Consider the following 68,588-nt stretch of genomic DNA (forward strand, 5'->3'; position numbering starts at 1 on the left):
TGGTTTAGGATTAATCATGTTTAACTAAAAGATAAATCAATAATAAAAAAAATAATAAATGGCACCCAATAGTGAATCTTTAACAAGGAAGCTACTCAATGCCAGACTTTGCTAGCCAAAGCAGAAAGCAAACTCCCTTTGAGAAGGGGTTCTTGCCGGTCTGAGGAGCAAACAATTGTGGACCCAGACTGAGGAAGGGATCAGGATCCAGTGAGAGAAGCAGAAAAATTACCTCTCCCTGGAACCAGAAGCCAGAGACAGAGAAGCCTCAAGCATTTGAACTGGTAAGGTCTGAAAGGAAAGCTGGGTCTAAAAAGTAAAGTCCTGGCAGTTCCGGCCAAATGGTCACTGAGTTCTAGCAGCCTGCAGCTGCTCTGTGGGGGAGGCAAGTGGTAGTGGTGGGTGTGCCACTGGCCCAGTTCCTATGGGATCCCCAGCTGGCCCTGGCCAGACTCCAGGAGTGGAAGGAGCTGCAGCCCAAGTCTCCCAAGGTTGCCGTCATGAGGAGCCTGCCTTTCTTCTGCCTCATTGAGGTGGTGTGTGGCTTTAGCATGGCTCCAAGCAGCTGGGCATCCCCACAGCCAATTTTCCTGAACAAGTAGTAGACAATCTTCCAGCTGATGTGTCCACTGGCATTTACTATGGTTGAGCCAGTGTTGGCAGTGGAGATAGCCATAAGATGGTCGTGAGCATAGGATGGAACCCATACCACAAGAATGTGAAAAAGTCCATGGAAACCCACATCAACATACCTTCAAAGAGGACTTCTGTGGGGAAATTCTCAATGTGGCCATTGTTGGCTACCTTAGACCTGAAAAGAACTTTGATTCTTTAGAGGCACTTATTTCAGCGATTTAGGTGATATTGAAGAAGCTAAGAAACAACTGGATTTACCAGAACACTTGAAACTCAAAGATGACAATTTCTTCCAAGTTTCTAAAGGCCATTTTATGAATGGCCACTGATGAAAAGTACCTTACCTATCCACTATCTAATGTCTCACTGCTTCTGATACAGTCTCATTTTGATCGTATTTTAAATCAAACCTTTCCCTGTAGCTGTCAAGTAGTCTTCAGCGTTTACTCCATCATGTTGTATCACACTAAAAGATTCACTCAAAAAATCAAGACTTTTAAAATGTATTACATTGATTAAAATGTAGCACTAGAAAGCTAGTGTCTTGTACTGGAAATAAAGCCTGTGAGTGTGGATAGAAAAGCAATTCACCTGGGGATGTGAGGACTGGCTACACTTGATAACCACGTGCACTGATGCTGGTGAGCCTGGCAAGCATATGCTACTGAATAGAAACTTCCCAAGAGCTTACCCAAAGAGAAAAATCCAGTGTGTATTTTTATTATTTTGTGCATTAATATATTTTTACAGACCTTCAAAAAAAAAAAGAGAGAGCGAGTAAAGTCCTTATGATGAAAATAGAGGAAGACACAATGACACAGTGCTTCTGGATACCATTCGAGTTTGTTTCTCTTAGTATAAAAATAATTTTTTTTCAATGACAATTTCAATTTTATATATCCTCTTTAGGAGAGATCAGGATAAGACAGACTTGGAGAAAGAAGAGACTGAGAAAATAGATTCTAAGTTAAAAGTCATAGAAAAGAGGTTGGGGGAATCTTTGAATCAGAATAAAAAGCCTTCAGAGCAATCCAATCTAGTATTTACAATAACACCAAAAGAGGTGTTTCCAGATAAGAAAGGTCCACAGAGGCTTGAAGATATTGCAAAATGGCAGCCCACTGAGATGCTGGACTTCTATAGGCCAACTTGGTCAGAATGCAAATTGTGTGTGCATTGTTAAGGTTCAATTACTAGATGAGGGTCTATATGCTAAAGTAGAAATGCAGATCCTGTTTAGTTATGTCTTAGAATAAGATCATACAGTGGCTGCTGGCCTCCATTTTACAGAGTTTAAAGAACTAAAATACATTCACCATGCCATAGATTCATATTCAGAATTCCAATGGGCTTTTGCCTTAAATTCTGGAGAGCATGATCCAAAGGTTACACATTTCTTAGAGACGGTAAATGTTTTGGAGATGGCCTTGCAAATTGGGGCTGATGGTGCTTCAGCATGTATATCAATTGGAATTCAGCAATATTTTAGACATTATGACATGAACCTGTTATGTCATAATATATTATATGTAGAGATATAATTTATAACTCTACAGGTCAAACAATTATGAAAATATCTAACAGTGATTTTTTTAAAGATGGTCATAAAACATAAGGGAAATGTAATATCTTCCCAAAATAGATTAAATAATGACTTATCAATTTTAAAATGTTTAAATGAGATAAGTAGCACACCTGCTAAGATACAATGGAATTTAGAAAGGACTACTGAATTAGAACAACAAATAAAGGTCTTAATTCCAAAATAAAGAAAAGGAAATTTGTTATGCTGGGGAAGAGGTTTTGTATATGTTCATACAGGAGAAGAAAAATTGTGGGTTCCATCAAAACTAATAAAAATCAGATATGACAGAGGAGGACCCCCTGAAGATCTTGACCACACACAAGAGAGAAATCAAGAAGATAAAACAGAACAGGTATCATAAATTGATGATCCCATCACATGGGAACATCTCTGAAACTGACTGAGACATTAAAAAAAAAAAAGTCTCCAGTCAGAACTTCAATAATACATGGCCAATAAACCCTTGGCTACACTAACCTCAAAATTTATTCTGCCATTCTTTTAATTGGCATAGAAAAAAATGGTTTATAGTTTAGTTTCATCCTGCACATCTCATACATTTATAAGTTTAGGACTGTATAACGCTTGTGAGAAATTATATGTGTGCAGAACAAGGACTGAATACAGGAAACACTGGATCAAACCTAACAGAATTTATACTTCCAGCATGCTGAGACATTGCCACATCTGTTCCAGCATCTTACATGTTCCAGCATTCTGCTTGTTCCTGCCTCAATTGCTTCAACTGCTAATCTCAATAGGTTCAGCATTTTAGACTTCCAAACAGGACTTCTATTAAGCCTGAAATTTCTCAACATTCAAAGCCTGGACCACAAATGTTAATGCTTGCTTAATTAACAATTTTTCCCAATTTCCTTTGGGGCCCTTAACAAGATGTCTGCATGTCCAAAAGTCAGCTAGAAAAAAATTCAGGAATTCCGATTTCCTTTAATAAGAGGGGTTGGGTAGGTTTTTGGTTGTTTTCTGTGGCTATGAATGTTTATTGTCATTGGGAGATGGTTATAAATTATTAATGGTCTTATTCAGAGAGAAACAAGTTAGACTCAGGGATTTCTCTCTTTCCCTTTTTCACTTTTCTATCTTTCTTAGATAAAGAAAAAAAGGTGTTAAAAAGAAAGAAAGGAAAATACAGAGATATCTTAGAGGAATATTAAGACAAAAGGTAAATTATTTAATCTACCCAACTTAAGGCTTTGTTATTCTCAAGTAAGGTTGTTTTTTACTCTGGTATAGGATTTTGTATATTGATGCAAAAATAGGTCTATTTTAAATACATTGGTAAATTTTAGTATACTGATAAAAATTCAAGGTTACTTCCGATACTTTTAAACTGCTATTACAAACTGTTTAGGGTATTAGGTAAGTTAATTGCTAATTAATCAACTCATGGTTATATCAGACATTAGTCTAATATATCACAGGAGTATACATTCTAGGTTTAGCAGATAGATATGATTCTATAGACAGGTCAATTATATAAAGATAGGTAAGTCTTCAAAAACCTCAGAGACCTATGGAATATGGCATTTAGAAATGTTTTCATTATTTTAAAGATTCTTTGACAATGAGACATATCATCTCCTGGCAGCACCCCGCCTACCTCAGAGAAGATGATGGGAATAAAAAAAAGCCATATGGAGATGGCTTCAAATGTGGCAAACAAGCCATCATGAAAATGCCCTCATTTCATGACAGACAGAATTTGCCTAAAATGGGAAAGCTTAAATGCAGGACAAGTTGACTGTTGAAATCTACCATGACAGGGTAAGCAAGTCCTAAATAGTTCCTGCTTCATATATGTTTGTCAAATATCCTGAGCCAGAAGGCTGAGGATGATGCTCCAATGGGATAGAAAGTTTTGGGTGACTGTTCAGGCAGCAAACTGTCTCTGTGGATTTTTTTATTTTTTGGAAGCTGCTAACATGAACTTCCTATTTACTTCAGTAACTAATTTTATTCCTTCTCAAGTATCTGGTGAGTTTGCAACTTAAGCTTAATTGTGGAACTATAACTATTTGGTCAACCACCAAAAGAGCAAATAGTTATAGTTCCAGAGTTAAGCATAAGTTGTTTAGAATTTTTTAAAAAATGTTTTCATATAGGTAATATCAATAAGGATAAAAGTTAATTTAGGTATAGAACTCTAAACTTGTCAAGATAGGATAGGTAATCAAATACTTTCTCCTAAATGGTCAAATGTACATGGACATTGCACACGAAAATCTTACCTAATAGTTTTCATAACTGTTTTATAATTATTATTGTATTAAAAGAAAAGGAACCTTTTATTGGACTTAAAGATGGAAATGTTGGTATAAAGTTCTTGTGAAATATATACAATTTGCCCTTGTTCATTCAAATGCTCACTTCTCTCCCCCACTATCTGGTATCAATCCAGATATTGCATTGGGATGCTTATTCTAAGCATCACCTCTCTCAAATTTCTGTAAATATGCCAATATTTACAAAATATGTAAATATGTATTTTCTATAAAACAATCAGCCAATCCTGCACAATGGAGATTAAGGTGGGACATCCTGGTCTGGAGGGGAGTAGAAGGAAGCAAGTGAGAGGGTCAATGAGCAGAGACCATGCAGACAGGACTTGAAACGATGAGGAGAGATTAACTGGACATAAGATATGACTTAAAGCATGTATAATGTGGGAAATCTGAATTGGCGGAAACTATGCAGGCTTAGAAATTTAGGATGGAGTAATCAATGCCCAGCATTGTTCTTTAGGTTAATTAAATAAATCCTAGTCTCTGTGTGGTGATGTGAGTATACAGCTGGTTTAGGAATAACCACTGTTAAACTAAAAGATAAATCAATAATAAAAAAATAATAATCGACAACAGGTTAGGGCTAGGGTTAGGGGTTAGTGTTAGGGGTAGGGTTGGGTCACAGTTAGAGTTAGAGTTCGGGTTGGGATTGGGGTTAGGTTTGAGGGTTAGGGTTAGGTGAGCTAGTGTTACAGTTAAGGGATAGGGTTAGAGTTAGGGTTAGGGTTAGGGTTTCAGTTTCAGTTAGGCTTTGGGTTTAGGGGTAGGGTTAGGGATAGTGTTGAGTATGTGTCCAGTTAGGGTTAGGGTTAGGGTTAGGGTTAGGGTTAGTGGGTTGTGGTTACTGTTAGAGTTAGTGTTAGGGTTAGGGTAGGTTTAGGTATAGGGGTAGGTTTAGGGTTAGAGGGTTAGGTGTTGATGGTTATTAATATTTATTATTGATATATCTTTTAGTTAAACAGTGGTTATTCCGAAACAGCTATATAACCAAATCACCACACAGAGACTAAGACTTATTTAATTAACCTAGAGCACAACGCTGGGCAACAGTTACTCCACCCTACACCTCCAAACCTGCATAGTTTCCTACCATTCAGATTTCATTCAGTCTTATCTTAGGACTGGTTCATTTCTCCACATGGTTCCAAGACCTCTCCTGCAGATTCTCCTCTTCTCCTCCCTCCTGCTTCCTTCCTCTTCCTTCCACTACAGACCAGTGTGTCCCACCCTATCCTCTCCATTGTTCATCATTGTGGCTGGTTGTTTTAATTGACAATATAGAGAACAAATGGTGGTATGTTTACACAAACTTGAGACAAGTGATGCTTAGGATAAACATCCCAATGCAATGTCCAGATTAAAACCAGATAGTGGGGTAGAGAAATCAGCATTTGAGTGAACAACAGTAAACTGCATACATTCCAAAAGAACATTATACCAACAGTTAGGGTTATGGTAGGGTTAGGAGGTTACAGTTAGGATTAGGATTATTGTTAAGGTTAGGATTAGGGTTGGAGTTAGAATTAGGGTTTAGGGTTATTGTTAAGTTAGGGGTTAGGGTTAGGGTAGTGTTAGGTAGAATTAGCGTTAGGGATAGAGTTAGGTTAGGGTTAGGATTAGGATAGAGTTAGGGTAGTTAGTGTTAGGGATAGAGTTAGGTTAGGGTTACAGTTAGAGTTGTTAGGTTTAGGGTTATGGTTAGGGTTAGGGTTTAGGTTAAAAGTTAGGATTAGGTTTAGGCTTACAGTAGGATTGGTGTTAGAGTTATGTATAAGGTTGGATTTGGGGTCATTACTGTTAGGTTTAGGGTTATTTTTAGTGTCGGGGTTAGCTTTGGGTTAGGGATAGGTTTAGGGTTTATAGTGTTAAGGTTAGAGTTAGGGTTAGGGTTTAGCATTAGAGTTAGGATTAGTGTTAGGTTTAGGTTAGGGTTAGGGTTAAATTTAGATTTAAGGTTTGGTGAGGGTAGGGTTAGAGTTAGGTTGAGGGTTAAGTTTCAGGTTACATCATTATGGTTAGAGTCAGGGATACAGTTAGGGTTAGTGTTAGTATAGGGTTAGGTTTAGCATTAGGGGGTTAGGGTTAGATGGTTAGGATTAGGTTTAAGATTTGGATTAGGATTAGGTATTTAGGGTTCATTTAATGATAAAGTTAGGGTTTGGGTTAAGTTTAGGAGGCTAGGGTAAGAATTACGGTTAGGCTTGGAGTATTGTAAGGGTTAGGGTTAGGGTTGGGATTAGGTTAGTTTAGGGTTAGGATTACTGTTAGGGTTGGGGTAGGGTTAGGGATAAGATTAGGGTTAGGGTAAGGGTTACAGTTAGGGTTAGGGTTAGTGTTATAGAGTTAGGTTCAGGTTTAAGATTTGGGTTAGGGTTATGATTAGAGTTGTTAGGGTTAGGGTTACAGCTCGGTTCGGGGTTTAGGTTAAAAGCTAGGATTAGGTTTAGGCTTACTGTAGCATTAGGGTAGCATTAGTGTTAAGGTTAAGGATAGGATTGGGTTTGGAGTCACAATTTTGGTTTAGGGTTAGTTTTAAGGTTAGGTTTAGGGAATTTAAGGTTAGAGTTAGGGTTTAGGGTTAAAGTTAGGGTCAGGTTTAGATTTATGCTATAGTTAGAGTTAAGGTTAGGTTGGGTTTAGACTTAAGGTTTTGATTAGGGAAGAGTTAGGGTTAGGTTGAAGGTTAGGGTTAGGCTTAAGTTCAAGGTTAGGTTTCGGGTTAGAGTGTTATGGTTACAGTTAGAGTTATGTTTAGGGTAACAGGGTTAGTATAAGTCTAGGGTTAGGTTTAGCATTGGGGGTTAGGGCTAGGGTAGGGTTTGGGTTAAGGCTGGGGGTTAGATTTAGAGTTATGATTAGGCTTAGAGTAGGGTTAGGATTACATTAGTTTAGGGTTAGTGTTACTGTTAGGATTAGGGTAGCATTAAGGTTAGGATTAGAGTTAAGGTAAGAATTACTGTTAGGGTTAGGGTTCAGGTTATGGTTAGGCTGTTAGTGTTAGGGATAAGATTAGGGTTAGGATAGGGTTAGGATTAAGGTTAGGGTCACAGTTAGGGTTAGGGTTAAGTTCAGGTTTAGGTTTAGGGTTTGGGTTGGTTAAGGTTAGGATTACAGTAGGTTTAGGGTTAAGATTAGGGTTAGATGGTTAGGATTAGGTTTAAGATTTGGGTTAGGGTTAGGATTTAGGGTCAGTTTAATGAAAAAGTTAGGGTTCTGGTTAGGTTTACTGTTAGGTTAGGGTTAGAATTATGATTTTTAGGATTACTGTTAGGTTAGGGTTAGACTTACAGTTAGGATTAGTTTTAATATTAGGATTGATTAGAGGGTTAGTGGTAGGGTTAGAGTCAAGTTAGGGTTATAGTTAGGGTTTCTGTTAGGGTTAAGGTTTAGGGTAGGATAAGGGCTAGGATTAGGGTTAGTGTTAGGGTTAGGTTAGTATTATCATTTAGAGTTAGGGTTATGCTTAAGGACAAGGATAAAAGTTAGGCTAAGGTTTAGGGTTATGGTAAAGCTAGGGTAGCATTAGGGTTAGGTTGGGTTTCTCTTTATGATTGTTATGATTGGGATTCATTTAAGGGTTAGGGTTAAGGTTGGGTTAGGGTTAGGGCTGTTAAAGTAAGGTTTAGGGTTAGGATTAGGGTTAGAGTTAGGGTTAGTGTTTAGGGTTAAAGTTAGGGTTAGTGTATGTTTACACTACACTAATGAGCACAAATCAGTGTTTCCATGCCAAGTGCAGAAGAGCAAAGAGCATTGTTATGAAGCTAAGGACAGAAGAGCTCAGAGCAGTATTTCTGAGCTAAGTAGAGAACAGCACAGAGCAGTGTTTCCAGGATGTGTAGAAATGAGCAAAAGCCAGTGTTTCCATGCTAAGTAGAGAAGAGCACAGAGAAATGTTTCCTGGCTAAGTAGAGAAGAGCTCAAAGAAGTTTTTCCAAAGGAAGTAGGAAAGAGCATAGAACAGTGTTACTGGGATAAGTAGAGAAGAACAAAGGAGTATTACCTGGCTAAGTAGAGAAGGGCACAGAACAGTATTTCCAGGCTAGGTAGAGAAGAGCACAGAGCAGTGTTAACAAGCTAAGTAAAGAAGAGCCAGTAGCATTGTTACCGGGTTAACTAGTGAAGAGCACACAGCAGAGTTACCAAGCTAAATAGAGAGCCCAGGCAGGTGTTACCGAGTTAAGTACAGAAGAGCGGAGTGGTCTTTCTGAGCTAAGTATACATGAGCACAAAGCTCTTTTACAGGGCTAAAGAGAGAAGAGCACAGAGCAGTGTTTCCTGGATGAAAACAGACGAGTATAGAACAGAGTGACCGACTAAACAGACAAGATCACAGAGGAGTGTTTAAAGGACAAATAGAAAAGAGCACAGAGCAATGTTACTGGGCCAAGTAGAGAAGAACACATAGCAGTGTCTCCAAGATGAGTCCAGATGAGCAGAGAGTAGAGTTACTGAGCTTATCAGAGAAGAACACAGAGCAGTATTACTGGCCTAAATAGAGAAGAGTACAGAGCACAGAGCAGTATTTACATACCTAAGCAGAGAGGATCACAGAGCAGTGATACTGAGTTAAATACAGAAGAGCACAGATCGCTGTTTCTGAGCTGAGGAGACATGAGCACAGAGCTGTTTTACCAGGTTAAGTAGAGAAGAGCAGAGAGCAGGATTACTTAGCTAATTAGAGATGAACACATTAACAGTGTTACTGAGCTAAGTAGAGAAGACCTCAGGAAGTGTTACTGCAATTAGTAGAGAAGAGCACAGAGCAGTGTTTCTGGGCAAAAAAAAAATAATAATAATAAAATAAATAAATAAATAAAAGAAAAGAAAAAGAACTGTTTCTGGGTTGTGTAGAAATGAGCACAAACCAGTGATTCCACACTAGGTAGAGAAGAGCACAGAGCATTGTTACCAGGCCAAGGACAGAAGAGTAAAGAGCAGTGTTTTCAAGTTAAGTAGAAATGAGCACGGAGCATTGTTCCTTAGCTAAGTAGAGAGGAGCACAGAGTAGTGTTAGCTTATTTAAGTACAGAAGAACACAGAGCAGATTTTCTGAGCCTAGTAGACATGAGCACAGAGCAGTTGTACTGGGTTAAGTAGAGAAGAGCACAGAGCAGTGTTTTTTGGTTAAGTACAGATAAGTACAGAACTGAGTGGCCGAGCTAAGTAGAGAAGATCACCAACAAGTATTACCAGACTAATTAGAGAAGAGCACAGGGTAGTGCTACAGAGTTAAGTACAGATGAGCACAGAGCAGAGTTACCAAACTAAGTAGAGAAGAGCCCAGAGCATTGCTTCTGGAATAAGTAGGATGAGCATAGGGAAGTGTTTCTGAGCTAAGAAGAGAAGAACAGTCTTTCTGGGATGTGTAGAGATGAGCAGAGAACAGTGCTCAAATGTTTCAAATAAAGAACAATGAACAGGTTTTGCAAGCTCAGTAGACATGAGCACAGAGTAGTTGTAGCAGACTAAATGGAGAAGAGCATATAGCAGTGTTGTCAGGCTAAGTACAGAAAACCACAGAGCAGTGTTTCCAGGATGAGTGGAGATGAGCCCAGAGCAGAATTACCAAGCTAAGTAGAGAAGATCACAGAGCAGTATTACCAGGCTAAACAGAGAAGAGCACAGAGCTGAGCTTTGTAGAGAGGAACACAGAGCAGTGTTACCGAGTTAAGTACTGAAGAGCACAGATCAGTGTTTCCGAGCTAAGCAGAGAAGAGCATGGGGCAGTGTTCCATACTAAGTAGAGAAGAGCACAGAGAAGTTTTTTCTAGGCTAAGTAGAAAAGAGCACAGAATAGTGTTATCAGGCTAAGTAGAGAAGAATATAGAGCAGTGTTACCTGGTTAAGTAGAGAAGTGTTTCTGAGATTAGTAGAGAAGAGAACAGAGCAATGTTTCTCTTGGGATGTGTTTCTCAATGGGATGTGTAGAGATGAGCACAGATCAGTGTTTCCATACAAAGTAGAGAAGAGCACAGAGCATTGTTTCTAGGAAGAGTAGAAATGAAAACAAAGCAGAGTGACCAAGGTAAGTAGAGAAGAGCACGAGTTAAGTACAGAAGCGTTGTTAAGTACAGGGTTAAGTAGACATGAGCACAGAGCAGTGTTTCCACGCTAAGTAGAGAAGAGCACAGAGCATTGTTAACAAGATAAGTACAGAAGAGGGCATAGCAGTTTCCAAGCGAAGTTGAGAAGAGCACAGAGCAGTGTCCCCGAGCTAAATATAGAGGAGTACAGAGCAGTGTTGCCAAGTTAAGTACAGAAGAGCACAGAGCACTGTTTGTGAGCTAAACAGACATGAATGTAGAGCAGTGTTCTGGGGCTAAGTAGAGAAGAGTACAGAACATTGTTGCTAGGCTAAGTAGAGAGAGAGCAGTGTTTCATGGCTAAGTAGGGAAGAATACAGAGCAGTGTCACCGAGCTAAGTAGAGAAGACAACAGAGTCGTGTTACTGAGCTAAGTAGAGAAGACCACAGAGTCGTGTTACTGAGCTAAGTAGAGAAGACCACAGAGCTTTGTTACCAGGCAAAATATAGAAGAATGCAGAGCAGTGTTTATGAGCTATGTAGAGAGGAGCACAGTGAGGTTCCCAAGCTAAGTAGACAGGAGCACAGAGCAGTGTTACTGAGTTAAGTGCAGAAGAACACAGAGCAGTTTTTGTGAGCTAAGCAGACATATGATCACAGAGCAGTATTTCCAAGCTAAGTAAAGAAAAGCGCAGAGCAGTGTTAATGAGTTAAGTACAGTAGGGCAAGGAGCCTTGTTTCCAAACTAAGTGGAGAGAACACAGAGCAGTGTTACTGAGCTAAGTAGAGAGGAGCACAGACCAGTGTTTCCAATGCTAAGTGGCACTGGGCTAAGTAGAGATGAACACACAGCAGTTTTACTGGGCTAAGGAGAGAAAAGCACAGATGAGCACAGAGCAGAGTTACCGAGCTAAGTAGAGAAGAGTCCAGATCATTGTTTCCAAACTAAATAGAGAAGAGCACAGAGCAGTGTTATCGGCATAGTAGAGAAGAACTCTGAGCAGTTTTTCCAGGATGAGTACAGAGCAGTTATTGAGCTAAGTAGAAAGGAGCACAGAGCAGCATTCCCCTGCTAAGTAGAGAATAACACAGACCAGTCTTCCAACAACACAGAGCAGTGTTACCAGGCAAATTTTCTTTTGATATATCTTTGGTAATGCTGCTGTTAGTCCTAAACAGCTGTATAACCAAATCACCACACAGAGACCATGATTTATTTAATTAACTTAGAACACAATGCTGGGCAATAGTTAATCCATCCTAAACCTCCAAGCCCTCATAGTTTCCTAACATTTAGATTTCCCACATTATACTTGCTTTTAGTGATATATTAGGTCCAGTCCATCTCTCCACATAGGTTCCAATATCTCTCTCCTGCCTCTGTTCTCCCAGCTCTCTTCCCCCTCTCTCCTCCTCTGCCTCCCACCTTCCTGTCTTCTGCCTCCTCCCTTCTCCTGCCTACTCCTTCCTCTCTGTTGCTCAACATTGTGGCTAGTTGCTTTATTTTGGCCTGTTTACACAAAGTTGAGACAGGATGCTTAGAAAAAGTATCACAATGCAATGTCCAGATTGAAACCAGAGAGTGGGGGAGAGAAATCAGCATTTGAATGAACAAGGGTAAAGTATACATTTCAAAAGAAAATTATACCAACACTTAGGTTATGAAAAGTTACCTTCCCTTGCAGATGACACTCGGGACAGTAGGACAGTGTGTGTGTGTGTGTGTGTGTGTGTGTGTGTGTTTAGACATGATCTCATTTAGCCCAGCCTTAAAATTTGCTTTGTAGGCAGGTGTGACCTTGACCTTGACTTCCTGCATCTACCTCCCCAGCATTGCACTCATATGATACCTGCTTTTTGTGGTACCAGGGATTGAACCCACAGCTTCATGCTTCCTAGACAACAGTCTAATTTCTGAACTATATCCTCATCTCCTGGGATCCATAATTTCAAAATGAATCTGGGGCAAGACAACTCAGTCTCTAACACTAAGTTACCATGTAGCCAGTATCCAGAATAATGTGAATTCAAGTCATCTGACGAATGTGACTGCCTGCCCAAGGTGATGTGACCTCTTCCTATGTTAAGAGATGCTAAGCCATGACTGAGTATTGGGTCTGAATGCTTGTCTTTGCTCTCAGCTCCCATGACCATTGTGCCTGCTGCTCTTAGTTTCTCTCCAGTGCCTCCTCTGACCCTTAGGTTATGAAAAGAAAAGGTTCCTTCCCTTGCAGATGACCCTTGGGACAGTGGGACAGTAGGATAGACACATAGAATTATGTGTGCAAGGAGCATGCATTTGTTCATACATACACGTGTGTGTGTGTATGCGCGCACGTATGTGTGTGCTTTAGACATGATCTCATTTTTTTTATTGGTTCAACCAGAAATTGCAAAGGCAACGTAACTACTATTCAGGGCCATCATGCACAGACGCGAAAGCCACCTTTCGAAAGCGACATGATCTCATTTTGTCCAGCCTTAAAATTTGCTTTGTAGGCAGGTATGGCCTCGACCTTGACTTCCTGATCTTCCTGCCTCTACCTCCCCAGCATTGTGCTCACACCATACCTGCTTTATGTGGTATCAGGGATTGAACCCAGAGCTTCATGCTTTCTATACAACCCTCTACCTTGTGAACTACATCCTCATCTCCTGGGACCCAGAATTTTAATATGAATCTGGGGACAACAGAACTCAGTCCCAAACACTTACTTAAGCTCCTGTGTAGCCAGTACCCAGAATAATGTGAACTCAAGTCATCTGATGAATGTGACTGCATGCACAGTTACATACTATCATTCACAGGCACAAAACATGCACAAAACATGCACACACACACATGTATCCACAGGTACCTGCAAGCATTCACAGCCACTCATAGGCATACACAGAATGTGCATACAAACAAGCATGCACAGGTACACGCATGCATACACAGGCACACACAAGTATCAGCAGGAAACATAAGCATATTCATACACACATCCACACACATGCACTCAAAAGCATGCACACACACACAAGCATAGAAACACCCAGACATGGCCAGATACACACAAGCCTGCACCAGCACATATATGCATGCTCACACACTGACAATCTTGCACAAGAACACACAAATACACACACACACAAAACCATGCACAGACACAAAAAAAATGCAGAGGCATATATGAGTATCCAACAAAATCACAAGCATGCTCACACATACAACATCCATGCACAAAAACTCACAAACATGAATTTTGTATAGTGTTTTGGGATCCCTTTTCTGACCTCTATGTTCCAAGTCCAAGGAGAATGTTGAAGGGTTGTGGCTAGTAATGGCTTGTCTGTTTTCCTACCTGAGCTCTAAAGCTATTTAAAAAAAAAAAGAGCTGGAGAGATGGCTCAGAGGTTAAGAACACTGGCTGCTCTTCCAGAGGTCCTGAGTTTAATTCCCAGCAACCACATGGTGGCTCACAACCATCTATAATGAGATCTGTTGCCCTCTTCTGTGTCTGCATACACACTACTGGCCAAAACTAAGTCATGTGGTATATCTACTGTAAGGAAACCTAGGAAGGCAGCCTTGCTCTGGATAGCCTTTTGACCCACCAAAATTCAGGAATTCTGTATCTGAGGGGAAAGGGGTGGGGTCAATACTGGGGAATATAAGTTGACTATGCCTCAGCTGGATACCAAACTGGGCCACCCAAAACTAGGAAGGACAGCAGCCATTGCCATGGCAGGTCCTTCCAGTCTGCTTGAGGATGAGGCATAGATCAGAAGGGAGGCAAGGGGTGAACCTGGAGTTTAAACTGGACAGGAAAGTAGCTAAAAAGTAAGAGATCCATGTGAGAGACCGTAGGAAGATAGGCACTAATGTGTCCATATTATACACGTGATCTGACCATATATTTCCCCAAATTCCCACACTGTAGTCCTACCCTCCCAAACTCAGGAAGCAACTGTTGGGAATGAAGTGATTAGGGCTAACTGATGCCACAGGGACTAACCCAGACTTTCTAATCTCCTTGTAACAAGAAATTAGGACACAGACAGGCACAGAGGAACAACCACATGAAATCAAAGGAGCAGAAAGCATCTACAATCAAGGAGACACACAGCAGAGGAGTCAGCCATGTAATACCCTGACCCAGACTCCCATTCCCAGACTAAAGAATAAATGCCTGAAGAGTAAGCTCCCCACGCGTACTTAGTTATGCAGAAAGGGTCTGACTCACAAACCCCATGGTGTTCTAGGTTGCTGATGGCTCCTGGAACACTGCTCTCAGGGTGTAGGTGTATGAACTTGTACCTGCCCATAATTGGTGACTCAAGGTCTGAAGGATGCAGGAATCAAGCAGGATAGCACCAGACAAGCTGGCAAAGGTCTGAGAAAGTTGGAAGAGATAGAACAGTGATGGGAAGCAGCTGGGGTGGGTTGTCAAGTTACCCAGCACCTGGCCTTTGAACTGCAAGTATGGGTTGGAAAGAGATAGGTCTCAAGCACCAACATTGAGGTTAGATGTGGGAGGCTCAGTCAAACTGCGTTGAGACCCTAAGGACAGAGGAGGGAACAAGGAGGTGGAGAAGTCATCACAAATTCCCCACCACCACCACCACCACAAAGAGGTCTCTGGTATCCAACAGAGCTCTTGAAACAGCCACCTCGAGAAACTCATTTCACTTAGGGCAAGCACCCATAGATAATCCTAAAGATGAAATTCTGGAAGAATGGAATTTCAGGGTTCCCTGGGCATTAAGAATCTTGGTCTCCATCATAATGAGCTGCAATTCTAAAGACAATCTCAACCTGAGTTGAAATTCCAAAGACAATCTCAACCTAGACTCAGTTGAGCAGGCAACTGCACGGGGAGTGTGAGAGGCATACAAGACCCTTGGGGGACCTTTAGGCCCACCATGAAGATGCACAATGAAGCAGCTGTGGAGGCACAGATACAGGAGCTAAAGACAATCACACGGCTCCAGGGTGAGCCTCACAGTGGGGACTGCCACTCTGGTCTACTACTAGGCAACTTGCCATCCTACTACCCACCCAGGCCACCACAAGTGGGCAAAAGTTACAGAAGGAACTGCCATGTGAGGGGGTGATATGAGAGAAGCTTCAAAGAGCTCTGTGCATTTACCACAACATTAGTCCAAAGTTGGAGGACTCAAGGAGAGATCTGCCTGTTTCTAAGGCTTGTCTCTGAAAGAGACAATGGTGTCCATTTTTGGCATCACCCTCTTTGCTGCCAGAATCCATCCCTGGAGAGCCCAGCAGATAACCGCTTTGAGCAGTTAAGCTTGTGTCTTCCAGAGTAGGGGTAAAAGAGAAAAATGGTCCCAGAGACAATGTCATTTTCCACTGGCCTCCCTGGACACTTTGCTGAAATTCTCAGCCAGTCTTTTGCCATAGCATCTGGTAATCTTGTTCCCTCCAACACCTACAGAACAATGTCGGGCGCTCCAGATCCAGGGCGTGAAGGAGAAGACAACACAGAATAAGGCTACACTGAGCCTCCTGCGCAGTAACCTCCGTCGAGGGGCCCACGACTGGGCTTTGGCTAAGAAGGTGCAAAAGCCCCACTCCCTCTGCAGCCTGGGGATAGGTGGTGGCCACTCATGCACACATTCTACCCTCTTTCTGGTCCAAAAGGTCTGCAGGGCTGGTTTCCCCAACACCACACACCCAGAATGCTTAGCACCTACAACAGGGACCCTTTGGGCTCTCTGACCTTCTTTCCGGACCCCACAACACCCAAAGTAGGGATGGCCTCGGAGGGGTCCTCCGCGCTCCGTTCAGGGGTCCCAGGACCAGTCTCCTTGCTGGGCTACCAGCAAGTAAGAGGTACTGGGGGATATGCCTGAGTAATCAGTGCTAAGAGCAAGGCTCCAGGCTCAGCCGCCACCGCTCCACAGTACGATCAGTGGACCATCTCCAAGGCCTGCGCGAACGATGCGTCCATGAGGCTGGCACACTGCCGAAGTAATATGGAGGTAAGGAGGCAGACGAGGACTGCAAGTATCCCTCGCCCATCTCAGCCCCAGTCCCCCAGGTCCGCCCCCAGAAAGCCGCCAAAGGCAAAGCCTATTCCCATCTCTTGCTTTCTCGTGGGGCAGCCACAGGTCCCGGCCCACTACCTTCCTGAGTTCCCCGCACCTCTCTCCCCGGCACCCACGCGCGGGCGTCCTCCCTGACCCAGGTGGCTCGGGAGAAGCTGCGCAAGTGCGTCTTCGACCGCGTGAATGCACACAACGTACTGATCCATCTGGCTCGGCGACGCGGACAGAAGCTGGAGAGCTTGCAACTGGAGTTGGCCAACCTGCGGAACCAGCCTGAAGCTTCTAAAGATGAGCTGCGGCAACTACAGGTGCCCGGGGACAGGGTGGGGGCGGGGCTCTGACTGTGTGCTGACGCTCCAGAAAGGACCTGACTCAAGTGTGGCTCCCAAGGCAAGAGCTTTGCCAGAGGATGTGGGTATTATGTTGTCAGGGCGGGGCCGCTGATTAGGCCGGGTTCCGCGAGAAGGCCTTTGGTGAGGGTCTTCCTAGGAGAAAAACACAAGCAGATGGCCTTCAAAGGAGGGGTGGGGCTACATCAGAAGGGTGGGACTTCCGGATGGACTTTGGTTAGTCTGTGCCCTTATATGGCTATGTGCAAACAGAAAAACTTACTAACAAGGAGCAGGAAACCTGATGACTTGAGGTAATGTTTTATCATACAACTGTAAACATTAAGTTGGGAATCAAAGCCATTTTCTACATGGTGACTGAGTGGCAGATATGATGTACAATATGACTTCATCTGCAGGACCTGTTGGCAGAAGTAGAACTAAGGGAGCCCAACACCCTGGTTTGAAAGCCTAGCCCCCGATCCTGACCCCACCTGCCCTCCTAGGCAGGGCTCTGCAACATTGTGGGGAGGTGGATCTTGTCACCAAGCCTGTTCAATGATCCCATAACCACACCACCACCAGGTGATCCGCCAGCTGGAGAACAACATTGAAAAGACGATGATCAAGATCACCACCAGCCAGAATATCCACATGCTGTACACAGACCTGCTGGACTACCTGAAGAAGGTGAGCCCCTCACCCAGGGAGCCCCACCTGTGACTGTCTTACAAGCAGCCAGCAAAGCAGCCAGCATGTGGAAACTTCCTTTGAGAACTTCATTTTTGTCATTCCACGCAGGCAAATTATGAGACACACCCATTATTTGGCCTTAAGCCTGGGCCCCGTAGCACACAGTTCTGTGAAAGGCTAAAATGGGAAGATTCCACATTTCAGGCCAGCCTGGGCTACACAGTGAGACTCTGTCTCAAAAAAACAGATGCAAATCATCATCAACACACACACACCACAAAACCACAGAATTCTTTATTTCATATTTTAAATGGTCTCTGAAGGTCAGAGATGGGCCATACCCACTTCCCAGGAAGTTACAGACTCCCCTCTCACATTCCAAAATATGCTGAGCACACAGCGTTCTGGCCACTTTGGATCTGGTTCCCCTGTTTTCTGTGTTGGAATTCAGGAGGAAGCAGATTCTGACCCATGAAAGTCTTAAGGAGCCATGATAACAAATCTCCCTGAGTGTACTCACACTAGGGCTCTCTTCAAACAAAGCATCTGTAGTGGAAGTGGAGGTGAAAAGGCTTCAGGGCAGCAGGGTACTGAGAGCAGCATGGTGGATGGGCCTGAGAAGGTGGCCAGGGAAAATACCTAAGAAAGAGGTGAATGAATGGCTTGGGGGGGGAGGGTTGATATGTGATCAGATGCAGCAGCTTTTCCCTGCTAGGGTCATATCCCTGAGCCAGGATCTCATCATCATGCTCTGGTCTGTTCCTCTTACCTGATCCTAGTGCTGGAGGCTCACCTGGAGACCCTGCCCACCTTCCCTTCCAGTGTCCACCCTTACACACACTCCTTCACCTAGGTATTTTTTCTAATTTTTATTTTATTTAACTTTATTTTGTGTGCATTAGTGTGAAGGTGTCAGATCCCTTGGAATGGGTATTACAGACAGTTGTGCCATGTGGGTGCTGGGAATTGAATCCCAGTTCTTTGGAAGAGCAGACAGTACTCTCAACCACTGAGCCATCTCTCCAGCCCCTGGGTATTCTTTGTAGAACTTTCTTTCTAGAACAAATACACTTGAAACAAATCCCCATGTTTATTCACATTTTTCAATTGGCAAAGATTCAGCCAGTTAACAGGTTTTTAACAGTAAAGGATCAACAGCTAGGCTTCCTTGGCCATCAATGCACTTAGCCAGTACTTCTCCATCCATCCCAGCAGCAATTTAAAGGCTAGGTGTGATCCCAAGATCACATAGCACAATGGTGAGAAGTGGCTTTCACTTTGAGCCCCATCTAGCTCCACACCCAGTTTTTTTCAAGCCCCTCTGTTCCACTTTGGACCAAAGATGTCCCCCAAGCAAACATTCCTTGATTTTAGAGTTGGCCTTTGCTGAGTCATGGTTGAGTCATCATATCCTCTTGTCCTGTATAGTGAGAAGTCCATAGGTCACCAATGACTATCCATGCTAGAACACTTCTTTCTCTTGCTCTGTGCCTTGTCCAGAAGCTGGGCAACAGACAGAACTCCCCAGGGCTCACACACTCTAGGAGTAAAGAATAGGAGAATCAGAGGGCTCAGGAAAGCCAGCAGTATGATGGCACCAAAGGAATCCATTGTTTCAAGACCATATTGCCTTTGTCTGTCTCTGATAGGTGCTGGCGGAATACCCCACAGAGCTAGACAAGCTTCAACACCTGGTGTCCAACTACTGCTTGGAGCTGTCAGATATGACAGTCATGTCCCAAGATGCCATGATGATTACTGATGAGGTCAAGGTGAGTCCCAGGATCAGGTGACTATCAACAGCTGGCTCACCTGATCCTATCTTGTTCAGGACCTATTGGACATTCCATGCCGATACTGGAGAACTCCATTGTCAGCCCTACCAGCTGATCTACTCACCTATGGGTTAGAGAAAGTCTGTTTGGGCACTGAGGCCATGAATAGATGTGGCCAGGACCCTGGGTATCTATTGACCTTGTCAGTCCCAAGATCCCTTAGTGGGGCAGCAAGACCCATCCTCCTAAAGTGGATAACTAATCTAGTAGCCCACCACATCGTATGTAGGACCAGTATGGCAGACAAGAGGCAAAGGGTTTCAGGGTCTCTAGGGTGGCTTTTCAAGGAAATATGCTTGAATGGGCTCTGAAGAACCAGCAAAATCAAGGATAATAAGAGCTCAGAAAAAGAACAGAAAAGCCAAGGCTGTTGCCACATGTTGGTGTATAGAAATCTACATAGCTTTCCTGTGCAAGTCATGGAGGCTACAGGGTCCTTAGACTTACAGCCTCCGAGCAGATATAGGGTCACATGATCAGACCCTATGCTGAGTGTTTTATGCTGAGTATGGTGACATACACCTTTATTCCCAGCACTGAGGATGCTGAGGCAGGCAGATCTCTTAAGTTCAAAGCCAGCTGGTCTACAGAGAGAGTTCCAGGACAGCCAGTAGCTACACAGAGAAACCCTGTCTTGAAAAGCAAAAAAAAAAAAAAAACAGATTGTGTTTTATAATGACACATATTACCACATATTACCTGCAGGTGCCAGAAGGTGCCAGAGCAGAAATACTGGTTGCGGGGCCAGGCCAGTAGTAGAGTAGGGCTTTCCAGAAGCAGAGAGGGCAGGAAAATCTTTAATGGGTGACCATAGTGAGATTTAATATTAGGAGAGACCTGGTTCAGCAATAAAGGGGATGAAATACTTTTAGATATGTTAAATCCAATGTGATGGGTTCTAAGTAGAAAAGGCCAGGAGGTAACTAAAGGCAAAGGCCTAGAGGAAAGTAGAAAGCCTAGTAGGCTAGAGAGAAAAGTCAGTAGCATATGTCAGCCAGGAGTCTCTGCTCTACAGAGGCAAAGGGGTGCCCTAGAGGACAGTGGAAGCCAGTAAGAAGAATGGCCAGCTTTCTTCCACAGCCAAGTAATATGAAGACTGAAAACTGATCACAGGCTTGAGGACCCTTGGTGACACATCATCTCCATGAATTTCCTGTGTCCTCAGCGGAACATGAGGCAAGGGGAGGCGACCTTCATCGAGGAGCGAAGGGCACGGGAGAACCGGCTGAACCAGCAAAAGAAGCTTATTGACAAGATCCACACCAAGGAAACCAGCGAGAAGTACCGCCGTGTACATTTTGAGCCATGTTCCATGGCACTACTCACCCATGGGGGAAGAGCTGGGGGGATCCTTTACTTCTCATTCTCACACCTGGTTCTTTCTCCCACCAGGGCAGAAGGGACCTGGATTTCCCCTCCAATATAATGAGTATTGAGACCATGAAAGGTGAGTCTCAGCTCCCTGCCTTGTCCAGCCCAGTAGCCAGCAATGTCTGGGACTGCCCAGCCAGGTCACCATGAGGCTAGATATAACCTGTGGTCACTAGAGTGAGAAGGAGAGCCTCTGCCTCTCCCTGACTGCCCCTGAAGAATCTGATAGCCTATGGCATAGGATGGCTATCTTGGACAAGTAGACTTCAGTCACCCAGTGACATCTCAGAACTGCTTCCCAAAGCTATATGATACCATGCTGCTCCTAGTCCTAGAGTTCTCAAAGTACTAAGAAGGGTCAGGCTGAGGAGAGCAGGGTTACATGAGGGCACCCAACATCCTGGGCTACTTTTCTGAAGCCTAAGTGTCTACAGAACCACCAGGTAGCCATTCCTGCACACTGACTAGGCCCTCCTCTCTGCTCTGCCCAGTGAGGAAAAGAGAAACTTCCATAGCAGATATGGAATACCAGACAGAAGTGACTGCTTTAGTAGAGAGGGTCAAATCTGCTGTGCAGTGCTCCCACCTCTGGGTAAGTTTCCCTGGCACTTGGAAAGTGTTAGCTTTAAGTGGTGGCTCTAAGCTAGGCCAGGGCCTGGGATGCTCTGCAAGAAGTTCACAAAGCTTAGACCTCCCCAGGGAGGTCCCCAGTGATGATGCTCCCAAGTCTGTAAAAAAAAATATATATATATATATATATATCTGGGGTGTTTTAGGTATGGCTCAGAAAAGAAAATATTTCAGCATATGGCTGGCATTTCCCCACCATATTCTATGTACAGGACAGATGAAAGTCCAAATGCTAAGGACCTGGCCTCTCACCACAGCTCTAGCTTCTTCCCCAACTTGACAGCCACAATAAACAGCTGCTTCTGCTGGCCTCCTTTTGTCATAGACCCACCTGGGTTGCCATTGTCAGGCCTTGAGTTCCATCCACAGCATCTTGACTAAAGGTGATACATAGTCTCTTCATGGTAGATAGTGTTTTTTACCCTCTGCCTATCATGAAAGCTATGTCTCAGGACATGTACAGGCTACCTCTCTGCCTAGCCCCTCACAAACCTTACTGCCCAAAAGTACTCTGTGTCATGACTGAGCCCCAACTACCAAGAATCTGCACTATCTGCTGGGAGGGGTCCAGGAGAAACTAGGGCTGTGGAACCCAATTGCCTGCCAAGCCCACACCTGTTTCTCTCTGCCCTGGGATGGTTAGGACATAGCTGGCCGCTTCCTGGCACAGAGGAATACTGAGGAGAACCTGGAGCTACAGATGGAGGATTGTGAGGAACGACGGACACAGTTAGAGGCCCTGATGAAGAAGCTGGAACTTGAGGAGGCACTGCTCAAGTTCCACCAGACACCCAGCTCTGTTGGGTATGTTCCAGGGCTGGTGGATGGCCCCATAGTGACAAGTTAATAGCTGCGCATATTTACTGTTCATCAGCAGAAGAACTGAGCTGAGGACCTACCTGCTTGAAGCTGAAATTATGAGCCCCTGAAATTGACACCTGGTTCAGGACCCCTGTGGACCCTGAGAACTGTCCCACCCTCACTGCTGTGCCTACCTCCTTCACAGCTTTAGTTCCATTGAGAAAAAGATGAAGACCATGCTAGAAGAGGAAGAAGCAAGGCTCCAGCTGGCCCACAGCAACATGACCAAGAGCCAGCAGCTGCTGCTGGCCATCCAGACAGGTATTGACAACCTCTACATCCGGCTCATCGGCATCACCTTGCCAACCATCCAGGTATCAGCCCTGGGGAGGAGATGCTGTGCACAAGGTCCCCATGTGGAGCCACAGGAAAAACAAGATAATCCTCTGGTCTACAGAAAGAAGTAGCAATCTCAGACACCCTTGATGTATACGGCAAGCTGGAGTATTGCGAGGGGAAGCTCATACACCTGGCTGACCGCATGCAAGCACTGTCCAGAAATGAGGAGGTAGCCCTGGGCTTTGAAGGGGTACCCACAAAGCCCATGTCCTCTCCAGTCTGATAAGGGTACTGCCCTGCAGGTTGACACAAAGGTGAGAGATGCCCTGGAGTCATCAACTCTAAAGGAGAAACATAATACCAGAATTACCTTTGAGGACCAAGAGGAGGACGTGATAGGTGAGGCCCTACATCCAGTCAAAGGGAAGGGATGGAGAAGGGGAACAGGAAACATAGTTGCAACTAGATAGGGTCTGAACTCTAGGCAAGAGGTGGCATAGACTCTGACTGGAACAGTCTGACAAACTGGGTGCTAAAGGGAAAGGTGTTAATTGATAGAAGTGACATGGGTTAATCTTTATAATAATGTATTACTTTTTCTGAGACAATGGGGAATACCATGACAGTATTAGTGGTATAAGAACAGGTAGTGTGGGTGATCCTGGTGGCACCTGGCCTTGGGTAACTTAGGGCAGGGGTCAGTTCACGGAGTCTCAAGTCGTCGATCCATCTCTGAGATGAGCTCCAGACACAGGAGATGGCCCATGGAAACAAAAGAAAACGGGTAGAGGTGGGAGGTCTCTGGAAAGAGGGGCCAAGCCACTCTTTCCTTGCCTGTTCAGAAACCTTCCAGTTTGCGGACGTGGACCATAGCTACGTCCCATCGCGGGCCGAGATAAAGAAACAGGGCCAGCGGCTGATCGATGGGAAGCTCAAAGTGTCCAAAAAGAAGAAAAAGTAGACCAATCCAGGCTGTAGCAAACAAATAAACATTTTTCCAGAACTACTCTAAAGGAAGAATAAACTGCAGGACTCTAAGAGCGGGGAGGGGCGAGGCCGCTAGACAGGGGCGGGACCTAGAGCGCTCGCTGCGCGTGCGTCGTCTACGTGTTCCTCTTGCCGCCCCGTAGCCACGCCGGCGCCAAGATGGCGGCGCTGACGGGTGCTTGGCCGCTGCGCCGAGGGCCGCAGGATCCGGAGTGGATCCGCAGAGGCTGAGGCCCGAGAACCTCGCTCGGGGCCGCACCTGCCGTCGGGCCCTAGCTTGTGGCCGCGGCTGCTCCAGCCTCGGGGAAATCCCGGGCTGGCCGGACATGGTGCAAGGCGCACTTCGCTGCTGCTGCTGCTGCTGCCGCCGCTGAGCTCGCGGGTCATTCCGGCTCCCACGTCCAGCAGGAAGATGTTCTCCGCGTTGAAGAAGCTGGTGGGGTCGGAGCAGGCCCCGGGCCGGGACAAGAACATCCCCGCCGGGCTACAGTCCATGAACCAGGCGCTTCAGAGGCGCTTCGCTAAGGGGGTTCAATACAACAGTGAGTGCGGGCCGCGCCGTCGGGCAGGCCGGGGGGGGGGGGGGTCCACCCAGCCAGGATGGTCTGGGAGATCCAGAGGGGCCGAGGTGGACGGGGTCCCTGGGCTCAGAATAGTGACCCCTCCTTGAGGGCCGTCACCTGACAGCAGGAGACCTCCCCAAAAGAGCTGTGCAGCTACACTGACGGAGCAGCAGTGGAGGACCCTGACTGGCGCGGGTACTCTGCGGAGAGAGACCATTACATAACACGAGGGTGCGCGCGCGGGTGTGTGGCTAATGGATGGATGCGTGCCACCTGCCTCCCCTCCCCTCACGGCCCCGGCGCGTGCTCTCACTTGATGCTCCTAAAAGTCGGTTCGGCGCTGGGTCTTGAGCCATGGTGGGGGGGGGGGGTGTGGGTGTGTATTTTGTTTGTTGTTGTTTTAAAGGGTTTTGTAAGGGATATTTTTAAATTCCAAGAGGCTCTATATCTGCATCCCTGGTTCCACAGGAAGAAAGGCCCGCTATGCTGCTCTTCGTTATAAATTATGTATGTTGTGCAGCCAGAAGCAGACGGTCCTCTTGACCTCTTTAGAGTTTTTTCCATTAGCAGTTTCTTTTCTAGAATAATCTAAAGATTCTTGGGCAGTTCCCTGGTCTGACATTGTTTACTTCTCTTCTATTTCTATACTGCTAGATTTTGAAGCATAAGTCTCCCACCCCACTCGAACACACAAGCTGCTCACTTTAAGCAGTGTCTTTCAGTGTCAGTGATAGTTGGGTTATAATGTAACACGAAATTTACTAGGAGGATTTTGTGCACATTTAGAGGCAAACAGTTTATGTGTTTACTTGAAAGTTTGTATTTCTCTTGTATCTACAGAAGAGAATATTGAGTCAGATATTCAGTGGCTTGTGTTCTTTGGCATCTACGTTTGGATACCTTACTTAGTTTTGTATAGCATTACTTGAAACATAAATCTTATAAATTAAGTCTGAATTGGAAGCTTCTCACTTTCGAAACCTGCTCCCTAATTGACCTGCCCCTGTGGTCCTGAAGAGGAGGGACCTAAACGAGCTGAAGTCTTTCATATTTTACAAACTATCTTACTTACAGAAACAAACCTACAGTATAATAAATACAGATTTAGGATTCTTGTGAGAGTCACTTTTGATGCTTTCTAAGTTTTGAATTGTCTTTTACAAAATGCTGTCTTACATTTTGTAGGCACAATAATCTTTTTTTTTTTTTTCAATGTGTCAGGATAATAGAAATAACTCAGGCAGGGCATGGGGGCACATGCCTTTAATTCCATTACTTGGGAAGCAGGGGTAGGTAGATTTCTATGAGTTTGAAGACATCTTTCTTCTGGTATATCTAGTGAGTTTCAGGACGGCATGGATTACATAGAGAGACCCTGTCTCAAAAAAGCAATAGAAAAAAGAGTAAACTCAAAAAAAAAAACAGAGTTTTAACATACCCACAGATCATTGTATCACTGTGAGTTGTCTGTATTTCAAAAGCAAAAAGAGGGAACTGCAGCCAGAGTAAAGAGAGCACATTCTAAGGAACAGCACTGAACTGATGACCAACCTGGGTGAGATTCCAGATACTTATGCAAAATGGTGCTGAACTCACACTCAGTGTATGATTGACAACTTGCTGAGCAAAGTGTCTTAAAAAAAACAAATACTAAAGGGTGTTCTTTGCATAAATAGAACTTAAGCTGAAAAGACAGGTTTGGGATTCAAAAAGAAAAGGTAAGCAAAGGAATGGGTCCATATGTAGTAAGCCCTGAATAAGCAGTGGCTGTATAATGGTTTCTAAAGGCAATTGTTTAAAAAAAAAAAAAAAATACTGAAATAGAGTCAGCCCCGAGTCCAGAATGAAGCTAGTCAGAGTTAAGACATTCAGAATTGGGGGAGGGGTATGGGTGGAAGGCGTCTGAGACAGGATCTCACTATGTAGTTCTTAACTGTTCTGGAACTCAAGTTTGTAGACCAGGTTGACCTTGAACTCATAGAGACATGCTGCCTTTGCCTCCCAAGTGCTGAAATTAAACTATAAACCACCACAGCTGGCATGTATTCAAAAATTTGTTGACTTTATATTACAGTGTAAATATTAAAATGTAGATTACAACTCTTTCAACTTTATGCCATGAAGAAAGTTTGGCCAACTTAATAAAAGGCAAAGATAGTCGTGAGGAAACCACAATGGTAACCAAAAAATATGATTAAAAAAATTATTGGGGGGTAGGCATGCCTTGGTGCACGTGTAGCAGTAAGAGGACAGCTTGCAGATGTTAGTTTTCTCCAACTATATGGCTCCTGGGTGTTGAACTAGAATTGTTGGGCTTGGTGGCAAGTACCTTTACCTGCTGAACCATCTCACCAATCTCAGTCTCTCTTTCACTCTTGTGCTTGCTTGCTCACTCGCTCTCCCCCGCCCATTATTGGAGCTTGAACTTAGGTTCTTGTTAAGCAAGTCCTTTGCTGTTGAGCTACATGCCCAGCCCCTTAAAATTATTAAATTATATGGTAAGAATCACTCCATTTCTATTAGCAGTCACAATGCAATCAAAAAATTGGAAAAAAAATTCTAATTGGGCCATATGGTTTTTGAGAGATACATTTATAATATAATAGCAAAGGGAGTAAGTAAAAAGTTAGAAAAGAACACTGGGTAAGTCTGGCCATAAGAAGACTGCCCAGCAATGGCCTGGTAGCTGTAACTGCAATAGTGTCATGTAACACACACTTGGAAGTTGGAGTAAGGAGGGTGCAGACCCATTGAGAAACAAGTTACCAATACATGATCTGTCCCTCTCAAATAGAGACAGCCATAAAAATTGAGAGTCTCGGCAAAGCCCTGAGAATGACAAAAGGACTGCATTGTGTTACCCAGTGAGTGATGAGGGTGAGGATCTGTATATGGCTTTGTTTCATTTTAAAATGGAGCCTTACTATTCTCAAACTGTTGAACATGTATGCTCAACTGGTCTTCTTATGTCAATATTCTGAGTAGCTGAGAGGCAGGCATCTACTTCTACAGTCAACTCTCAGCTATCTTTTTGGAACTCTTAGCAGTTCCTTTATTCTTCATTGCTATGGGATGATCAACTTATAAAAAGTAAAAGTTTAGTACTTAGACAGCAAAGGCAGGCAGAACTGAGGTCAGTCTGAGGTCAGCCTGGTCTACTTTAGCTCTACAAAGACAGGAAGGGACGTGTAGAGATCCATATTCAGTTCATGGTTAGTCATGGTCAATTTGGAAGCCTAGAAAAATAGATCCTGGGAAAGTAGAAGGAAGGAAATGCAAGAAAAGATAAAACAGATTTTTAAAAAGATCTGGTTGAGGCATTCAGTAGAACATACCAGCTCATTATATAATGACTAATCTTGGAATACTGATTTTAAAAGGCAGAACAACCAGGTGAGGTAGCACATGCCTTTAATCTCAGCACTTGAGAGGCAGAGGTCTATACAGATAATTCCAGGCTGACCAAGGCTCATAGAGAGACTGCCTCAAAAGAAAGCAGTGGGGGTGTGGAGAGATAGCTCAGGGGTTAAAAGCACTGATTTTCTCCAGAGGACCCAGGTTCCATTCCCAGTAACCACATGGTATGTCACAATTGTCTGTAACTCCAATTCTCAGGGATCTGATGCCTTCTTCTCAGAATCCTGCATATACTTGGGGCATAAGAACTCTCACAACCACATGTACATTTGCATAAAATATATTTTTTTAAAGCAAAACATTCAAAGAATTTATATTGAGGACTGGAGAGATGCTTGATGATGTGCTTGCTGCACTGGATTGTGGTCATATGTACCTTTAATATCAGCACTCAGGGAGGTGGATTTCTGAGTTCCAGGACAGCCAGGGCTACACAGCAAAACCCTGTCTCAAAACCAAAGGGGGTGGGGGAAGGAGGGCTTGTTGCTTTTCAATGGAACCTGAGAGGGAATTTATTGGAGCTTACAGTAGCAGCAGGCAGATGGACATGGCTCTGAGAGCTTACATTTTATCCACAAAGCATCAGGCAGAGAAACTGGACCTGCCCTGGGCTTTTGAAACCTCAAAGCTCAATCCCAGTGACACACTACCTAATCTTTCTAAGCAGTCCACCAACTGTTTGACCTCTCAGATATGGGACCATTCTCATTCATGCACTGCAGCCAGATGGGACCAAGCACATCCAGAAGTCCAGCTGAGCTGTGAGACCAAGGTGGCCACTGGCTTCTGGTACAGTAGATGGGTTTGGAAATGGGAAGGGACTTGACTCTGCAGCAGACCGGACAGCCTAGGAGAAAGGAGGAAGTGACCATAGGAGCCCATAGCTTCCCCTTACCCCACCTCTTAAGTTTCTATATCTTCCTAGACCCTTTCCTAACCTAATGGATGCCTTGAGGACAGCCTGGAACTCCTGCCCTTCAAGGTGTTTTTGGCAGCATTATCAATCTCTGCATGTCCCATAGTGCTGTCCAGGAAGCACCAGCCTAACACCCATGCCTTCCCTGCCCATTTCAGCATCATCAGTCATTCATGACTCCTGTCCCACCCAACAAAGATGTCAGTCTTCCCAGCCAGTGCCAAGCCTGTTCTCACTTTCCTTTGCTCCTGTTCCTCCTAGCTTTGTTGACACTGTGTCAGCTCCAAACTGTTCTTTATTACCTTTTCGAAACACCTAATGGTGTTTACCTCTCTTATACCTCTCTAAAAGGTATAAGGGCCTAAAGACAGTACTACATCTCATTCACCCCATTCATGGAACTTTTTTTTCCACATGTCAATCCTTGCCCAAAGCCAACAGACCCTCCTGAGTTCAGGCCTGGTACACAGTGCAGTGAGTGAAATAGGATACAGATTTACACAAAACTGCACTACAAACATTAGTAGTGTGAGAAAAGTTGATGGGAAGCCAAGTACTGGGTACCATCCTGGGCCCTGTTCTTTGATTGGTCAGCTCAAGTCTGTGCAGTCCACCCCTGATCCTAAGGGTCCCTGGCAGTTCCTCAGAGTCTGTAACTAGGAGAAAGACAGGCCCAGCACTCTGGTGCTGCCTTCTGCCACCAGACCTGGCTTCTGTTCTTGTGCTACATTTCTGGCCACTGTCAGGTACCCTTGTACTTTTTGGAGACTCTGTCCTGCCTTAACCAGAATTAGTCTGTTGGGGAACTGCTGTCATCCTCACATATTCTTCCCTGCATGCCAGTCACCTGAGAAAATACAAATTCGCATTAAGTTGGGACAAACGTAATACTTTAAAGTTTTGAAAGAATGACTGATTAATCTTTTTTCTTTCATTTGCCCATCCTTGCCCCAGTGAAGATTGTGATCCGGGGTGACAGGAACACGGGCAAGACTGCTCTGTGGCATCGACTGCAAGGCAAGAAATTTGTGGAAGAATACATCCCCACCCAGGAGATCCAGGTCACCAGCATCCACTGGAATTACAAAAGTGAGTTCAAGGCCTGTAATAGCTCAGCACCCCTTTTTTCCCCTGTACAGTATGTGTCCTGCCTTCCCAGTTCATGGAAGGTACTTTATGAAACTGAGAAAACATTGCCCATGTTGGAGGCCCCACTAATTAAAGTTGCATGTGAATTACCTCATCTGAGTTTTTAATCTGAAGTTCCTCCTTGGTGCCTCAGGCCCAGGATACTCACAGTTACAAGTAAGGAAGCAAAGACACACCTTATAAAATAAGAATTCCCTGGACACCTCTAGGAACAGATCTACCCATAGTCATCAGTGGCACACAGGACTGCTTTACCCTGTGGGAGTACATGCTGTGAACCCTGGCAGTTGCTCATCCCTGGAGAACAGTGTGGCTATTTGACCCCTGTCCTTCCCTTCTGGGTCCTGGGGTCTTCACCATCCTTTCAGTTAGTTCCCTCAGTTCCAGGACATCCCAGAATGGACAGTGGCTGTTGAAAAAGGCTAACTGGAACTTGGAAAATAGTTTTTATTCTCATGCAGCAAGTCAGGGCTGGCAGTAAGAGAAAGCCTCAGGAGACTGTGGGGAAAGTGGCCAGGTAGGCAGAGGGCTATGGCAAGGGTATAAGGGCTACAGCCAACCTGGGCCTGTTCAGATGACTCAACATCAGAGCTCTAGCCTTTGAAACTGAACTGCATTCTTGCACTCTGCTCAACCCTCACTGAATACTGGCCAGTCAGATGAAAAAGTGGGGTTGGAGAGATGTGACTTGGACAGCTGCTTAGGGTGTGAGCATCCATTCAGGGACCCACAGGCTACTGAGTGTGATTGGCATGTGATGGCTTTATCCATGGGCTAATAGATGAATTGTGCATGCTAGGGCCTAAGGGAACAGCCTTACAAACACTAGAGCATGCATTGCACAGGCCCCAGGAAGCTAGTGATATCAAAATGCCCTTGACTCTGTTTGGCAGCCCAGAAGCGGCTATGATACTAGTTATTAATCTGAGGATTTTCTTTGTTTCAGCCACTGATGATGTAGTGAAAGTTGAAGTCTGGGATGTAGTTGACAAAGGTAAAGTACATTTTTTTTTTCTTAATGCTTGATGGACTTTAAATAGGCAACTCCCTCTCCACACATGCACCTCATTTGCATGTCCTTGTGCCCATTACCTCAAGTCTAGTTATTCTTCCTTAGGTTCCATGTCCTATTTATCCCTGTCACACAGAGCCACTTTTGGCTCAGAAACATGACAAAGGCACCAACTGTATCTACTCAAGAATATGGGAGGTTTGGGTTTGCTCTTACATCAGAGTTTTTGTGTGATCCCTTCCCTACCTGCTCTAGGTTCTGAGTTCTGGTCACTTCCCTCCCTTAAAACTCTGACCCATATGAAGCTGTTTCCAAAGCCCTCCTGTGTTTCCCATGGTATCAGACCTGCATGCAAAATCACACTGGGCCCTAAGCCTCAGTAGCTTGGCAGCCCTGCTCTGAAGGGAACAGAATGTATCCTTGGCATTCACAGGGTACCACTGTCAGATATTCTTTTACCAAGTGATGGCTTAATGATCAGTGGTCTCTAATGAGAACTTGTTTTTACAGGCAAATGCCTACAAGGATCTTGTCTGACTTGGGTCCAGTTTATAACTACCTGTTTGACCCTCTGGCACTGGGACAGCCCTAATTATTGAGATGAACAGTATAAGTTCAGTGCACCAGCACAGTAGAAATGTATAAGACGGCACCATGAATCAGGAAGGCTGTGGCAGGCAGGGGCAAAGTCAGATGGAGTGAGAGCACGTCTTGGTTTGGTCCAGGACTTCATTCAAACAGATTTGCCATGGAGAGTTTTAATTGGATTTAGAGAAGAAGGCAAGCTGGATTTTGTATGTTGTTAGCTATGTTATCCATGTGATAGAGGTCAGCAACCTGTATATAGCATTTCTTACAGAATGGGTCACCAAGTCAAAGCACCTGGGTAAACCCAGCCGCACAAAGATCTGTCCTCATCTAAATCTGCAGAGGGTAATGTCAGAGCTCCTCCTCAGAGTGCTCTTGTGATAGCATCTTATCTTCTTATGTTAGGTCATAAGTTCCTCTGTGATCCTGGGGGTGTATGTATTCATGCAGGTGCTGAGCAGTGTGACTTCTCACATGTTAGCCTCTGACCAAACAGGCAGAGCATCACCTCTTTAGCTTTTAATATAAGACATGACCTTTGACCTCTCACAACCCCTTTGGAGGCACTACCTTTGACCTGACCCCTGGCATCCTCAGCATGGCTGTGCTGCAAGTCCTCTAGTTCAGGACTTTACAGGAAGATGTGTTTTCAGGGCTCTGGTTTCTGGCACAGGTTGTGCACAGGTCCCTCCTCGACCAAGTTTTTTTTAGTGTGGATTTGGATCAAGTGTTGAAGAATAGTTGAAGCCACTTTTTTCTGTGGTTCCAGCAGTAACACAGCTTATTGAGCCCCTGTTGACCTTGGTGTGTCTGTACACCTCTGAATGTTTGTGTGTGCATCTTTGGAGTATTGTTATGACCTGGTGCCTGAGGTCCATCACTGTATACACTGAGGGTAAGAGTCACATCTACATGAAGCCATCAGGTTGCCTAGGCCAGTTGTCCTCCACAAGCCCCATCAACTCAGGAAATACTTGCTGCTGCTCCACAGAGGGGCCACCACTTTGGAACCACAGTGCCTTCCTAAGTCTTGATCAGCTCTAGTCTGCACATGTACAACTGCTGCCATGGGATGCACTGTCCTACAGACAGGATTTTGAAGAGTGCATCAGGACTTGGGACTGGATATCAGATGGGACTATAACGCAGCAGCCTCAACATCTCACTCAGGACCCTTCAGCATGGCATGTGCTATTCCAGCTGGCACAAGAGCCCATGGAGCAGGATAACACCTCCACTCCCTAGGAGCCATGGAACACTTTTCTTCCTACTGTACTAGGCTCTCCGGTATCTGCGCAGATCCTTGTTCATGTGAAGTCAGGTTGGCTCCCAGCAGCGAGAGCTTCTTAGTCATGAAGTACCTATATATTCATGGCTGTTGTTTCCCACTCACCATAGAGGGGCAAGAAACATGGACCCACGTGGTCCACAGTCTGAGTAGTGTCCATAACAGCAAAGGACAGAAATATGAGAGAAATGAAAGCAACCAAGGGCTCAAGGGCAGTGGGTAAGTTTTCCAGAGGACTAGGCAGGTAGTTTAGCTCAGCAGGCTCAAGTTTTGTGGAGGCAGTGTTCACAAGTCCTTGTTTAGAAGCTTTAAAAGGGAAAGTTAACAGAAAGTAGCTTGGCGAGTTTTTGCTTCCCCTAGCCTCCCAGCTCCTGTCCAACCCTTCTCTTCTGCCCCAGGAGTGGTTCCCACAAACACTTTTACAGCAACTTGTGGGAAGACGCTGGCTGTGCTAGAGACTCACACCCTGAATGGCCTCCTGCCATTCACTCCGTGAAGGTCAGGCTGAACCATTACTACACCTGAGGAGGAGGGAGCCTGCCTCCCAAGCTGACCTGAGTGGGGAACTGCTCAGGTGAGACTTCCAGAGTGATGTGGAGCTTGGTGTTATAAGCAAATTAACCTGAGTTTGTTCTCAGGAGGCATTTGTTTGCTCAAGGTTGTGAGTAGCCCATTTGCCCAGATGGACATTTAGATGTGAAAAGGAGGATGGACAGTGATATCATCTTTTTATCTCTAGAGTCCAGTGTTAGACTCCAGACAGGGCCTGTGGCTGTCTGCCAGATAAAAACACTTTAATAACCATGACAGGCAATGTCAGGTTGTGCTGGCCTTCTCATTTCCCAATGTGCCAATGTCATAGTGATGCAGGACTGCTTAGGGAATTCCAGATACTTCCTCACTTAGGCAAATCCTGAGCCGAACAATTCATTCCTAATTTTTGTTTGTCTTTTAACAAGGAAAATGTAAAAAACGAGGTGATGGCTTGAAGATGGAGAATGAGCCCCAGGAGGTGAGCCACATTGTCAGGTGGGTCTGTGCCAGTGTCTTAAGCAAGGCATCTGTGGTTCCTAGGGAGGTCTCCAACCCTTTACCCTGGGTCTCCTGCCCATCCTGAGATCCTGAACATCTGAACATTCTAGTTATGCTATGGGTACAGTGGTCACTGACTGTTGTTTCAAGACTGTGCTGCCAGGGTTAAATTTTAGGGTTACTGCCTACTTAGAGTGCCAGCCCCATGTGACTGATACCTGTTCTGTTTCACTCTGCATTCACAGTGAACTGAATGGTGTGAATGGCCTGTAAGGGGCCATATTTTACATCTCTGTCACAGTGGCTTTGTTCTTAAAAGTGCTAGTATATTTTGGAGATGTGGCCCTGGTACCACAAGTGGGACCAAGTGTTCTCTGTTTGCTCTCTGGAAGCTGTGGCACAGTGCTCATGTTAGATACCCCTTCCTTCCTGTTGTTTTAGAGAATTCCACTCTGTATTCTCCCTTAGTAGATAGAAAGCCTCCTCCTTCTTCAAGGCTGGAAACTTAAATAATACATACCCCGTCCCTCCTTTTCTATGTAGTCTTTGTTCTGGAACTCATCTTGATGGGTTGATATATATATATATTTTTTTTTTTAACCATTTGCACACTTTTTAATTTGTTTTATTTTGCTTTTTTTTTAAGTTTGTTGATGTTTTCACACACGTATATAATGCATTCTGTTTACTCTCTACCTCCTCTTGTCTCCCTCCTACCCCTGTCATCTGCTCCCTCCTGCCTACAAGTCCTTTCCTTCCTTCCTTTCCTTTGTTGTTGTTGCTATTGTTGTTGACTCAGTGTTTGACCACATGTCTGGAATTATCCACTGGCATTTGTTGTGCTCACTATTGGGTACATGCTGAAGATAATACCTACTCCTCCCCAGTCAGTAGCCAATAATTTAACAGGGATAGGATCCCCCATGAGAGCTAACATCCCTAACCCGTGATTGGCTGTTGACAGGTGCAGGCCACCACAGCTGCCAAGAGCATCTCCTAATCCTCTCAGTCTTCTGGTTCTTAAATTCTTTCTGCTTCCTATTCCATGATGTATGTTCCACTAAACTGTCATTCCCAATAACTTGAGCAGCCAAAAAGAATAGATTTTTCTGAGTAAGGATTTGAGTAGCATTTATCTATGGATGTAAACATAATATTTAGGACAATATTTAGATACAAATACATAATATTTAGACACAAACATGCAGTTTGTATCTGTCCAGTTTAGCTAAAGAACAGCTGTGAGCCCACTCATCCCCACCCATGGCCTATGACTTCCCAGCCATGGGGTTTGACCAGGTTTCAGCACCATGTGTTGTTTTGTTTTTCCTCTGAAAACCATCTCAAGGGGCAGCTGAAAGCACTAGCACTTGCTTCTGGGAGTCCTTGGGCAGGCCTCCCCTGCAGAGGTGGAACTTTCTGCTCTAATTTCCACAGCTAATCTTGTGTGCACCCACAAGTGTTTCCTTAAGGTTTTTTTCCAAAATAAAATGACATTTTAGATTAGAAAAGCCCCATTCTGTGTTTTTCAGGTGTTTGAAGGTCCACAGCTGTGGGATTTGCCAGGGACACAGTCTTACTCTTTCTTTCTTCTCTTTCTAGGCAGAGTCTGAAATGGCCCTGGATGCTGAGTTTCTGGACGTGTACAAGAACTGTAATGGAGTGGTCATGATGTTTGACATCACTAAGCAGTGGTAAGAGGGGCACAGGTAGCTGCCAGTGTCTGCATGCCTTCATGTAGTACCACGTGATTCCTCTGTTGGTGTGGAGCTTCCTGCTATGCCAGCTGTGGGCAGAACCCATCACCTAGAGGACTGAGGCATCTGTGTACGAGATAGGCATAGATTCATACCTGTGCAGAGATTAGGGGAGTAGGTGCCTCAGGCTGATAGCCAACAATGATAGGGATTAGGTGCCACCTCCCACAACATTGCTCTCAGAACCAAGTGGCCTATTGTATTGAGGGGGAGCTTCCCAGAAACAACACACATGTGCATGAGTATGCACACACACACACACCTTCTCAGTAACTCACCAAGAAAACACAGCTAAGACTCGTGACAACAAAGGACAAAGAGCAAAATGAACAATGGGTCCAGGGGTTCAAAGACCAGGTGCAAGCCTCCTGAAACCCCACCAAACTCCATTGAGGGAGACATAATTATGAGAAATGTGCTCAGAAGACTGTATTGCACACTGTGATGAGACTGGGAACCTTTCTGTCACCAACAAGAAAACATCCAAGAGGCTCCCAAGTGTCCCAGAGTCTTGCTTGCTCTGAAAAACAATGTCTTAAAAACACTGTAGGAGCCAGACATGGCTACTATACACCTCCAACCCCAGAAAATGGCAGAGGCAGGTGGATCTTTGTGAGTTCAAAGCCAGTCTGGTCTACATAGAGTCTAGGTTAACTAGGGCTACATAATTAGACCCTATCTAAAAAACCCACTGCATTACAAGAAGGAAAGAAGCCCTGACAGCAGCTCATTTTAGAAGTAGCCTTTGGGGATTTGCCTTGCCTTTTACAGTACTCTTATTAGTGTTACATGTATAATCTGTGTTCACATTAGAAAAAGCAGAGAATAGCATTCTGTTCCATCATTGTTGACAGCTGAAGCAGGCCAGCTAGGTTTTCATACATTTACAATGGGACCTGATCGTACTTCTGTTACTTAAGAATAGTCACATGGTCCATCTGTGGTGGTGCATGCCTTTAATCCTAGCCCTTGGGAAGCAGAGACAGGTGGATCTTTGTGAGTTCAAGGCCCGCCTGGTCTACAGAGTGAGTTCCAGGACCGACAGGACACACAGAGAAACCCTATCTAAATAACAAAAACAAAAAAGAATAGTTACATACTTGAGTACACCAGCTTCCAACATGTATGCATGCTAAGCTGCTAAGCCTTGGATTGACATTAGCACTGGACATGTCATTGATTCTGGTTTAAGGGTCCTGAACCTAGAAATCCTTGGTAGCCACAGTCTATACTAACATATTCCTGCAGCATCATATTCCTGGGCCAATACTCACAGGCCCAGATCCAACCCTCCCAACCCCAGGACACCTATATGCTTGCCTGACAGGCTGGCAACTGGCATATGCAAGAAGCTTCTGGGGGCTACAGGAGGCAGGATGGGCAACAAGCTCCAGTTCAGCAGTATATGTGTGTCATAGACACACATATGCAAAGCATACAAGTATAGAACAGAAAATACGTATTTTGCCTAAGTGAGTGTTGGTAGTACTTGAGACATGTCTTTGCGAAATGTGAAATTGTGTCTGGACACTGAAGGCCCCTATATTCCACTATGATCTTTGCAGTCTTAACTTCACAAGACCCTGCAGCTATCGAGAAGGATTACAGTGGAGCAGGTAGTGCCTTTAAGAGCAGTGAGGATCTAACTGCTTGGCTGAGTATCATGACATGATTTCTGGTCTACAGAGTGGATAGGAGACTAAGCCAGCTCAAGAAGGATGAACAGATGCTTATTTGGGAGCCATGAGACTTTATAGGCCCTTGTACTCACAAAACACCAGTCATCAGACCACAAGGATCACAGCCATTTTTGAACTTCTGAGATCCCTAGACATCAACATGATTGGTTCTAGTAGTTCATGCAAGTTAATAGACACTGTTCAGAGCCTGAGCACTGAACATGAAGGATGGAAAATAACCATGTTCACACAGCTGCCATTCAGTGAACACACCTCAGATGTCTTGTGGGTTAAAAGATGCCGGAGATACTTCCAAAAGGATAGAGCAAAGATGGGAGAGGCTGCCATAGTTACAGGCATGTTGCATTTTCATTGCTTGGAAGGAAAGCTGAATCATACTCATTTCATAGATTGTGGGAGGTGTATGTTTGTGGATTTTCTAGAAACTAGGTCTCTGCATAGCTTAGGCCAACCTGGAACTGATTCTGTAACCCAGACTGGCCACAAACTCATAATCCTCTTACCTTAGCTTTCTGAGTACTGAGGTTATTGGTATGTTACTGCCATTCCTGGAATTTTTTTTTTCTTTTTGGGGTGGGGGCAGGGCATAGATACTGGAGAGTGAGCCTGGGACCTTGCATATGCTCAGCAAGTGCTCAGCCACTGAACTGTCCACTGAACTGTCTTTCCAAGGCATTTGGAGATGTTGGGATAACTTGTAAAATGGATCTACAGGGCACTCCCACATTAAGTCAGTAGGTAGCATTGTTCACTGCAGAATAAGGAAGGCCCTGGAGACAGTCACTTCACTAAGGACACTTCAGTGATGGCATTCGTGAAGCAAGAGCCAACAAGCAGGGAGAAGTGAATGAGCTGCAACCCCAACCTCAGTTTGTAACAGAACTGAAATTCAGAATGATGCTACAAACAAGTTAGGCTCCAAGTTCTTTTTATGGGGAGTGGAATAAGGAGTTGTGTGATAAGGACCAGAAGACTACCTATGGGAGCCAGCTCTTTCACTCTACCATGTAGCCCCAAAGATCAAAGTCAGGTCATCAAGCACATTGGCAAGCACTTCTGCCCACTAAGCCACCCCACTAGCCCTTGAAGCAGTATTATAGGTGGTACACTAATTAAAGGCAAGAGAATGGAACACCATGATTTGAGGTACAGAGGAACTATGCTCTCGGGAGAGACAGTGACCAGAAATGCAGGCTGCAGGTTGTAGTACTTGTTCATCTCTGAGCACTGCCTGAAGTGACAGGTGCTCTGGGGATTTAGACCAAGCACATAGCTATCTGAGGGTCACCCAGCTAATGCAAAACACTCCCTCCCTTTTCAAAGGACCTTCAATTATGTTCTCCGGGAGCTTCCCAAAGTGCCAACCCATGTGCCGGTGTGTGTGCTGGGCAACTACCGTGACATGGGCGAGCATCGAGTCATTTTGCCAGACGATGTGCGTGACTTCATTGACCACCTGGACAGGTGGGTGCTACCAGTTCTGCTCCTGTGACAAGGACCTGTGTTGTGCTCTGGTAGAGTTTGGGGGAAGCTTGTAGACACTGGAGCAAAGGCATGGTCTCATCCTGTTTTGGAGATAAAATGACAGCATCCTGGCCCAGAAAGGGTGAGGAGGAGTTCCAGGTCTCCAAGAGATGGTAATGATGTAGAAGATGTGAAGACCATATGGCAGGACTGTGGGGCCTGCCTGGCCCCTGTCAGTTCTTCAGATCACCCCAGAGGAGTAAGCAGCAGAATGTCCTTAGGAACCTGCTGGCAGAAGGAAGCTAGGTAGGCAGGACACCTTAGACTTAGTTGTGGTCCTTGACATAGGATTTAAGCCACCCTGCCCACTGAGTTCCTTTATCTTTGAAAACAGACCTCCTGGTTCCTCCTATTTCCGATACGCTGAGTCTTCCATGAAGAACAGCTTCGGCCTAAAGTACCTGCATAAGTTCTTCAACATCCCATTTTTGCAGCTACAGGTAAGTACTTACCAGGTAGGACAGATAAGTAGGTAGCCATCACTTCTGTGGCTCTGTACAATGATTGGTCTTCTCCCTAAGCCTGAGAGCACTCTTGGGCATCATCTTGGAAACTGGCTACCAGCATGTATTTAGTGGGCTGGAGATGACACATAACAGCACTCAAAGCAGCAGGCTGAAAGTGGGGTAACATTCCTGCTTTCTGAGAGCATTGGAAATCTCAGTCCAACACGCAGGGCCCTTATTTCCCTGTGGGCCACTGCTCGAAGTACAGGCCCCTTTCCCAGACTAGCACAGAGCTATGGAGGAGGTCCCAGGCACACAGAGGTGTCTTTCATCAAGAGACAGGTTCCAGGACATGCAGCTTCTGTGACACCACCTCCAAGTGCTGTGTTGGCTGTACTCTGAACCATAGCCATCTGGCATCTCATAAAGAACAGAAAACCTCCCTTGCCTGAAGCATCTAGCTTTCCTGATGCAGTTGAGGCACATAGGATGGCTTACCAGGGTGAAGAGCCTTACCTACCCTCCTTTTCAAAAAGTATTCTTCTTGGAACCTTTTAGATGTATAAAAGTGGTGTAGGGTATACATAGTGGCACAGACCTGTAATCCTAGCATTCATAAGGCCAAGTCAAGATCACTTTGGATTTAAGGCTACATAATCAGGTTCAGTAAGTGTGAGACTCCTGTCTCAAAAATTAAAGTGCTGGTCATAGTGGTACACACCTGTAATCCCAGTACTTGGGAAGTAGAAGCAAGAGGTTCATCAGAGGTTGAAGGTCATCCTTTGCTAAGTAACATGTTCACGACCAACCTGGGCAACAACACAAGTTGTTGCAGAGATAGATATCCCTACCCAGTCTCCACTGCCTCTGGCTTATGGTTCTATCATTTCTCAGAGCCAAGGAGCCAATGTCAGTCTATAAACTGAATTCAAGGCTCCATCTAGTCCCAAATTCCCATTACAACCTGCTTAAGCCATGGTCAGTTTCTTGGTCCTGAGGCATGCTGTAGTTTCTCAGAGCTAAGAGCCTTTGACTAGACAGATGATGGGACAAAGCTCTGGATCCCAAACACAAGAATGGAGGATCAATCCCTGGCACATCCCTTTTGGGACCAACAGCTGAAGCAACTTGGTGTGAGATCTCTCATGAATAAGATAAGGCTAATAGGTCTGGCTACCTTTCTGGACCTGGAGACCTTTAGCCTCTCCTATGTCTAGAGACCCTTCATACTTTATCCAAGACACCAAACTCAGGAAAGTAAAGCCCTTCTTTTCCTCATCTCTCTCCCTTTTGAGGAACATGAGATTCCTGCAGGTGGGGTTATGCTGAGGAGCCTTGGGTTAGGAAGAAGGCCAAGGCTACTCAATTGGAAGCTTTTCCACTGAAGAGTCCTGCTGTTTGACCAAACTTCCTGGGGAGCCAAAAAACACCCACCTACTCACTCCAGATAGGAACCTAACAGACTAAAGTGTGGATACCACCAAAGTCCAGCTTTGTGAACCAGTGAGTTTTATTGGGGTGCCTTACCAAACTATGAGTGAGTACTTATAGGAGCAGAAATTACTTAAAGCTGCGTCACCAGAGCCCACCCTTCCCCAGAACCAGTAACAGCTCACAGAAGCTAGGGACCTGGTGCAACCTTCACAGCCAGCAGGCAGCTCAACAGGTCTAAGAATGTCTAAACCTCTTCCATGCAGCCACTCTGGTCTGAGTCTTCCTTCTCTTCTGAGAGTTATCCTTTCATCTCAACTTTCTTCCCTCTGAGAGGCACTCTTCAGCTTTTATGCTTGTTGGAGCAGAGAGGGCCTAGTGAATCTGGTCAGTTTCAGGGACTTCCTGAAGCTATTTTAAGTTGTTTGCCTTCTTGTTTAAAGAGTCCTGCAATATGTAATGTTTCAGTGTCAGAGGAAACTGTTAACAATACTGGTCCACTCTGTGAGAGCTTTATCACTGATTTCTGCCAAGGGAGACAAAGGGATGCCAGGATAGTCACAGGATAGAAACCTGAGCCAAGACCCATACCACCATAGCTTCCCTCTGTGGTTCCTTGCAGGGAATCTGATGGCCACTGTCTGCTGGCAGTGGAAGTAATCCATGGCCTGGAAGTAACCATGGATTGAAACATTCTATCTTGAAGGGGCTGGCTACTCTTCTAGAGAATGACATTTCAATTCCCAGCACTCACATAGGTGGCTCACAACAGTCCATTCTCAAGGGATCATAAATGCCTTTCTGTGCTCTGTGAGTACAGTGCATTTGTAGTGCACAAACATAACATGCAGACAAAACATCTACTTACATTAAATAATAATTTGAAAAAAAAAATTTCTTTGGGGGTTCAGGAATATAGCTCTATTGTTAGATTACTTGCCTGCCATGCACAACACCCTGGGTTCCATCCTTAATACTCTAAAAAGCCATGTGTAATACATGCTTGTAATCACAGCACTGAAAAGGTAGAGACAAGGAGAAAAAGAAATTCAACATCTTTCTTAGCCATGAAGCAAGTTCAAGGCCAGAAAACCTGCTGCCCTTCCAGAGGGCAACATACACATTGGGTGGCTCATAGCTGTCTGTTACTCTATCCTAAAGAGATCCAATGCACTCTTCTACACTCCAATCATTTAAACATGTGGTTTTACTCACACACATATATGCACATAAAAATAACAAGCCAGTCAAGTTTGTTCACACCTGTAATCCCAGCACTCTGGGAGGCAGAGGCAGGGATTACAGGACATCCACAACTACACAGAAACCTTGTCTTTAAAAAAAAAAAAAAGAAAGAAAGAAAGAAAATGACAAAAACAGTCTTTAAAAAAAACAACTATAGCCAGGCAGTAGGGTCACTTTACTTCCCAGCATTGGGAAGACAGAGGCAGGCAGATCTCTCTGAGTTCAATGCCAGCCTGGTCTACAGAGGAAAGCCAAAGCTACAGAGTGAGACCCTCTCTCAGACAAAAAAAAAAAAAAAAATTATATTTTATATATCATGCATGCCTTTAATCCCAACACTGAGGAGGCAGAGGCAAGTGGATTTTTAAGTTCGAGCCCAGTCTAGTCTACAAAATGAGTTCCAGAACAACCAGGGCTACACAGAGAAACCCTTTTTTAAAAAAAACAAAAAGCTATAATTCCACCATTATTTAAATCACCAGTTATTGGTCAATATACAGAGTAAGGTCTGAATAATACAGTGTATTTGATGTGGCTGTCTAGATTTTTCTTGGTGTAGCATGTCTTTAGTTTTAAAGTAGAGAACTCATCAGTCTGTGGTATGCTGACATATTGGTCCTGAGTGTTGATCTGCATCCTTCTCACTTATTTCTTCTCCTTCTTTTGAGACAAGGTTTCTCTGTGTAGCCTTGGCTGTCCTGGAAATCCATCTGTATGTAGACCAAGCCGGCCTCAAACTCACAGAGATCCATCCCTCCGCCTGCCTCTGCCTCCTGAGTGGTGGATTAAAGGCAGGGGCCGCCACCACCCAGCTCATGTATTTCTTTTTTTTTTTTTTTTTTTTTTTTTTTTTTCAGAGTATAAACAAAGCCCAAGTCTCTTGGTCTGTAGTTACTTTTTTCATTTGGTTTGTTTGCTCTGTGCTGAAAGCACCCCTAAGTGTGAGCCTGGGGCAAGCCCTGTGCCAGGGCTTCTTGTGAAAGCAGTGCCTGTCCAGCAGGGCCTTTTCCAGTTAGAAATACTGTCTGTCTCCTGTGCTTACACAGCCTAGAAGTTGCTGTATTTCAAGATTAAATTTAAATGCAAGAAGCCATGTCAACTGACAGCCATAGCAGCTGGACTCGGAAGTTTGATCTGATCATCTTTGTTCAAGCTAGAAGTATATAGTTTACCCAGTCTGTACTTGGCCGAGTTCCTCACCCACCCAAAGTTGCCCCTGGGACTCCCCAGATGCTTTAAGTACCTGCTGCCATGTTTTTGTGGCCTGAAAGGCTGTTGTAGCCAACTGAAAAGTGCTAGTGACCAAAGGTATGTAGAAACAAAAGGTGACGCTTTCTGGTGTGGTTCCACATGACTGACCTGTATCCTCCAAGCCACACAAGCTGACCTTAAAGGCAGCCAGTCCTCATGCCTCTCACAGCAAGAGGCTATAGAGTGGAGAAGAGGCATACTCAGCTATGTCTGCTTCCTCCACAGAGGGAGACCCTGCTGAGGCAGCTGGAGACAAACCAACTAGATATCGATGCCACACTAGAGGAGCTGTCTGTGCAGCAGGAAACCGAGGACCAGAACTACAGCATGTACGTGAGCCAGCATCTACAGATATGCAGGCCCTGACTAACCTAAGTGGAAAGGGTGGGTGCCACACCCTGTTGCTAGTGAACCCTAGTATCAACAGATAGGAGCCATGTGTGAAGCTTGGTCTGCACCCAGGAGGCAGTGGAGAAAGCACTGACTATTCTTCAGCCAAAAATCTTAGTGGTACTCAGTGTAGAGCAGTATGGGGACTAGCTGACTGACATGGCTTTGTAGCTCATTTCAACCTCTTTAGAATAAGGTTTTGACATGCTGTTGCTCAAACCCTTCCTGTTCATCCACTAAGGGTCTGAATTATTAGTCAGTGCACTTCTCTAGAACAAGTGGATTACTATTGTGAATGGAGCCATGCTGTATTGGGGAGCAGCCTCAACTTCCATACATCCCCCTCAGTTCTTGTAGACAGTGAGAGCACATGCTCCTAAGGGTGTTGGCTCTAGCATTCTATACCCCCAAGTACTTTGGAGCTAACAGAACCTACAAAGTGCTTAGACATCTGGATCAGCACATCCTGTGATTAGAGCAACTCATCGAATGTAATTGCTAACCCTGCCCCACTGACCATATCTGGCCACACCTCTTGGTCATTAATGTTTGGCCATATGGATACTGCTGACAGTCACTGGCTTACCCAAATCCCATAAGAACAGTTGGTCCTTAAGGAACAGTCTGGTCAACCATCTCTGTTTTGAGACTCAGTTCTCTGGGCTAATACCGGTATAAACTCAGTTCCCTGGGCTGGTACCAGTGTACAGGGAGAGCATGGCCTCTGGAACTATAGTGCTAAAGAGACAGGATAAGCAAGACATTAGTCTGGGTACAGCTAACTAGCAGTCAAGCACTACCCTCTGCCTAATAGTATAAATGCAAAAGGGACACTGATGCCTGAAAGCCTTGGAGAAAGAGGGCCAAAAGGAAGTTGATTCCTCATTCCCTGCCCTTTTGCCCCTCCTAGCTTCCTTGAAATGATGGAGGCTCGAAGTCGAGGCCACGCATCACCTTTGGCAGCCAATGGGCAGAGCCCATCATCAGGCTCCCAGTCGCCAGTTGTGCCTCCAAGTGCCGTGTCCACAGGGAGCTCCAGCCCCAGTACACCCCAGCCTGCCTCCCAGCTGTCCCTTGGTGTCTCCTCCCCCTGTCCCTCAGCACCATGTCCCGTACCCCCACTGGAGGCTATGCCCTCCACTGTACACCCTTCAGCCCCAGCTCCAGCCCAGCGTCGCAGTATCATCTCTCGGCTTTTTGGGACCTCATCAGCTGCAGAAGTGACCCCTTCAACTCCAGGTAGGCCTGGGAGCAGCCCTCTCAAAGATGTAAATTTGGGGCCAGCTTCTGGCATCTTGAGCTTCATGTCCCTCTCTGGAATGTCCCTGTGCCCGTGACAGGCCACATGGACCAGCCACTCCTTGGCCTGGTTCTAAAGCAGCCTGTGACCTGGAGCCAGGGTTCCTGGATTGTCAAGTCCCAGTCCTACAGGCACAGTTTGGGGCTTGCCTAGCACAGGAGCAGGGACCACATAAGGAAGAAACAGCATTTCTCTACAGAGCCAGCTCCAGCTCTAGAGGTCCCAACAAAAGTCCAAAACGTTGAGGATTTTGTCCCTGAAGATGGCCTTGATCGAAGCTTCCTAGAAGACACAACCGTGCCTAAAGACAAGAAGAAAATTGAAGCCAAAGGCCCACAGCAGGATAGTGACAGGTAAGGGTGGATTGGTAGAGCTGAGTGCAGGGTTCACCTCAAGGACCGGCCAGCACAGCTTCCACATCCCATTCATACCTGGATCACCCAAGATGCTGCTGCAGGTTGTGGACACAGCCTCTCTGGTGCTTGCTAGGTTGGTAGTTAACTCTTGAGGACAGAAGCTGACCTGTGGCTACAAGAACTGAGGAGAGGACTGAAGCCATGTGTCAAAGGCCTGCTCAGTCTAACCACTGCCACCCTGGGGTACATAGACAGCTAGCTCACCCTGGAGCAGGGCAGAGTTTATGGCCACAGCAAGCTAGAAGATATTAAGCTGAAATCTTCCTAGGACATCAGGATCCTTGGCAGATAGCCTAACAGGGACAGAGCCACTCTTGAGTACATCCTGGCTCAGCTCAAGTGTATTGAAGGCCACCTGGGTCTTTTCATAGGGATCCAGACAAGCAGGCCCTGGCCAGGTCTGCTTTCCTGCGGCTAGCCCTTCCTGTAATCCCCTCTCTTCTAACAACACCCTAATCCCTGAGGTCATTCCCTCTAGCAGATCAAATGTTGAATGACTTAACATCTCTAGCACTACCGTGTTCTATGGAACCAAGGGCTTCCCTTCCAGAAACAAAATTGATTGGAGGCTTCTAACTGGGCTCCTCTCCCAGTGGCTCCTGTATTAGCCAGCAACAAGGCAGTATTTCCCTTCCTCTACTCAGCAGCCCCTGTGACAGCCCAGAAGCTCTTGTTACTAGAATGTGGTATTGCACACAGCTCCCCTCAGAACTTCTGACTGTCTACCCCCTTTTCTGCAGCGATGCTGGAGATGTCATAGGAGGGAACCCCATGGTGGCAGGTTTCCAGGATGATGTGGATATAGAAGACCAGCCACATGGCAAATCCCTGCTACCTTCAAACCCCATTCCCAGTAAGAACATCAGTCTTTCAAGTGAGGAGGAAGCTGAAGGACCAGCAGGCTACCCCAGAGTGGCTCCTCAGCAATGTTCAGAGCCTGAGATAAAATGGTATGGGATGGGATTCCCAGGGTATGGCCAGCTGAGGTTGTGGCAACCTGGGGTGGCCTCAGAGCTCCTGACATTTCTTCTTATGTGAAGGTCCTCCACCAAGGCCTCACATCCACAAAAGAAGGGAGCTCCCACACGAGCCATACCACCATGGTCAGATGGTCTCACCACTGGCTCAGAGCCTGAACTCAGCAGTATCAAGCCACCCACTGATGGCACTCCTAGGCCTCAGGAAGGGAAGGACAAACAGGTGTCATCAGAAAGTGATCCTGAGGGGCCCATTGCTGCCCAGATGCTGTCTTTCGTCATGGATGACCCTGACTTTGAAAGTGATGAGTCAGACACACAGAGGAGAATGGTAAGGACAGGCTGCTGGCTGGGAAGCTCAGCTTCCATTCTTCGTGAAATAGAAGACAATCAAAAAGGTCTGTTTGCCAGAGCAAGGTCTGAGGAGAGGCAGGAGAATGTTCCTGGCTCTAGTGCTACACAGGCACAATCCTTTCTTTTTCATTGAAAAAGCCTGAAGCCTTTGGAGAAAGTGGACAAGAGTCCATGGGAGGGGGTACATTGTCCACATGAAGGCCCTGCTGGTCTTTCTGAATCTAGGTCAGGTTAAGCCCTCTAGCCCAGCCCCTGGAGTCCCAAGGGCACTTGCCAACCTTGCTTCAAATGTCCCATGCAGTGGTCAGGAACAATAGACCTACCAGCTGCTCTCTTTTCAGGGGCCGTTCCCAGTAAGAGAAGACCTCTCTGATATAAGTGATGAGGATACTGGGCCCTCTCAGCCACCCCTGCCCTCCAAGCCAGCAGTCCCTGCTTTCAAACTGAAGAATGATTCAGATCTCTTTGGGCTGGGTCTGGAGGAGACAGGACCCAAGGAAAGCAGTGATGAAGGTAGGAGGGCCTGGAGTTTGTCCCTCTCCTTGGAACTTGATATAATTTGGAGGTCTTCATTCTATGGTACTTCAGTGTTTAAAATTCCTAGCCTGCAGGCCAGGAATCAGACACCTGTAATCCCAGCACTTGGGAGACAGAAGCAAACAGATCTCTGTGAGTTTGAGGCTAACCTAGTCTACAAAATGAATCCAAGACAGCCAAGGCTACACAGAGAAACCCTGTCTTGAAAAACAAAAAACAAAAAAAAATCCTAGCCTGCATTTTTTTTTTTTTAACCATAGCTATTGGCTATGAGAGTTTCTAGATTAGAGAAACTCGCTGGCTGGCAAACATGTGCCCAACCTAACATGTGCATTATAGTCCAGAATGGCCATCTAAGACTGTTGCCCTGTTCATGGTTCCCTATGGGTTCCCACCTCTCCTCCAACTGCTCTACCAACATTCAAAGCTTTTGCATGTCCCAGGCAGGCCTTCTGGACAGAACTATTTTGGAAAAATTGAAAGCTGCCTAGCAGAAGTACTTAGAGCTGCAGCCCAGGGGCAGACTTGGGCCATTTCAATACCAACCAACAGCGTAGCTTAGGACTGTACTAAATGATTCTCAGACCCAAAGGGAAGGGAAGAAATTTAGTCCTGGGCTTGTTCAAGGCTCACCAGCACAAGAATACATGGAAAACCCTTAATTGCCTCTGGGACCAGTCCCTGTTGGGGATGGGGTATCTGCAGCAACCTCTGCCTGACCATGCAAAGTGGTTGCGTGTAGGAGCTTAGCTGTGTTTCTTGTGCAGATAAAGACAGCAAACTTCCCTCTAAGGAGAAGAAGAAAAAGAAGAAGAAAGGCAAAGAGGTACATGCCCTGCCCACCACTGACTTCACACCTAGCCTGGGCAGTCTGGGGTCCTGGAAGGTGGGGTGTAGCCTTGTGAGTGTCCCATTGACTCTAGTTCTGCTCTTTGTGACTTTCAGGAGGAAGAAAAGGCTACAAAGAAGAAAAGCAAACATAAGAAAAGCAAGGACAAGGAAGAGGGCAAGGAGGATCGGAGAAAGAAAAGGAAGCCTCCTCGGAGCAAGGAGCAGAAGGCTGCAGATGAGCTGGAAGCCTTCTTGGGAGGCGGGGCCCCTGGCAGCCGCCACCTTGGAGGTGGGGACTATGAGGAGCTCTAGGCATGCCAGGGGCAGTTAATTGTCCTGGGAAGAAGGGTACTGCCAGTGGCTGATTGGGGAGGCTGCTGTCTATGCACTCGAATTCCCAGGACCACTCTGCCGCCTATGTCCCCCAGCCATTGTGTCTGCCCCCGTGTGGTCTGGCCCACTCTACATTAATGTATGTCCTGGAGACCTTGGGTCAGGCACTGCAGGTGCTGGGCCTCAACCCAGCAGAAGCCTGCTCTGCAGGGAGGGAGGGGACAGAATAAAGTTGCAGCTGGCTTGGTGGATCACCTGGCCATCCCCAGATAAGAGCTGCAGCCAGTCCCCGGTGTTTCTCAGGGATGTGCCTGGGGCCGAGAAGGGACCCACCAGGGTCTGTTTACAGAGGCAGGATGTGGGGTTGCTTGGCTTCTCAAATGTTTACCACCCAGTCCCACTCCTGCTTGCCTTCCTGAGCTCTCCCAGGACCACAGCATGGCTTGGGTTGTGGACCTTCTTCCCCATGGATCCAGAGTAGAGCAGGGTCCTGCCCTGAGCAGATGTGTACTCAAGAGGTCATGGCAGCATCTGCTACTGCAAAGTGGCCCAGGCCCTCCACTGGTTAAGACTGGCAAGAGAACACAATGTACCACCTCTCCTGTGGGAGAGGCACTAACAGCCTGCCACTGTGTGCCAGCTGCGCCTCTGCCTGTTGAGCGCCTGCGCAGGTGAGCGTAGCGAGCACTTTCTTAGACACTCCACCCAGACTATAAAACTCTCCGATTTTACTGTGGTGTATGACTGTTTTCTGATTCTCTAAGCTGCTTGAGATGAGTAAGACCAACCAATATATGGGCCAGGTGCTATCAAAGAGCCATTTTGGAAAGGTAGCTGGCCCAAAAGGTGATCTGAGGACTTCGTGCCTAGCCATACCATGTCAGCCAGAGAACTGACCTTGACACAGTTCAGGACTTACCGCACAGGCTGATGAAGACTTATCGAAGGGAGAGTACCTTGAGATCTCGTGCCCTAGGAAGACGGTTGTGTCCCACTCTCTGCTTGCAGGAAGTCTGGGGGCACCTGCAAGCTATTATTCCACCCCACTGGCAGCTCTCCACCCTCGCCCACTGTGGACACGTTGCCATGAGAACTCTTCAGAGGCAGACAGGCATTTAGGCGGAGCATACTACTGCGCCTACTGGGGTCCAAGGCTGGGAGCGCCTTCTTAGAATTTGTGGGGGAGGGAAGTAAGGTTCCCTTACCCTTCTGCTAGGGAGATGTGCACACAGGACAATTGGTAACTGAACAGTTGCTTTGGGACAAGTGTTACCTGCCCCTTTGGCTCCTGGCTTTTGGACCCCTGATGTGGAGAACAGTCTTTGGTAAATTAGCCCAGAACTGCACAATGAGCAGTAGCACCAGGATCTTGCCAGATGTAGTGCTCAACAAGGTAGGTATTACTCTCATGTCTGACATCTACCAAGGCCCAGTGCCTCTGGCAAGAGGCAGGCAGGGTAGAACAAGGATGTAGGTTAAGAGCAGACCTCATGAAGACCATATCCAAAGGAAGCAGTCTTAACAGCCCAGGCTATCCTGGACATTGGCGGTTGCAGCTACACTCCAAGCTGAGCAAGCCATCTGGCTCCTGGGTACCTGCCGAGATTTTGGCATCTTCAGAGCCGAAAAGGGCAGTTCCTGAGGAGAGACCAATGTGGCAGGAACCTGCTCATCTCCCACCTGTGTCCAACCACAGACGTGCATTCTGGAATCTTCCCCAAACCTAGTTTCTCTGCAGCCAAGCCAAGGCTTCTGGATTCATACAGGGCTCTGCCCGGAATCCTTCTAGCAGCCTTTTCTTGGTAGAAGGCACCCCTGTTCATACCCAAAGACGTGTGCTCTGGGAATGCTATGTGACTCCTCACTACACAATCCAGTTGAGGGCGAGGGGGACCTGCTTCTGCGGCTCCTTTAAGAGACACTCTATTGGTTGCCACTAGAGGCAGCACTGAGCCGCCAGGCCAGGATCAGAGCTGCTGCCTCCAAGCTTCTGCCGGTACCGGGCATGTATGTATGTATATAGATAGATATATAGTGGAGCCAGGTACACACCGGAACCGACTTGGGTTATGAAGCCTACCTGGGCTCAGTTCGTGAAGTAGTAACCAGGTAAGGGGCCAAGACCAACGGCCCAGCATGTGGAGCTGTTGGCAAGGGAGGGGGCTGCACGGAAGGATGAGGAGTCCCCGCCCCCAAGCAACGCAGACTAGGTCCTTGCTGATGTCTGCTCCCTCCGGGACAGGCCAAAGCAGGGTTGCTATATGGGAAGGGTCTTCAAAGTACCTAGGATACAAAAGCAAGCCCTACCCCCATCCCATAGGGAGTGGGTGTCACATTGCCCAGCTGACAGCTGCAGCCAGCAAAGCTGTCTGTCACCTTCCTGGGGCGGAGCCTCAGACCCTGTCATCTAGCCCAAACTCTGTCCTAGCTTTGAGTTTAGAATGAAAGGGGTCTGAATAGGGTCAGCTTGAACCTGGGCTTGGAACAAGCCTTGGTATGTTAGTATCCCTGACTCCAAAAAGCAGGCCCTGTAACAGAAAGCCCATTATAAACCTGGACTAGATAGAACTTGACCCTGAAAGGCCCATCCACCTACAAGTCCTGCCAGGCCCCAACACACTCTCAGCTTATTCTGGAGCAGATGTCCTGGGAGTAGGCACCTTATGGGGGGTGGGGTTATCGCCTTCTGAAAACCTCTTTCTCCAGCCAGCTCCAGACCCTAGGAACCACAGACACTGGTGGCCCATATCTGAACATTAGCCTAGATCCTTTCCAACCCATAGCTCCAAGGATGAACAACCACACATTTCCATGGAGCTTTCCAAAGCCAGAGTGAAAAAGACTCTGTCCTAGGGAGGGGCTTTCCCACCCTCTACCTCCTAGCTGGCTTAGTACACCAGCAATAGTTTGCAGCTCAGGGGAAGGACACCATGAGCTTGTGGCTCACATGGGCCCACGTGGTTCTACAGCCTAAACCTAGCTTTAGGAATGCCAAGCACACACTGGGAGTTGGGGGGTCCATGTGCAATTATGCAGAGGAGAGGCTTGCTCTGGAGCTGTCTCTGCCCCAAAAAGTTTGGTGGGTTTTGTTCAAGGAACTGAGGTCTGAGATTTACAAAAAAGGAAGAGGGATTTGAAACCCAAGAAGACCCTTTGGGGTCATTCTGCCTAGGACCTCATCAAGATGAGAGGACTTAGGCTTGGTCAAAAAAGACTGTCCCAAGGGCAAGAGCACTTGCAGTGCTGGGAGAGGAGTTCTCTGCCCAGCTGAGTCAGCAGGCAGGGACCACAGACTTACCTGGGACTTTGCTTTATCAGAGAGGTGGCTCTGTAGTGCTGGTGGGAGAGGGCTATAATTAGGATATCAAAAAGCGCATCATTCCAACTGTAGTGTTGGAACCACTTCCTTTCTTTGATCTACTCAAGCCTACCCAGCCAACTCTAGTATAGGGAGAGAATGCCTAGCAGGTTTTAGCTCAGAAGTTCCCTCTGTGGAGGCCTCTTGGCCCATCTGCCCCACAGGCTACATAGACTGTGAGGTTTCTCCAGCAGGTACTTCAAACATAGACATGGAACAAGCACCAGAAACCTTGACCAAGACCTGCAGCCAGGGCTGCTCCATCCTCTATGCCCCAGGTAAGCGGGACCAGCACGTGGGGTGGGTGGGGTTAAAGGGCTTCAGGTGCAAAGGAGGCTGCCCTGACCGGTATCTCTTCCCAGGGCGAAATCCCCAAAAGGCCAAGTGACTGGAACTGCCAGCCTTGGCGACGTCTTCTAAGATGACCCGTACAGACCCGCCAGACTTGCTAGTGTCGACCGTGTACCAAGACATCAAGGTGGTGGCTCCAGGGCTCACGTTCAAACAACAGCCATGTGAAACGTCCATGGACCGGCCTACTGCGCCAGCGCTTTTCAACAAGCGGCACTGCGGTAGTTTTGACTTCTTAGAGGCACTAGACGAGCCCACCATGAAGACACACCCAGAGCCGCCACCTCCAGAGCCCGCACCACGGCGTGCCCGGCCCAGAAATAGCGAGCCTCGGCGCCGCACTCGTTCCAAGAGTGCGCCCCGTGTGCCCCAAGGTCTGGCTCCCGCTCCGGCTTCACCACGGGTACTGCAGCGCAGAGGCCTAGAAGGCCAGCGTGCTGTGCGAGGGGAGGGGTCGCCCTCCTACCCTGCGCTGCGAGCTCTCGCCAATGAGCTGCACCCCATCAAGCTCCAGCCACAGCGGGGTGGCCCGGGACGCATTGCGCCTCTGTGCGCCACCCCAGGCCGCTGTGCACCGCCCGAACCACCCGCTGGATCCATCCCCCACGTCCGCTGCCGTTTGGACATCAAGCCAGATGAGGCAGTGCTGCAGCATGCCGCCAGAAGTTCGCGATCTTGCCCGCCTAGTGAAACGGCGCACTGGACTCGCACTGCCCCACAGTTCCATGGCCTCACAGTTCCCGGGCCCAGGCACGCGGCCCTGTCACGCACGCCCACCCCCAGTGACTTGTACTGTACTGACCCTAGAACACTGTACTGCGACGGACCACTGCCTGAGCTTCAGGACTACTTGGAGCACCGAAGTCAACCTTTCACAACACCTCCAGGTCCCACTCAATTTTTCTACACTGAGGAGCCTGAGGGCTACGCAGGCAGCTTTACCACAAACTCTCGCCTTCCCTTTGATGGTTACTGTTCCAGGCCCTACTTCTCCGAAGAACTCCCCAGACCCAGTCCGAGGCGCGTGGGTAGTTACTATGCAGGAGAAGTTCGCACCTTCCCGATCCAAGAGCCCCCCTCCCGCTCCTACTATGGGGGGACACCTCGAGGCTATGGTGTGCCTTTTGTTCCCCGGTATGTCTCAGAAGAATCCCGGGCACACCCCAGCGCCCGCACCTTCTACACAGAGGACTTTGGGAGGTACCGTGAACGCAATGCACTGGCTCAGACATACCCGCACCCACGCAGCAGCCCGGCCTGGGCTGACTGGGGTCCTAGGCCTTACCGCACCCTTCAGGTGGCGCCTACCCCCCCCTCTGGACCACTGTTGGCCTCGTGGCATGGTGGCAGCGGCACAAGCCCACCGCGGCTGGCCACGGATAGCCGCCACTACTCTCGATCCTGGGATAACATCCTGGTTCCTGGTCCTCGTCGTGAAGACCCTCTAGGACGCGGCCGCAGCTATGAGAACCTGCTGGTTCGGGATACGCAGGGTTCATCCCCTGAAGGCAGACGTCCACCAGTTGTAGTGAATCTGTCCACCTCACCCAGACGCTATGCAGCACTGTCGCTCTCAGAGACATCACTGACAGAGAAGGGCCGAGCAGGGGAGAGCCTGGGCCGCAACTGGTACGTCACCCCAGAGATTACCATCACAGACAATGACCTGCGCTCTGTGGAGCGCCCAACTGCCAAGGACTGGGAATTGTCTGGAGGCCGACCCCAACAGCCTGCGCCCGTGGTCCCTGAAGGCCCTGCCGCCAGCCGCCAGCGCAGCCTTGAACAGCTGGACGAGCTCATCACGGACCTGGTCATCGACTCACGGTCACCGGGCCAGGACCCGGAGCCTGCCACTGACGGTTTAGGCCGCCAACTGCGCAGCCTGATGGACTCAAGGCCTGCAGGCCCTGGAGAAGCCAATGCGCTGGCGCCACTGCGCTCCCCACCGGCCTCTGCGGGCAGCACCGAAGAGCCAGCTGGCTCGGGGGAGGCAGCTGCTGCTTCCCCAGAGCCCAGCGCAGATGAGGATGATTTAATGACCTGTTCCAACGCGCGCTGCCGGCGGACAGAGACCATGTTCAACGCTTGTCTCTACTTCAAATCGTGTCACAGCTGCTATACCTACTACTGCTCGCGTCTGTGCCGCCGAGAAGACTGGGATGCCCACAAAGCGCGTTGCGTGTATGGCCGCGTGGGAAGCGTGTGCCGCCATGTGCTGCAGTTCTGCCGCGACAGCAGCCCAGTGCATCGCGCCTTCTCCCGCATAGCACGCGTCGGATTCCTGTCGCGCGGCCGTGGCGTGCTATTCTTGGGCTTTCCAAGCCCGGGCTCTGCCGACAATTTCCTGCGCTTCGGCCTCGAAGGGCTGCTGCTTTCACCCACCTATCTGTCGCTGCGCGAGCTGGCTACACATGCGGCGCCCCTGGGTAGCTATGCACGAGAGCTGGCGGCTGCAGGGAGGCTCTATGAGCCAGCGGAGTGCTTCCTGCTTAGCGTGTCCGTGGCCGTGGGCCCTGGCGCTGCATCCCCCGGAGCCGCTGCCCGGCCTGCACCCCGCAGCCCTGGACCCACCGTGCGCAAGTTCGCCAAGGTGGCCCTGGCCGCTGGCAGCCCGACACGTCCTCCCCCTGCGCGTGGCAGAGAACCAGATATGGAAACGCTGATCCTGACGCCACCTCCAGGCACTGCAGGCCTGGACCAAGAGGGTGAGGCTGGCCGGCGCGCCCGTGAAGTGGCCTTCATCCACATCCAGCGTGAGCTGCGACTCCGCGGCGTCTTCCTCCGCCACGAGTTCCCACGTGTCTATGAGCAGCTCTGCGAGTTCGTAGAGGCTAACCGGCGCTTCACACCCACCACCATCTATCCCACAGATCGGCGCACTGGCCGCCCCTTCATGTGCATGATCATGGCTGCTTCTGAGCCGCGTGCACTGGACTGGGTAGCCAGCGCCAACCTGCTGGATGACATCATGTGAGCCATGGGATCATTAGTCCCTGAACCAGAGTCCTGCCTTCTCTACTCAGGCCCTGCTCCAGAGTCTCAGACCGTCCCCAAAGTCTGGACCAGCTGGTTCAGCGCTCCTAAACACCCCCCCCCATCTTCTCCAAATTCTCTGCTCTCCACCCACTCTGTACCTCTAACTTTGCCTAGGAGACTCCGCCCCCTCTGTCCCATTTCCTACCAGCTGCTTCTCCTCCTCTTCTCAGCCAACCGCCCAGATTCCACATCCTGGGCTTTCCCCAAGTTAGCCATGGAGGCGGGGGCTCCCCATGAGCCTGGTCCTCGCCCTCGGTGCTCCCCACTGGGAGGTGGGGTGGGACTGAGGACCACTGGGCTCTGCCTTCTAGTGGAAAATTACTACTACATGCTTCACATGGGGACAATAGTTGATGTACGTGTGGGTGCTTGCTATAGCTCTCCAACCTTAAATCCCTTTCCTCCTAGTCCAGAAGTTCAAAGCCTAATGCCCTTACTTTAAAAACTCCCGCTAACCCTCCTCCTGTGTCTAGGGTGTGTCGGGCTCATATGTCTAGTCCCTATGCACCCCTATGCTATCGAGGCAGTGGATATTTCACCTTAGTCTGGACCCTTGCAGCACCAGGTAGAATAGTGCTGAGTCTTCAGGCCAAGGCCCAATCCACCCAGCCAGAGGGGAACCTGAGCAGAGGAAGCAGAGTGTGGGTGCTGAGCAAGCCAGAGTTAAGACATGGCTGGGTGAGGATTTGAGCTCCCCACCACCTATCCAACAAGATGGCCCTAAAACCCACCTTCCAGAGAAGATGGAAACCCAGAGAGGTGGGTAGTGTGTGCTGATGAATTAGCAGGGGATCCTACAGAGAGCAGCACCTACTTGCTAAATGACTCCGGAACAAATAAGGTACAGGGACTACCCCTAATTAGGAACTGGTTGGGGAAAGGTGTAGAGTTGTGAGTCACCAGGTCTAGGAATGGTTTGGGAGGCCTACCCTGAGTCTGATCCTGTGCACAAAAGAGCTGCATACTAGCCCTGGGTACGCTTCAAGCTGAGATAGAAGCCGAAGCCTGACGTGTAGTGAAGAGCATGGTCCTAGGCAGCCCTAGGCCTCTTGCAGGGACCCCTGCAACCTAAGTGCACCTGGATCCACGCTTAGAACTTCGTGGAGGGTATGATCCAGAGAGGGCTTGAGATCAGAAGTGAGCAAGCCCTCTCCAGAAGCCCCAATCCCCTTTGGAGCTAGGGGAGATCAAGTGTGAGAACCTAAGACACACCCCTGTGCTCGAAGATGAGCACAAGCACACTGCCCTCTGCTGCATATCCTCCAGCCCTCTCTCCTTGGCCGGTGTCTTAGCACCTGCCCTGATGCCTCTCTTGCAACACTTGCTGCCCCCTCGCCTGCCGGCCTCCCCAGGGGTTCCACATTCCTTCCTGTGGCAGGCCGGCAAGAATGCCCCTGGCAAGAACTTGCCCATTTCCCTAGGGCGAGTGCTTTCGAACCAAGTAAAATCCAACTTGAATGTAGTCGCTGCTAACTCTGTGGTGGTAGTGGTGGGGTGGGGAACGTTGGGTGGAAGCTTTCGGTAGTAGGGGCTTGGCAACAGAAAACCTTGGACGTGAGAAGATTGTGGAAGGGGAGGCCAGAGGGCGTAAAGGGGTTGGGCAGGGGAGGGCCTGCGGGTGTTGGGGAAGAGAGGACTTCGAGTTTATAGTGTACGGGTTGAAGCCCTAGGACCTAGGAGTGGAGCCTGGGTACCTTCTCGCATCCTCTCTCGCTGCCCTCCCTCCAATGGCTCGACTTATAGCAACACGGATTTCCCTGTTCCTCGGCTCCCTTAACTGGGACTCATGATCCCACAGCTGCAAAGAACCGGATTGCAATTGGCTAGTCCGTGCCTCAGGTTGGAGGTACAACTGGCTGAGGTTCTGGGCCTCGGGAAGCATCCCCTCACGGGATTGGCCGCGACTACCAAGGGGCCCGCCTCCCGCTCGCATAGGCCTCAGTGAAGTTGGGAAAGGGGCTGTGGAGCCCAGAGGTCGAGCGCTTTGAGAAACATGGCGGCGGACCTTGCTCATATTCCTGATGTGGACATCGATTCAGATGGCGTCTTCAAGTACGTGCTGATTCGAGTCCACTTAACACCGCCTTCCGGTGATCCGACAAAGAAGTGCAAGGAAATCGTGCGTGGCTACAAATGGGCTGAGTACCACGGTGAGGGCGGGGCCTCTGCGTCTGTGGGGGCGGAACGAAGGCTAGGGGCGGGGCCTGAGCCTAGCAGTTGCTAGTGACAGACAGGGCTGTGAGTGCTAATGTACCATACCTTGTACTAACATCTACCCAGGCTGACCTAGAAAAGAGGTTTAGGCAGAAAGGAGTGTCGCGATCGGGCTTTTTAAAATCCCCTGTCCCACTTCGAAAATACCGTCTTCCTCCCCTTCATCTTTGTACCAGTGGGGAAAGGGCTCACGTCCACTGGGAAAAAGACCACTAAGACCTGGAACTTCTGACCCCATAACCAGCCCTAGAGTCTATAATGGGGCCAACAAGGGCGACTAGGGCATATTCTGAGGCCACTCTCCCCATCCCAGCGGACATCTATGACAAAGTGTCAAGCGAGCTGCAAAAGAAAGGCTATGACTGTGAATGCCTGGGTGGCGGTCGCATCTCCCATCAGAGCCAGGACAGGAAGATACACGTGTATGGCTACTCTATGGTGAGCTCCAGTCCCCAGGTCTCAGTCCAGACTGCAGAGCTCACCCTTGTGAACCTGACCCCCTGACCTGCCACTCAGGCCACCTCTGGGACTCTGAAAGTTGGAGACACAGAGAACCCTGACTTAAGGGATCTGGCGTTCTGTTCTCCACATAGGTGGTTGGAAGCCAGCTGTCTTGGGCTCCCCCCCCCCTTTGCCTTGATAGTTCTGTGTGCTGGCTCTTTGGGGGTCCTTGGGGCAGTCAGGGCTGGAGTCAGACTCACAGCCCTGACCATCAACATCTCTTTTCATAAAGACTACCCAGCATAGAGCCCTTCAGCCACCATCCTGTTTCCAGCATGGTTAGGATGGTTGAGTTTGGTTACTCTCCCTGTGCATGCTATTCCTGTGGCTTCTGGGTGGACTCCCAAAGCAAAAGACTAGCAGACTAGTGGTCATCTTCTCTCTAGGGTTATGGTCGTGCCCAGCATTCTGTTTCAACGGAGAAGATCAAAGCCAAGTACCCTGAATATGAGGTCACCTGGGCTGATGATGGCTACTGAGGCCCTGACCCCCAGCAACTAACTCAGGACTCTGCTCTTGCTCTGTTCTATCTTGAGGGGCTGGCCCTGTGCTTTCCTTTTGTACCTTGGGCAACATACCACCTGCCAGGCCTTAGAAGCCAGACCGACATGGTCCATAGGAATTAAAACCATTGATATATCTGCAAGTCCCTGACTTGTGTCTTGGCTTCTCTACCTTTGGGTTGCCACTAAAAATACCGACTCAGCTTAGGGGCCCCTGGAGGCTATTGGTGCATACTCAGCCCCTTAAGTTCAGATAAGGGGCCCCTACATTGCTGTCATTTATGGCCTGATTGCCCCTCCATGAAGCTGCTATCCCCAAGGACATCTGGAAGGAGGCCCCACAAGGCCTTGCACAAGAAGTCAGTTCCTGGCCACCCATGGCCTGGGGTGGCCACAAGTGGTGCCTTCCATTCAGGAGTTCATTCAGGAGTCCCAGCAGGAAAGGGTCCTGGCAACCACTCTCCTGGCCAGCTGACAGGCTGCATTGTTCATCTGTTCTCAGTCTAAGCCTGACACCGTGTGTGAGCACAGGGAACATTCATGATGTGATCCACAACCCTTAGGATCCTGCAGTTGCACACTAACTGCCTGTGTCTCATCACTTGGGACTTATGACATCAGACGGTTCTTAGTCCCTGGACCATTCACCCTCTCAGCCTGTGTCTGTAGTAATCCCACCTCATTGTACAGGACAGTGGGTAGGGACCAGCTTAACCCCTGCTCTAAAAAGTCCCATGCACCATGTGCCATTATAGTGGGTACTAGGGAAAGCCAGGGCTGGGGCATCCCTTACCATACATGGGCCAGCCTTTGTCAACTCGGTAGACTACAAGCAGACACTACTGAGATACCCTGTATAGGCCAGCAGACAGGCCCAGATGAGACAAGCCCCAAAGTTACACTGAGATAAGTCGTAAGCCAAGCCTACGTCCATGTGACAAGCTCTTCAAAACCCTGACATTCCTCCTGCTTCAACTGTGGGTCTTTTCCTAGGAAATGAGTTTGTGGGATCAAGACTTTTCCTATCACTGACCACCCAGAGCATGGCTTCTCAGAAAAGTTTTTGTTTTGTTTTGCATTTTGAGACAGGGTTTCTCAGTGTAACTTGCTTTATAGACCAGGCTAGCCTCAAGCTCACAGAGTCCACATGCCTCTACCTCCTGAGTACTAGGTTTAAAGGTACTGTACTTGGGACAGTTTTTAAAGATGAAGAGAGAGCTAAAGATGGAGCTCAGTTTGTTAGATGCTTTCCTGGTACACATGGAATTCCCATGTTCAGTCTAGAGTACCACATAAACTACGTGTTGCTAATAATCCCAGCACTTAGGAGGTAGAGGCAAGAGGATTAGAAGTTATCCTCAGCTACATAGCAAGTTCAGGCCAACCTGGGCCATGTGAGACCCTGTCTCAAAACATATATACACTGGCATGCCCTGGTCCACAGAGGCAGGCTGTTGACACTGGACTTGTCCTGATCTGATCCCCTAAGCACAACGCAGAGAACCTTGTGAACATATGTATGTACAGCCACTGAGCAGACTGCCCTGACATCCTTGGCCTGCACCATGATGGGCTATAGGTCCCACAAGAAAATCTTAGAGCCTTGCACGTGGGGTTCCCAGCCTTTCCACATTCCAGTAGAAACTTCCAGTGGGAAGGGCAGGGCAGGGCTGGGTGGATGCATAGGATGGCCAAGACCTGAACTTTGGTCGGAAAGAGCCAAGCAGGGGCCCTCGGTCCAGGATACTTTTACAGTTGGACTCTTACACCTGGCATCATTGGGTGGGACCCAGCCAAGGGGATGCAGGTATAAAGGAGCTGAGTCCTCTCCAGTGAGAGCTAAATAAACCTGAGGCCCCTGTGGACTGATGACTGAGAAGTCTCCTCTAGGCTACACTATACTGGGACATCCTCCCTCCAGCTTGGCCATGTATCTGCCTCGCTGCCTCCTTTCAACCTTGGTGCTGTTTATGGGTGAGTAAACTGCTGCGTGGGTGCCAGTTGGTGTCATGGAGATACAGGAACTTGTAAGAAGTGAGTTTCCACAATGGTGATATCCAGGACAAGCCAACAAGGCTGGAGATTGCTCACCTAAATCTTATATCCATGACCTAGAAAGAGCCCACAGGACATCACAGGCAGTCATCTATTGACCTCTCTGAGCCTTTGCCTGCCACTCCAATTGTAGAACATGTGGAAGTCCACTTCCATTAATGTGTCTTCTGTTTGTTTGTTTGTGTGTTTCAAAACAAGGTTTCTTTGTGTAGCTGTCTTTGGCTGTCCTGGAACTAGCTCTGTAAACCAGGCTAACTTCAAACTCAGAGATCTGCCTGCCTCTGTCTTCTGAGTGCTGGGACTGTGTGAGCCACCAATGCCTAGCTCAGTTTGTCTTCCTATGGGGGAGACCCTACTGGAAGATCTTCCAGTTCCTAGCCATGTGGACTCCTGTGCTTTCCATATGTGTTTCTTGTCAAGGCTATTTTTCCTCTCCCTGGTATGCAGAGCCTCTGTGAGGCTAGGGAGGTGGGAAGGCATTCTGTTTGTGCAGAGCCCCAGTGGCAGTTCTTGGTAGATGCCAGTTTCCTCTGTATGATTTTATAGGGCTGAGCCCTGAAGTCAGTTGATTAATACCCTGGCCTGTTCAGGTCTGGGTTTCTCTGGACATAGAATTTATATTGTACAAAACAGCCAGAGCTAGCAAGATGGCTCAGAAGGTAAAGTCATTTGCTGCCAAGCCTAATGGCATTTGTTCAATTCCTGGGTCCCCCATGGTAGAAAGAAAGAAATGATTCCTATCTCAGTTGTTCTTTGACCTCTACACCTATTATATAGCATATATATGTATACAAATATATAGCTATATATGTTTTAAAAATGAAAACAGACAATCACCTTGCCCTGTGTTCACGTGCCTGTTACTCTGCCAGCTTCACAGTCCCTAGGCAAGACCTGGGTCCCCAGCCACTGCAGAAGCTCCATCGAAGCTGTATGCAACTTTGTGTGTGACTGTGGAGACTGTTCAGATGAGGCCCAGTGTGGTGAGCTGGTCAGGTGGGAGTGGCAGGGAGTGGCAGTGTAAAGGCTGACCTCTGATGACCCATTCTCATAGGCTTCCACAGTGCTTCAACTACCCCAAGCACCCTCTTCACCTGCAACTTTGAGCAGGACCCCTGTGGCTGGCAGGACATCAGCACCTCAGGCTATCGATGGCTTCGAGACCGGGCAGGGGCACTGCTGGATAGACCTGGACCTCATTCTGACCATACACATGGCACTGATTTGGGTAAGGCCTGGGAACCCATGTGCATTCACCCTCTCCCACCACCCTCCTGCCTTGGTTTCTTGTCTGGCCTCCTAACCTTTCCCCCTGTGCCAGGCTGGTACATGGCTGTGGGAACCCACCATGGGAAAGAGGCATCCACTGCGACTCTGCGCTCCCCTGTCATGCGTGAGGCAGCCTCTACCTGTGAATTGAGGCTCTGGTTCTACATAGCCTCTAGAGGTAAAATGCTCTAGATCCCTGAGGCCCAAGGCCAAGTAGCTTTGGGGAAAGGCTGGATGAGGAAAGGAGTGGCTACAGAAACAGGAGGATGCTCCAAAATGAGGGCCAGGGTATAGCTGGTAGGCTGGAGGGAGACACCAAGGGGCTGAAAATGCCCCAGGACCACTCAAAACACTACAGATGTCGCCAAACTGCGGCTGGAGCTGACCCATGGTGTGGAGACACTGACCCTGTGGCAGAGCTCAGGACCCTGGGGGCCTGGCTGGCAGGAGCTGGCAGTGAATACAGGCCGTGTGCAGGGTGACTTCAAAGTAAGCTGGGCCAGGCTGGGAACAGTGAGGAGGGGCTAGCCACTGACCTAGGTCATAAAGACCCTTTCTCTCTGCAGGTGATGTTTTCTGCCACCCGAAATGCCACACACAGGGGTGCTGTGGCCTTGGATGATATGGAGTTTCGGGACTGTGGACTTCCCAGTAAGGCTGCACACCACCCTGTCCAAAGCTGGGAGACCCCCTCACCACCCACCGCCCTGAACAGCCTCTTTCCAGAATGCCACAAATCCTGGGGCCAAAGAGAATGTTAACTATATCCCACTCCAGTTCCTCAGGCCAGCTGCCCCGTAGGGCACCACCACTGCCAGAACAAGGCTTGTGTGCAGCCCCACCAGCTGTGTGATGGTGAAGACAACTGTGGGGACAGATCTGATGAAGATCCGCTCATCTGCAGTGAGGCTGGGGCCATCTAGGGCCGGGCAGAGCAAGGGACCACAGAAGGAAACTGGGAAGCTGGACCTTGACCTCTGGGTCCTTCAGAGAACACTGGGGCTAGTCCAGGAAGGTGGACATTGGCGTAATCATTCTGGGCTGGACAGTCAGTGTGCCCAGGGCCATCTGACTGCAGAAAGCTGTGGTCAGTGGCCCTGATAGCCCCCAATTCCCACTCTTTAGGCCACCACATGATCACTGACTTTGAGACAGGTCTGGGACCATGGAACCAGTTGGAGGGCTGGACCCGGAACCACAGTGCTGGCAGCATAGTGAGCCCTGCCTGGCCCTACAGAGATCACAGCCTGAATAGTGCATATGGTGAGGTCTCCAAGGGACCCTGGCCATGGCCTTTTCCACCAATCTACCTCCTGAAGTGGAAGTTTCTGGTTTCTTTGGAAACTCAGTTGTGTCATGTGAATTATGTTGTTTTGTGGCGCCAAGTGTGGGACAACCTCCAATGACCCTGTACCATATTTGCCCTCTCTCATAGGCTTCTTCCTGGTCTCTATGGCCAAACCTGGCACCACTGCTATCCTCTTCAGCCCGGAATTCCAAGCCTCAGTCCCCTACAACTGCTCGGTGAGATGGGTGTGTGAGAAAATAAGATAGACAAGGTTGCCCTTCTCTAGATGCCAGAGGTCCCTGACAGCCTGAGATTTCTTCTGTTCCAGCTTACCTTCTATTATTACCTACATGGCTCTGAGGCTAGCCACTTCGAGCTGTTTCTACAGGCACTGGGGCTCAACACTTCCCAGGCTCCCGCCCTGCTGCGGAGCCGCCATGGAGAGCTGGGGACCGCCTGGGTCAAAGACCGGGTTGACATTCAAAGTGCCCATCCATTCCGGGTGAGACTAGCCAGGTGGTGACTGGGATGTGAGGGTGGGATCCAGGAAATCCTGCCTAGAGCATGTACAGGAGAACACTGAGGGGCTTTACTCCTGAAGGCTGCTCCATGGGAAAGGTTAAGAATTTATAAAATACAACAATAAACATGTAGAGGGTACCAAAAAGAAGACAGAATAGTGCTTGATGCTTGCTGAGCCCTCCCTACCTTCAGATCCTTCTAGTTGGGGAGACTGGTCCAGGAGGCATCATGGGCCTAGATGACCTCATCATGTCCAACCACTGCAGATTTGTCTCAGGTGATTTGTCCAGGGCCCTCCCCTGGCCTGCCCAGGAAAAGAAAGGCCCTCACCCACTCTAACCTGACCTCAATTCTGTTCTAGATGTGTCCACCCTACAGTCATCACTTTCTGGACCTAAGGCATTAGCCCTCTATCCCCAGACATCCATCCAGCTGCCCCAGGGAACCTGTGAACCAGGACATCTCTCCTGTGGTGAATTGTGTGTGCCCCCAGAGCAGCTGTGTGATTTCCAGCAGCACTGTGCAGAGGGCGAGGATGAAAAGAAGTGTGGTGAGGCCAGTCAGCCTGCCTGGGGTCAGTGTCTGAAGGGTGCCTATGCAGTCCAGAGGACTCTGGGCTTTGCTGCCTTCCAGAGAAGACTACTGTTGTTGCAGGCACCACAGACTTTGAGTCCGTCTCTGCTGGGGGCTGGGAGGACATCAGTGTGGGAAAGCTGCAGTGGCAATGGGTGGAAGCCCAGGAGAGCAGGAAGCCTGCCAGGGATGCCAACCGGGATGCTCACGGTGAGGTCTACACTTCCCCCACAAGAGCCCCTCCTCAGAAAGTCTGTATCTGAGCAGTGAAAGGGTACTTTGTTCTTCCTATAGGACACTTCCTGTCTCTGCAGAAAGCCTGGGGGCAGCTACGATCTGAGGCCCGAGCTCTCACACCTGCCCTAGGCCCCTCTGGCCCTCACTGTGAACTCCACATGGCTTACTATTTTTACAGTAAACCCCAAGGTACTCCATGCCTCCTGTCCCCAGGCCCAGTCCCCAGAAGCCCCCTGCATGGTGAAGAGAGTCTGAGGATGACCTACCCATATTAACTCCCTTGATAAGGCTTCTTGGCACTGGTCTTGGTAGAGAAAGGCTTGCGGGAACTGCTGTGGCAGGCCCCGAGCAGCAGCAGCCAGGGCTGGACAGTAGAGAAGGTTCTTCTTGGGGCACGCCACCGACCATTCCAGGTGAGGATGGCAGTTCTGGATGGGGAGTCTACTGAGTTAGCCCATAACTGACACTCTTTTCCCTCTATGTGCTTAAAGCTGGAGTTTGTCAGTCTGGTGGACTTGGATGACCCTGGACAGCCAGGGGCTGGGGTGGATAATGTGACCTTGAGCAACTGCAACCTCAATGTGACCACTGAGAGTGACCAAGGTTTCTCCTGCCCAGCTCCCATCTCCACCCAAGGGCCTACTACCTAGTTTACCTCTAATCCTCCTCTTATCATAGCTAGGAAGGGGGCAGGGAGTAGTGCTGACCCCACCCCACCCCACCTCCAGAGGTCTCCTGTAACTTTGAACGGCACTCATGCAGCTGGCACACAGGCCACTTCACAGATGCACACTGGCACCGTGTAAAAAGCCATGGCTCTAAGTATGACCACACCACTGGCCAAGGTAGGGGAGTTCCCAGACCTGAGGCCTGGGAGGGAAGCTCAAACTGAGAGAATATTTCTATACTGTTTTTCATTCCCCAAAGGCTTTTTCATGTTCCTGGATCCCACGGACCCACCTGCTCGAGGCCAAGGTGCCCTCTTGCTTACAAGACCCCAGGTGTCAGTTGTCCCCAAGGAATGTCTCAGCTTCTGGTACCACCTATATGGGCCCCAAATTGGTGAGAGCCTCGGGGCTGTCAGAGCCTCTGTGGATGATTTTGCTGCTATTGCAGCCTGGAGCACCAGGTTTTGGGGGGGTTCCCCTCCAAATTCTGCTTCTCTGTAGGGACTCTGCGCCTGGCAATGAGGAAGAATGGTAAGGAAGACACAATACTGTGGTCCCGGTCTGGCACACATGGCAACCTCTGGCACCAGGCTTGGGTCACTCTTCACCACCAGCCAGAGGCTAGCACCAAGCACCAGGTGAGGGTGAGTGTCACACTTGGTAGATGGTATAGAGCTGGCCCCCACAGTTACCACTCTCCGCTCTCAGCTGCTGTTTGAAGGCCTCCGGGATGGCTATCATGGCACAATGGCCCTGGATGACGTGGCTGTGCGGCCTGGCCCCTGCTGGGCCCCTAGGAGCTGTTCCTTTGAAGACTCTGACTGTGGCTTTTCCCTGGGAGGCTCAGGGCTATGGATACGCCAGAATAATGCCTCAGGCCTTGTTCCTTGGGGTCCTTGGACAGACCATACGACAGAGACAGCCCAAGGTACTTGGTCTGGCTGGGGTGGAAAATGAGGGGACAGAGGGCTAGACAGACCAAGGCAAGCAGACACAGGACCCTCTTCCCGCCAGGGTACTACATGATGGTGAACACCAGCCCAGATGTCCTGGCCAAGGGTCATGTGGCCTCTCTGACCTCAGAGGAGCACCAGCCCGTGCCCCGGCAAGCCTGCCTGACCTTCTGGTACCACTTGAGCTTCCACAATCCAGGTGAGAGGCTCCAACAAAGGGAAGGGCCCCTCTCCAGGACTGGGGAGCCACCAAGGCAGCTAACCTGGCTGGCTCTTGGTGTGTAGGCACCCTGAGGGTCCACGTGGAACAGAGCACAAGGCGCCAAGAGCTCAGTATCAGTGACCATGGTGGATTTGCCTGGCGCCTGGGTAGTGTGAATGTGGAGGCTGAGCAGGCCTGGAGGGTGAGTGCATAGGTGGGAAGGGAAAAACCTCATCTCAAGGGTTGCCAAAAGCAGCCTGCAGGATCTGTGGCTCTATACCCTATAGGTAGTGTTTGAGGCTGTGGCTGCAGGTGTGGAGCATTCCTATATGGCTCTGGATGACATTTTCCTCCAAGAAGGGCTCTGTGCTCAGCCAGGTAGGCAGTTTCCTGTGGCCGGAATAGTACCATTATCTATGCCAAAACCAACTCCAACTTCCACCCACGCACCTCTGCCCAGGAGCTCATGGGGGGTGGGGGGCAGCTCTGCTCACCTGCCAATTCCTTGCAGGGTCCTGTGACTTTGAATCTGGTCTGTGTGGATGGAGCCACCTTGTGTGGCCTAGCCTGGGTGGATATAGCTGGGACTGGAGCAGTGGAGCCACCCCATCCCGCTACCCCAAGCCCACAGTGGACCATACCCTGGGCACAGAGGCAGGTATGCACTGGCTGGAGCCAGGGCCTATGTTGGCACTACCTCACAAAATGGGAGCTGTGCTCACCCAACTTCCCTCAAGTTAGTGATCCAGATATATCCCATCATCTCATTTCCAGGCCACTTTGCTTTCTTTGAAACCAGCATGCTAGGTCCTGGGGGCCAGGCAGCCTGGTTGCGCAGTGAGCCACTGCCAGCAACTACAGCCTCATGTCTCCACTTCTGGTACTTCATGGGCTTTCCTGAGCATTTCTGTAAGTGGCTGGGCCCTGGGTGTAGGGGAGCAGGGGCTCAGGTGAAGCACAGAGGCATCCCCTAGGAACTTACGCCAGACCTGCCTTGGACTCTGTGCAGACAAGGGTGAGCTAAAAGTGCTCCTGAGCAGTACCCAAGGCCAGCTAGCTGTGTGGAGCCAGGGTGGGCACCAGAGGTACCAGTGGCTTCAAGTCCAGATCGAAGTATCCAGCTCTGATGAGTTCCAGGTGGGCTCCCACCCAGGTGAACTGTCCTCTTTCCCCTCTCTTCTGTCCCTCTGGATATTCAAAGACTTTCCCTTCCCTATCAGATTGTTTTCGAAGCCACTCTGGGTAGCCAGCCGGCTCTGGGGCCCATTGCCCTTGACGATGTGGAGTATTTGGCAGGGCAACACTGCAAGCAGCCTGCACTTAGCCAGGGTAAGCACTGGACTCCAGGATGGACAGACTTGCCCTGACCCTGCCAGGCTTAGGTGGTCCAGGTGGCTTGAGGCAACTGCACTTTAGCTTTTGGACTGAAGGTGTGAGAACAGATCTGGGGCTGCCACACTGGATCAGGGGTCTAATGAAGTGATGGTGCCTAGCTCAGAAAACCAGCTGAACCAAGACTGGGCGCTGCTCTCTCCCCAAGATGCCTCATGGGCTGTACTGGCTTTTACTATCTCCTCCTGGGCAAGAACTATCCTGAAAGAGCTGCCAGGTTGAGCCAGAGACCACATGGGCTTGACAGTCACTGGCTGCCATCATGCTGGGAAGAAGAGGTGGAGCCTGCAGCCAATAAGCACTGAAGGGGCCAGGCAGCCCCTGCCAGTAATGCTGGAAACAGAACCCTGACACAAGGCCTGGGAGCTGTGGAGGGCTCAAGTGCCCTCTCTGTCCTCAGGTGAAATGGATGCATACGTGTCTGTGCCAGCTGCTGTTGGAGGGGCCCTTCTCTTTTTCATGTTCCTGGTACTCCTGGGCCTTGGGGGTTGGCACTGGCTGCAGAAGCAACACTGCCCCTTCCAGAGGAGTACAGACACAACAACATCTGGCTTTGACAACATCCTCTTCAATGAGGTAGAAGCACCCAAATGGGGCAAATGGGAGATTATGCCACCTCCGTGCTTAATGGCAAGAAAGCAAGCAGTGGTGGGCCAGGACTTGGGAAGAGGCACCTTGCCCAACCCTGTTCAGGTCCAGACTGTCTTTCAACAGCAGTTGTCCCATATTCCTTCCTTCTTCCTAGGATCAAGTTACCCTTCCAGAATCCACCACTAGCAACCTATAGTCCACCCCAGAGAAGGCCTGGCTCCTCATGCTAACTCCCACAGCATCCAGACCTCACAGACACCTGACCTCTATCCGGGCCTGATATAGGGATTGAGTCATGCTTTGCTTCTACAGCTCTTCCATCTGTTGTCTTTGCCCTCTGCTATGATCAAGAAGGGTGTGTATATGTGGGTGGGGTCTTTGTGCTATAAATAAATGCTCCACAACAGTGAGGGCAACCCAGGCTTACTCCATATATTCTGTACCTGTCAGGATATGCTGTAGCTGGCAGGTGGATGGCCCTTTTGGGGTTTAAGACTTAACCTGAGACAGAATTCAGGGAATGGGTATGGGTTCCCCCTCATTGGCTTTAGTGCAGTTTAAAAATTATAGGGCCCAAAGGACCCACCATCCCAGCCAGGAAGGAATGGGCTCAGCTCCCAACTTACCAAGTGATACTATACTCAATGAGGATAGAATCACTCCACAGATGCAGGGAGCTGTGAGTATAAAAGCAACTGGATATGGTGCTATGAAACTGGTCTGGTAAGGAGATGTGCCACCAGCCCAGATAAAGGCCTGAACCCCTGTGGCTGGAGGTAGTGAGGCTGAAGTCACTGGGTATGCCATCACCACCAGAGTAGGCTACCTCACA

The 68,588-nt window shown here is 48.2% G+C and overlaps 5 protein-coding genes and 1 pseudogene across 8 annotated transcripts; all 6 read left to right on the forward strand.

Annotated features, from left to right (window-relative positions):
* The first annotated feature begins 500 nt into the window (after positions 1-500).
* LOC110556991 (riboflavin kinase-like) lies at positions 501-965 on the forward strand (annotated as a pseudogene).
* Positions 966-15,389: 14,424 nt separating this feature from the next.
* On the forward strand, positions 15,390-23,606 carry Ccdc183 (coiled-coil domain containing 183). The gene is made up of 14 exons (XM_021651078.2): positions 15,390-15,525; positions 15,989-16,110; positions 16,458-16,535; positions 16,742-16,909; positions 17,516-17,620; positions 19,273-19,395; positions 20,624-20,749; positions 20,851-20,905; positions 21,321-21,421; positions 22,103-22,263; positions 22,466-22,634; positions 22,718-22,828; positions 22,902-22,998; positions 23,442-23,606. Exons 1-14 carry the CDS (start codon positions 15,456-15,458, stop codon positions 23,558-23,560), a joined length of 1,605 nt encoding a protein of 534 aa, XP_021506753.1. The 5' UTR covers positions 15,390-15,455; the 3' UTR covers positions 23,561-23,606.
* Positions 23,607-23,748: 142 nt separating this feature from the next.
* Rabl6 (RAB, member RAS oncogene family like 6) lies at positions 23,749-48,774 on the forward strand. 2 transcript variants are annotated; one of them, XM_021651098.2, is made up of 15 exons: positions 23,749-24,128; positions 29,437-29,571; positions 30,578-30,625; positions 33,479-33,531; positions 35,154-35,245; positions 38,332-38,472; positions 38,867-38,972; positions 43,131-43,234; positions 44,206-44,534; positions 44,795-44,948; positions 45,752-45,961; positions 46,052-46,319; positions 46,684-46,855; positions 47,647-47,705; positions 47,825-48,774. In XM_021651098.2, exons 1-15 carry the CDS (start codon positions 23,999-24,001, stop codon positions 48,020-48,022), a joined length of 2,199 nt encoding a protein of 732 aa, XP_021506773.1. In that variant the 5' UTR covers positions 23,749-23,998; the 3' UTR covers positions 48,023-48,774. The 2 variants fall into 2 exon arrangements, with proteins under 2 accessions (XP_021506773.1, XP_021506775.1); XM_021651100.2 differs by lacking the exons at positions 23,749-24,128; positions 29,437-29,571 and having other exon boundaries at positions 33,479-33,548.
* A 132-nt stretch (positions 48,775-48,906) lies between these two features.
* Ajm1 (apical junction component 1 homolog) lies at positions 48,907-56,250 on the forward strand. 3 transcript variants are annotated; one of them, XM_060389589.1, is made up of 3 exons: positions 48,907-50,152; positions 51,541-51,679; positions 51,764-56,250. In XM_060389589.1, exon 3 carries the CDS (start codon positions 51,823-51,825, stop codon positions 54,724-54,726), a length of 2,904 nt encoding a protein of 967 aa, XP_060245572.1. In that variant the 5' UTR covers positions 48,907-50,152; positions 51,541-51,679; positions 51,764-51,822; the 3' UTR covers positions 54,727-56,250. The 3 variants fall into 3 exon arrangements, with proteins under 3 accessions (XP_060245572.1, XP_021506827.1, XP_021506828.1); XM_021651152.2 differs by having other exon boundaries at positions 51,593-51,679; XM_021651153.2 differs by having other exon boundaries at positions 51,596-51,679.
* A 441-nt stretch (positions 56,251-56,691) lies between these two features.
* On the forward strand, positions 56,692-58,149 carry Phpt1 (phosphohistidine phosphatase 1). Its single transcript, XM_021651091.2, has 3 exons — positions 56,692-56,938; positions 57,316-57,440; positions 57,890-58,149. Exons 1-3 carry the CDS (start codon positions 56,782-56,784, stop codon positions 57,980-57,982), a joined length of 375 nt encoding a protein of 124 aa, XP_021506766.1. The 5' UTR covers positions 56,692-56,781; the 3' UTR covers positions 57,983-58,149.
* Positions 58,150-60,884: 2,735 nt separating this feature from the next.
* Positions 60,885-68,177, forward strand: Mamdc4 (MAM domain containing 4; the record flags this gene model as incomplete). Its single annotated transcript, XM_021651101.2, has 28 exons — positions 60,885-61,044; positions 61,116-61,289; positions 61,383-61,508; positions 61,689-61,819; positions 61,897-61,981; positions 62,108-62,233; positions 62,456-62,593; positions 62,766-62,854; positions 62,947-63,120; positions 63,333-63,417; positions 63,502-63,690; positions 63,795-63,923; positions 64,008-64,139; positions 64,239-64,363; positions 64,442-64,553; positions 64,679-64,795; positions 64,878-65,012; positions 65,120-65,256; positions 65,327-65,546; positions 65,633-65,770; positions 65,857-65,975; positions 66,061-66,151; positions 66,285-66,431; positions 66,548-66,682; positions 66,783-66,910; positions 66,994-67,102; positions 67,566-67,741; positions 67,911-68,177. Coding segments are annotated over 28 exons (3,669 nt in total), but the record flags the coding sequence as incomplete, so codon positions are not given.
* Between the last annotated feature and the right edge of the window lie 411 nt (positions 68,178-68,588).

Source organism: Meriones unguiculatus, chromosome 8, assembly GCF_030254825.1.
Source record: "Meriones unguiculatus strain TT.TT164.6M chromosome 8, Bangor_MerUng_6.1, whole genome shotgun sequence".
In the NCBI taxonomy this organism is placed as follows: domain Eukaryota; kingdom Metazoa; phylum Chordata; class Mammalia; order Rodentia; family Muridae; genus Meriones; species Meriones unguiculatus.

Coding starts and splice junctions, on each gene's coding strand:
- Rabl6 (XM_021651098.2), top strand. CDS start 23,999: ATGTTCTCCGCGTTGAAGAAGCTGGTGGGGTCGGAGCAGGCCCCGGGC. Junction 38,973..43,130: donor TCCCATTTTTGCAGCTACAG/GTAAGTACTTAC, acceptor CTTCCTCCACAG/AGGGAGACCCTGCTGAGGCA. Junction 44,535..44,794: donor AGTGACCCCTTCAACTCCAG/GTAGGCCTGGGA, acceptor ATTTCTCTACAG/AGCCAGCTCCAGCTCTAGAG.
- Phpt1 (XM_021651091.2), top strand. CDS start 56,782: ATGGCGGCGGACCTTGCTCATATTCCTGATGTGGACATCGATTCAGAT. Junction 56,939..57,315: donor CAAATGGGCTGAGTACCACG/GTGAGGGCGGGG, acceptor TCCCCATCCCAG/CGGACATCTATGACAAAGTG. Junction 57,441..57,889: donor ACGTGTATGGCTACTCTATG/GTGAGCTCCAGT, acceptor TCTTCTCTCTAG/GGTTATGGTCGTGCCCAGCA.
- Ccdc183 (XM_021651078.2), top strand. CDS start 15,456: ATGAAGATGCACAATGAAGCAGCTGTGGAGGCACAGATACAGGAGCTA. Junction 19,396..20,623: donor TGATTACTGATGAGGTCAAG/GTGAGTCCCAGG, acceptor CTGTGTCCTCAG/CGGAACATGAGGCAAGGGGA. Junction 22,999..23,441: donor CCAAGAGGAGGACGTGATAG/GTGAGGCCCTAC, acceptor TTGCCTGTTCAG/AAACCTTCCAGTTTGCGGAC.
- Ajm1 (XM_060389589.1), top strand. CDS start 51,823: ATGACCCGTACAGACCCGCCAGACTTGCTAGTGTCGACCGTGTACCAA.